Consider the following 72,089-nt stretch of genomic DNA (forward strand, 5'->3'; position numbering starts at 1 on the left):
TCCGTAATCTGTACATTATCCGTGGGCACCACCCGGGTAGGATCGCCAATGCACTTCCGTAACATAGATACGTGAAAAACCGGATGGACAGACTCCAATTCCGATGGTAATTCTAACTCATAAGCTACTTGGCCCACTTTCCGAATGATCATATAAGTCCCAATATACCGTGGGATAAGCTTGCCTTTCTTGCCAAACCTCATCACGCCCTTCATAGGTGACATCTTTAAGAATACCCAGTCAATAACCCCGAACTCTATGTCTCGTCGCCGCACGTCAGAATATGACTTCTGACGACTCTGGGCTGTCAACAGTCACTCCCGGATGAGCTTTACTTTCTTTATGGCCTGCTAAACCAGGTCTGGCCCATGTAACCCTGATTCTCCAACATCAAACCACCCTATAGGAGATCTGCACTTAGGCCCATACAAATCCTCGTACAGAGCCATCTGGATAATGGATTGGTAACTGTTATTATATGTAAACTCGATAAGAGGTAAATGTTCATCCCAACTTCTTTTAAAATCCAACACACATGCTCGTAACAAATCCTCAAGCATCTGAATTGTGAGCTCGGCTTGTCCATCAGTCTGTGGATGAAAAGTTGTGCTGAGATTCACCTGAGTCCCTAGACCTCTCTGATTTGACCTCCAAAAATGTGCTGTAAACTGGGCCCCACGGTCAGATATAATAGATACTGGTACTCCGTGTAGCCGCGCTATCTCCTTAATATATAACCTTGCATAGTCTTCTGCTGTATATGTAGATCTAACCGGTAGGAAATGAGCTGATTTCGTGAGCCTATCGACTATCATCCATATGGAATCGAATTTGCGATGAGAACAAGGTAAACCCGTGATAAAGTCCATGTTTATCGCCTCCCATTTCCACGTTGGGATCTCTATAGTCTGCATTAGCCCTCTGAGCTTCTGGTTCTCTACCTTCACCTACTGGCAACTAGGACACTGAGCGATAAACTCAGCAATGTTCTTCTTCATATTGTTCCACCAGTACACATCCTTAATGTCATGGAACATCTTCGTTGACCCAGGAGGAATGGAGTACCACGAATAATGTGCCTCTGACATAATCCTATCTCGTAGCCCTGCTACATCTGGAACACATAGACGACCCCTATATCTGAGAACTCCATCTCCCTTGATCTATAACAATGGCTTCTTCTGCTGCGGAACTCGCTCTCTCAACTCGACCAACTCTGGATCCTCGTACTGCCTCTCCTTTACTTTAGCTATGAGAGATGATTTTGCAGTATTTTGGAGTACAACTCCACCATCGCTAGAGTCTACTAACCAAACCCCCAAACAAGCCAATTGATGAATCTCTCTAGTTAATTTTCTTTTTTCGGCCTCTACATGTGCTAAGCTACCCATAGATCGGCGACTTAAGGCATCTTCTACCACATTAGCTTTACTTGGATGGTAGAGAATGTTAACATTGTAATCTTTCAATAACTCAAGCCATCGCCTCTGTTGCAAATTCAATTTTTTCTTCTTGAAGATATATTGCAGGCTTTTATGATCTGTAAATACATCAACATGAACGCCATATAAATAATGCCACCATATCTTAAGTGCATGGACAACTGCAGCTAATTCGAGGTCATGGGTCAGATAATTCTGCTCGTTCTTCCTTAACTGCCTTGAAGCATATGCAATTACTTTCCCATGTTGCATCAGGACCCATCCTAACCCGACACCTGAGGCATCACAATACATGGCATAACCATCTGAACCCTCTGGAAGTGCTAGAACTGGCGCTGAGGTCAACCTGTTCTCAAGCTCCTGGAAACTCTGCTCGCAATCCTCCGTCCACTGAAACTTAGTTTCTTTATGCATCAACTTCATTAATGGTGCCGAAAGGGAAGAAAAACCCTCTACGAACCTTCAGTAGTATCCAACTAAGCCTAAAAAGCTACGAACCTTTGTCGAAGTGGTAGGTCTAGGCCAGGATTTCACAGCCTCAATCTTCTCAGTGTCTACCTTTATACCTCCATCGGATACAATGTGTCCCAAGAATGCTACAAACTTTAACCAGAACTCACAATTAGAAAACTTAGCATACAATTTACTATCAAGGAGGGTTTGGAGTACCTCCTGCATGTGGTCTACATGCTCATCCTCTGAATGTGAATAAACCAAAATATCATCAATAAATACTATCACGAACAGATCTAAAAATGGCCGGAATAGGCTATTCATCAAATCCATAAATATGGCAGGTGCGTTTGTCAACCCGAAGGACATGACAAAGAACTCGAAGTGGCCATATCGGGTCCTGAAGGCTATCTTGGGAATATCTTTCTCCCGAACTCTGACCTGGTGGTACCGACCTCAAATCTATCTTTGAAAATCATCTAGCTCCCTACAACTGATCAAACAAGTCATCTATCATTGGAAGTGGATACTTATTCTTAATAGTTACCTTGTTCAGCTGCCTATAATCGATACACATCCTCAGTGAGCCGTCTTTATTCCGTACGAACAGTACCGGTGCACCCCAAGGTGAGGTACTGGGCCTGATAAAACCTTTCTCCAGCAAATCTTTTAACTGCTCCTTCAACTCCTTCAATTCAACAGGTGCCATTCTATATGGAGGGATGGATATTGGTTGAGTTCCCGGAAGCAAATCGATGCCAAAATCAATCTCTCGCTCTAGAGGAATACCTGGAAGTTCATCTGGAAATACATCTGCATACTCTTTTACTACTGGAATAGACTGAAGTGTAGGTATCTCAGCATCTACATCTCTAACTCACACAATACGATAAATGCACCATTTTGCGATCATTTTCCTCGCCTTCAGATAGGAAATGAACCTACCTCTGGGTGTTGCTGTATTACCTACCCATTCAAGGACTGGATCACCCGAAAAATAAAATCTGGCTGTATTTGCTCGACAATCAACTGTGTCATAGCAAGCTGCTAACCATTCCATGCCCATGATAGCATCAAAATCCAATATCTCTAGCTCAACTAGGTCGGCTGAGGTCTGACGACCACAAACTGTCACCATACAACCTCAGTAAACCCGTCTAGTAATAATCGATTCTCCGACCGGTGTAGATACTGCAAAATGATCACTTAGTGTTTTAGGCACTATACCAAACTTCCCCACGATAAATAGGGTAATACACGATAAAGTAGATCCTAGGTCTATCAAGGCATAAGCATCATGAGAGAAAATGGTCAACATACCTGTCACAACATTTGGTGAAGACTCCTGGTCCTATCGACCCGATAAAGCATAGCTACGATTCTGGTTACCACCTGAACTGGAACCTCTACCTTTACCTGCCGAAGACTGAGCCTCGCGCCCTGAAGGATGCACATACATAGATGATCCCGTTGTTGAATTCACTGGTTGTGACATACCCCCAGAATCTCTATTTGGGCAATCTCACATCATATGCCCCGGATGTCCACATGTATAACAAGCATCAGAACCGGCTCGGCATTGGCCCAAGTGTCCTCTACCACAGATGTCACACTGCGGCGGAAATGACCATGTCTGCCCTGAACCTCGCTGTCGCTGCAAACCCGACGTCCGTGAGCTCTCACCTGTCCCTGACTGAGTATAACAGTCATACTTGTAACCCTGTAACTGAGGTGGTGGAGGCCTAGATGGCCGTCTGAAGTACTGGGGCCTATAACTACCCTGAGACTGATCGTGAGACCTAGAAAATCTCATCCTCTTACGCTGCCCTGACTCGGTCACCCTGTTACCGACGCCTAACCCTTTCTATATTCTGGGTGAATGCTTGAATCCAGGAGATATCCATACTATCCTGTAGTGCAGCGGTGGCACATGCCTCGGTCAACTCTAGGGCCAACCCTGCTATAAACTTGTGGATCCTGTCCCGCATAGTAGTAACTGTGGATGGTGCATATCGGGCCAATAAGTCAAAACAGAGACTATACTCTCAAACACTCATATTGCCCTGCTTGAGGGCTAGAAACTGATCGACTCGATCCTGTCAGATCTCCCACGGTAAGTACTGGTCAAGGAAGGCATCCGAAAAATTCTCCCAAATAGCTGGAGGTGCATCACGTCCCCTGGTCCTCTCCCATCCCTCATACCAAAGGATGGCTATATCTCAGAGTCAAAAAACTGCTAGCTGAACTGCTTCTTTCTTTGTGGCATGCATAACCCAAAAATCCTGTGAAGCCGATCTATGAAATCCTGCGGGTCCTCCCTCTGATCTGTCCCCGTGAACTCTTGGGGACTCAAAGCAATAAACTCTCGGACCCTTGAACTCCCGAACCCCTCAAAAGATCCTGCACTAGCAGGTGCCCTAACCTGTTGCTGGGTAGCTACCAACTGTGTCAACAAATGCATCGCACTCCTCAAGTCCTGATCTGATGGAAGTGGAGGGAGAACTGGATGTATGGTCTCCCTTGGAATCTCCTCAGGTGGTGGAGGAGCCGGTAATGGCTGGGTAGGGGTCTCTCCCTAATCCTCCGATTGGACCCCATCTACTGGGGGTACCCTGCTAGTCTCCTCACCTATTGCTGTATCTCTCCTCTGGCTAGTCGTAGTCTTTCTAGTCATCGTCATCTGTGCATGCAAATGCCAACGCGTAAGTTTAACTAAAATTTCCTATAACTTAATTCTACAGCACGATTTAGATTTGGAAGAAGGGTAACCGACTCCTAAATGCCCTATAGTCCCCTGCTTATATAATGTGGTGCACAACACATCTATAAACAAGACCCTACTAGACACGGCTTGTAGACTCCCTAGGACAGAACTATTCTGATACCACTTTTGTCACGTGTTACATCCCGCATTTTCGTATGTTAATGTTTCGTCGTAAGTTAATCGACGCAAGTCCGGGAATAAAATTATTTCGTGATTATAAGCATTATGCTATTTTAAACAAGTGATGAGTAAATTGGTGAAGGTGAGAGGGTAAGCAAATCGAAGAAAATAAATTTTGTCGAAGTTTGATATTTTGGGATAAAATATGGCCCGAGCTAAAATACCCGGTATTTATGGACTAGTACCATACAAGGTACCACATGGCCATGATAGTAAGATGTATAAGGTACGTGAGAAGTGAGTAGCATTTTAAGTAAGTGAAAATAATTCTTAATTATGGGGGTAATTGATTAATTATTGGGTAATGGGACATTACCTATTTAATTAATAATTAGTGATGGATTAATTGAAGTCTTTGGATAAAGACTAAAGCAAAAACGTGGCAGTAACTCAATCTATGTTTGATGACTCTTACAGGTTACTTGATAAGGCTTATGTTGGCTTAGTCATCAACTTTGAAAGGCTTAGTTATTGATGCCTCATTCATTTTAAGTAAAATGGATGTAAATTTGCAAAGTAACGTTATGGTATTGGCTTAGTCATCAACTTTGGAAGGCTTAGTCATTGATACCTCATTCATTTTAAGGAAAATGGATGTAAAGTTGCAAAGTAACGTTATGGTATTGGCTTAGTCATCAGCCTTGGAAGGCTGAGTCATTGATGTCTCATTCATTTTAAGGAAAATGGATATAAAGTTGCAAAGTAACGTTATGGTATTGGCTTAGTCATCAACCTTGGAAGGCTTAGTCATTGATGTCTCCTTCATTTTAAGAAAAATGGATATAAAGTTGCAAAGTAACGTTATTAGCTCCAAATCTGGCAATGGTAACGTGAGGCTTCTCCAAAAATCACAAGTTAAAAGAGGGTCATAGTCAGTAAGGTAACGGTCTTAAGCAAAATTTCATACGAGATTTCATAAGGTAATAGCAACGGGATTTTACGATTCTAAGGGAGTACGGTGTAACCTTTTCCAAGAATATCATACAGATTTTTTCCTACTCCAGGTATGTTAAGGCTAAGCCCTTCCTTCATTTTGGCATGATTTCGTAATTACATGTGTTTGATAACGAGGCATAAAGAGAAGTTCATACTCCTGAATTTATATATATTATCTTAGTCTCATAAATTATAGTATTCTCCTTATCGGGACTTCATATTTAATTGAGTATTGTCTTCTTCCAGTCAAGAGAGCAGAGAGCCTATATGTACAGTATTACCGTATTTTCATTGCCATCGAGCTATAATCGATGGGTAGGCCCCTATTGGGCAACCTCTGATCAGATGGTAAGTTATATACCGAGCCTACTGTGGCCGAGCGCCTATGAGCGAGCCCAGTTGGCCGAGACACAGAGCCTAGTATGGCCGAGAGCCTATGAGCGAGCCTACTACGGCATAGCAGTTATATATATACAGAGCCTTATAGGGCCGGACAACTATTTTACTTACTATATTGAGAAAATTGAGTCAGTATCAACAGGTAAGTATATCTTCAGATTATCTTTGACTCCCAGTTACTTTCAGTTATTATATTATCCGTTCAATTTCAGCTTACAGTATATTGCCTTACATACTCGGTACATTATTTGTACTGACGTCCCTTTTGCCTGGGGACACTGCGTTTCATGCTCGCAGGTCTCGATAGACAGGTCGAGAGTCCTCCAAGTAGGCGATCAGCTCAGCGGAAGATGTTAGTTCACTCCATTTGCTCCGGAGTTACTTGTTTGGTCAATATGATTTAGATGTGTATTGTTTGGTATGGCGGGGCTCTGTCCCTACCTTTATGAGAATTATGTATTCTTAGAGGCTTGTAGATAGATGTCATGTACGTAAAAGATTGTATGGCCTTGTCGGCCTATGTTCAGTATACGAGTGGTTATTTTAGTTTTATAGGCCCATATGTCTTATGTATAAATTGGTGTCACATGTTGTATTCTATCTAGCACACGGCAGCCTCTCCAGCTCAATTATATATGATAGTATGATACGAAAAGATACATTATGTTGGTACTCAATTGAGTAAGATACCGGGTGCCCGTCGCGGCCCATCGGTTTGGGTCGTGACAACACGCCCCGAATCTGGGGGGCGAGATCGGCACCTGGTGCCTCACCTATCCTTGCATACCAACTTGCGACTAAGGGACTCTGAACATATAATGTCATACTTTGGTCATGGGCCACGTTGCAAGGCAATTTGCAAAGCAAAATATAAAACTGAATAGAAACTAACGCTGACAAAACATCGATATGAAGCTGGGCCGGCAAGGCCGTCCTAACTACTACAACTAACAAACCAACAAAATATATATACAAGGCCTACAAGATCAACATACTGCACTAACTGACAGGTTATTTCTACAAGCCTCTACTGATGGATATATACTGTGATCGAAACAGGGCCCCGACCTAGCCATAGCCTATATATATATATACACAAGATGTACACAAAACTTCTAGACCCGACAAATCCGAAGGATGTGGAGCTTACCGATAAAGATGAACTCGAGCAACACCTACTGAGGAGGTCTACCTGTCTGTCTATCTGAACCTGCACGCATGCAATGCAGCATCCCCAGAAAAAGGGACGTCAGTACAAAATGATGTACCGAGTATGCAAGATAATAAAATAACTAAAAACTGAAACTGAACTGATAATATAATAACTGAAGTAACTGGGAGTCAAGATAATCTGAAGATATTCTTACATTCTGATACTGACTCAACTCTCTTAATATAGTAAGTAAAATAGTTGTCCGACCCTATAAGGCTCAGTGTATATATATATATCTGCTCTACCGTAGTAGGCTCGCTCATAGGCGCTCGGCCATACTAGGCTCTGTATCTCGTCCAACTGGGCTCGCTCATAGGCGCTCGGCCTCAGCAGGCTCGGTATATAACTTACCATCTAATAAGAGGTTTCCTAATAGGGGCCTGCCCATCGATTATAGCTCGATGGTAATGAAAATACTGTAATACTGTATATCTAAATGAACAAGAAACGGGAAACCTATTTTAGGGTCAGAAGCATGTTAATACTTTGCCTTGAGATAATGAAATAGGATAACGTAACCAAGCAACACTTGTTTTATTTTAAAACTGCATGCTTCTAGTTGAAAACAAAAGAAGCATAGGCTATTCTGCATACCAAAGAACATTTGCACTTTTGTCACGTAATAGAAGGACTTGAATTTCTTAAACACTGATTTTAATATCCATCTTCAACTAAGAGTAATGCAGACTCAGTCCTCACAAATAACCTCTTTACATGCAACTAGCTGTTGAATCTGCGAGCTAGGTAGAGTCCATAAATAAGTATATATAGAACCTCTTCTCTCTTGACTGGAAGAAGACAATAGTCAATTGAATAAAAAGTCCCGATAAGGGAGAATACTATAAATTATGAGACTAGGAAAATGTACATAAATTCTGGAATATGAATTTCTCTTTATGCCTCGTTATCAAACTCATGTAATTATGAGATCATGCCAAAATAAAGGAAGGGCTTAGCCTTAACATACCTGGAGTAGGAAAAAATTCCGTTGTTATTATAATATGGAGTGACTATCGTCCTTGGCTTTGCATTCTGTAGAACTCACTTACCAAATGAATTTTTGGTATTAATTCAAGATAAGAGTTCTTGGCTTTGCATTTTGTATAACCCACTTACGAAATGGATTTGGTATTCATTCAAGATAAAAGTTCTTAGCTTTGCATTTATATAACCCACTTACGAAATGGATTTTGGTATTCATTCAAGATAAGTATAGGAATAAGTATTATGACTTCTATTTCCATGTGTCATCTTAATTGATTGTCCAAAGTCAAGACATTATCCAATCCTCCTCTACTTGCTGCCACGTGGGGGGCTTTGTCCCCACCTACAATTATCCATAAATCCTTAATTATATTGTTAATCTCCCATTAAACTAATAATTAACTAATTACCCACGTAATTAAAAATTATCTCAAATTACTTAAAATGCTACTCATTTTTAATACACCTTATACATCATACTATCATGGTCATGTAATATCTTGTATGGCACTAGTCCATAAATACCGGGTATTATCGCTCGGACCGTATTTTATTCCAAATTTTCAAACTTTGACGAAACTTATTTTCTTTGATTCGCTTACCCTCTCACCTTCACGAATTTACTTATCCCTTATTTGAAATAGCATAGTACTTGTAATCTCAAAATAATTTCCTTCCCGAACTTATGTCGATTAACTTACGATAAAACTTTAACGTATGAAAATGCGAGATGTAACAGACGTGTGCTACGGGGCAGGATGGACAACCACTAGTACCACCAGTCAGGGCCGCTAGAGGTCGAGGTCGCGGTAGAGGCCGCAATAGGGGCAGAGGTGCAGCTCGCACCGCAGCTAGGGCAGCACCTGCAGATCCACCAGTTGCCCCAGTTCAGGAGTATGCTCAAGTTGTGGATGAGCCCGTGGGACCAGCTCAGGCACCACTTGTGCCCATTATGATTCCAGGACTTTAGGAGGCCTTAGCTCAGATTCTGACCATGTGCACCAGTCTTGCTCAGGCGGTCTCTATTCCGGCCGAAGCAACCACTTCTCAGGCCGGAGGAGGTGCTCAGACTCCTGCCGCCCGCACACTAGAGCAGGTGGTATAGGGACTCCAGACACCGGGGGAACCACCAGCCCAGCCGGTTGTAGTTGCTCAGGACTATGTGGTTCCTGTCATGCCCGATGATGAGCAGCGTTGATTGGAGAGGTTTGGGAGACTCCAGCCTCTATCTTTCAGTGGTACCGAGGGATAGGATGCACAAGGCTTCTTGGACAGGTGTCAGAGGATACTCCGTACAGCTGGTATTCTAGAGACCAGTGGGGTCTCGTTCACTACTTTTCAGTTATCTAGGTCTGCCTTCAGTTGGTGGGAGTCTTACGAGAGGCGTAGGCCGGTCGGCGCAAAACCCCTTACCTGGTAGCAGTTCTCCGGTCTATTCTTGGAGAAGTTCATGCCTCAGTACCGCAGAGAGGAGCTGCGCAAGCAGTTCGAGCAGCTTCGTTAGGGTGATATATCTGTGGCGCAGTATGAGATGAAATTTTTTGAGTTGGCCCGTCATGCTATCTGGTTGGTTCCCATAGACATGGAGAGGATCAGGAGGTTCATAGATGGACTTACTTCTTAGATGCGATTGCTTATGACTAGAGAGAGAGTGTCTGGTGCTACTTTTGATAAGGTTGTTGACATTTCTCGTCAGATTGAGATGGTTCGCAGCTAGGAGCGGGTTGAGAGGGAGGCCAAGGGGCCTCGTGGACAAGGTGGATTTAGCAGTGTTCCTTCTGGGGGTTAGTTCCACCACGGTAGGGGTCGTCCTTTTAGACATGCTCAGACGGCTCGCCAGTTCACCGTGGTGCATCATCTGGCCATGGTTCACATAGTTATCAGCAGGGCCATTCATCTCTCATTGTCTCCCCGCTCAAAGTTCGTCTTATGCTCCATCGGGTCAGGACTTGTCTATGCCAGGTACACCTACCAGTTATCCCGGTGCTCGGGGCTCCCTTAAGTCCCCAGCACTAGCACCGGGGAGTTTCTATGAGTGTGGAGAGTTTGGTCACATGAAGAGGCAGTGTCCCACCTAGTGGGAGGTCCAGCTCAGCAGAAGAGCCAGTCTATGACATCAACACCAGTTTCTTCACCACCCGCTCAGCCAGCTAGGGGTGGAGCTCAGTCAGCTAGGGGCCGCCCGAGAGGGGGAAGCCGATCAGGGGGCGGCCAGACCCATTTCTATGCTCTCCCTGCCAGACCAGATGCCATTGCTTTGGATGCTGTGATTACAGGTATTGTCTCAGTTTTCCATAGAGATGCCTCTGTATTATTTGATCCTGGTTCCACTTATTCATATGTGTCCTCAGATTTTGCTCATTATCTGGATATGCCCCGTGAGTCTCTAGTTTTATCTGTTCATGTATCCACTCCAGTGGGCGATACTATTATTGTGGACCGTGTATATCGGTCATGTGTGGTGACTATTGGGAGTCTGTAGACCAGAGTAGATCTCTTGTTTCTTAGTATGGTCGAATATGATGTGATTTTGTGTATGGATTGGCTGTCTCTATGCCATGTTGTTCTAGATTGTCACGCTAATACCGTGACATTAGCAATGTTGGGGTTACCGAGGGGTCGAGGGTTGAGTGGAGCGACTCTATAGACTATGTTCCTAGTAGAGTGATTTCATACTTGAAGGCTCAGCGGATGGTTGAGAAGGGTTGTCTATCTTATCTGGCCTTTGTGAGGGATGTTAGTGCAGAGGCCTCTACTATTGATTCTGTCCCGGTGGTGCAAGATTTTCCGGATGTATTTCCTGCAGACCTGCCGGGCATGCCGCCTGACAGGGATATTGATTTCGGTATTGATATGGTGCCAGGCACTTAGCCCATTTCTATTCTATCATATCGTATGGCACCGACGGAGTTGAAGGAATTGAAGGAACAACTTCAGGAACTTCTGGATAAGGGGTTTATCCAGCCTAGCGTGTCATCTTGGGGTGCACCAGTTCTATTTGTAAAGAAGCAGGATGGTACTTTGAGAATATGCATTGATTATAGGCAGTTGAACAAGGTCACAATCAAGAACAAGTATCCTTTGCCACGTATTGATGATCTGTTTGACCAGATTCAGGGAGCGAGGGTGTTTTCCAAGATTGATTTGAGGTCAGGGTATAACCAACTAAAGATTCAGGACTCAGATATTCTTAAGACAGCATTCAGGACCCGATATGGCCATTATGAGTTCCTTGTGATGTCTTTTAGGCTGACCAATGCCCCAACAACGTTCATGCATCTGATGAACAGTGTGTTTCAGCCTTGTCTTGACTCGTTCGTTATTATATTCATTGATGACATCCTGGTGTAATCTCGTAGCCAGGAGGAGCATTCCCAGTATCTGAGGATTTTATTACAGAGGTTGAGGGAGGAGAAGCTTTATGCAAAGTTTTCCAAGTGTGAGTTTTGGCTCAGTTCAGTGGCGTTCTTGGGGGTATTCAGGTAGATCCGAAGAAGATAGAGGCGGTTCAGAGTTGGCCCAGACCGTCCTCAGCAACGGAGATTCAGAGTTTTCTCGATTTGGCTGGTTATTACCGTAGTTTTGTAGAGGGTTTCTCATCTATTGCATCGCCCTTGACTAAATTGACCCAAAAAGGTGCTCCTTTCAGGTGGTCAGATGAGTGCGAGGGGAGCTTATAGAAGCTCAAGACTGCTTTGACCATGACTCTAGTTCTAGTTCTACCATCAGCTTCTGGTTCTTACACAGTGTATTGTAATGCTTCTCTGATCGGTATTGGGTGTGTTCTAATGCAGAAGGGCAGAGTGATTGCTTATGCTTCGCGTCAGTTGAAGCCCTATGAAAGGAACTATCCTATCCACGACCTTGAGTTATCAACTATTGTTCACGCTTTGGAGATCTAGCGACACTATCTGTATGGTGTCCATTATGAGATTTACACTGATCACCGAAGTTTGCAGCATCTGTTCAAACAGAAGGATCTTAACTTGCATTAGTGGAGGTGGTTGGAGCTTCTTAAGGGCTATGATATCACTATTTTGTACCATCCCGGGAAGGCCAATGTGGTGGCCGATGCCTTGAGTCGCCGGGCGGAGAGTTTGGGGAGCTTAGCATATCTTCCAGCAGCAGAGAGGCCATTGGCATTAGATGTTCAGGACTTAGCCAGCCAATTTTTTAGATTGTATGTTTCTGAGCCGAGTCGAGTATTGGCTTGTGTGGTCTCTCGGTCTTCTCTTTATGATCGTATTAGGAAGTGTCAGTATGATGACCCCCATCTGCTTGTCCTCAAGGACACGGTCCAGCACGATGATGCTAAGAAGGTCACTATTGGGGATGATGGTGCATTGAGGATGCAGAGCAAGCTATGTGTGCCCAATGTAGATGGTTTGCGATAGCTGATTCTCTAGGAGGCTCACAGTTTGTGGTATTCTATTCATCCGGGTGCCACGAAGATATATCAGGACTTGAGACAACATTACTGGTGGAGAAGAATGAAGAAGGACATAATGGAGTATGTAGCTCGATGCCTAAATTTCCAACAAGTGAAGTATGAGCATCAACGACCAGGTGGGTTGCGTCAGAAGTTAGAGATTCTGGAGTGGAAGTGGGAGCGGATCACTATGGATTTTGTTGTTGGTCTCCCACAGACTCAGCGGAGGTTTGATGCAGTTTGGGTGATTGTGGATAGGCTGACCAAGTCATCTCATTCCCTTGGCTCGAGTGTATATTTGCAAGATCGTCGGGCTTCATGGCGTAGCGATATCTATCATCTCTGACCGGGGCACATAATTTACATCATGGTTCTGGAGGGCCGTACAACATGAGTTGGGTACTCGAGTGGAGTTGAGCACAATATTTCACCCTCAGACGGACGGACAGTCCGAGCGTACTATACAGATATTAGAGGATATGCTCCGTGCGTGTGTGATAGAGTTTGGGTTTTGTGGGATCAGTTCTTACCTCTAGCAGAGTTTGCTTACAACAATAGTTACCAGTTGAGCATCCAGATGGCACCGTATGAGGCTCTGTATAGTAGGTGGTGTAGGTCTCCTGTGGGTTGGTTTGAGTCGGGAAAGGCTAGATTATTGGGTACAGACTTGGTTGAGGATGCTCTGGCGAAGGTTAAGGTGATTCAGGATAAACTACGCATAACCCAATCCAGACAGAAGAGTTATGTGGATCAGAAGGTTTGCGATGTTGCATTCATGGTTGGAGAGCGGGTCTTGCTCCGGGTGTCACCCAGGAAGGGTGTCACGAGGTTCGGAAAGAAGGGCAAGCTAAGCCCGAGGTTTATCGGCCTATTTGAGGTGTTGCGACGTGTTGGAGAGGTTGCTTATGAGCCTGCCTTGCCTCCCAGTCTAGCAGGAGTTCATCCAGTATTCCATGTTTCTATGCTCTGGAAGTATCACGATGATCCGTCTCATGTGTTGGATTTCAGCTCAGTCCAGTTGGACAAGGATTTATCTTATGTTGAGGAGCTGGTGGCGATCTTGGATAGGCAGGTTCGAAAGCTGAGGTCGAAAAATATTGCTTCTGTGAAGGTTCAGTGGAGGGGTCAGCCGGTCGAGGAGGTGACTTGGGAGACCGAGCATGATATGCGCAGCAATTATCCTTATCTTTTCACCACTTCAGGTATGTCTCTATACTCGTTCGAGGATGAACGTTTGTTTAAAAGGGGAGAATGTGACGACCCGGCCAGTCGTCTTGAGAGTGGTAGTCCCATTTCCCCATTTTATGCTTCTATTGTGTTCTACAGCCGTTATATGACTTACCGGGTTGGTTGGTTCGGGTCCGGAGTGTTGTCAGAGTGGATTGAGACACTTAGTCTCTTAATTGGAAGCTTAAGTTGGAAAAGTCGACCGGACATCGACATATATGTAAACGGCCTCAGATTTGAATTTTGATGGTTCTGTTAGCCCCGTTAGGTAATTTTAGACTTAGGAGCGCGTCCGAAATGTGATTTGGAGGTCCGTAGTAGAAATAAGCTTGAATTGGCGAAAGTTGGAATTTTTGGCAAATTTGACTGAGAGTGTAAATTTTGATATCGGGGTCGGATTGGATTTCCGGGAATTGGAGTAGGTTCGTGGTGTCATTTATGACTTGTGTGCACAATTTGAGGTTAATCGGACGTGGTTTGGTAGGTTTCAGCATCATTTGTGGAATTTGGAAGTTTAGAAGTTTATTAGGCTTTAATCCCGGTGTAATCCGTGTTTTTGATTTTGTTTGGGGGTGATTTGAGAGTTCGACTAAGTTCATATTGGGTTATAAGACTTGTTGTTATGTTTGGTTGAGGTCTCGGAGGCCTCGGGTGTGTTTAGGATGCTTAAGGGGTTGAAATTGGGACTTAGGCAATTGCTGAGTTTTTCGGTGTTTTGGTGTTTCGCACCTGCGGCGGGGAGCCTGTAGATGCAGACCCACAGAAGAGAAAAGGAGGCCGCAGATATGGCAAGGTCAGGAAGGGCAGGGGGTGCAAGTGCGAGAAAGGATGCGCATTTGCGAGTCCGCAGATGCGAGGATGGCCCGCAGATGCGAAAGGGAAAGTTTGGGCATTTCCGCAGAAGCGGACGAAGGGCCGCATAAGCGACTCCGCAGGTGCAAGATCTGGAGCGCAGGTGCGAGCCCAGTATTTTTAGTGGGTTCTGTAGGTGCGGATATTCTTGCGCAGGAGCGGTTTCGCAGGTGCGAAAATAAGGCCGCAAATGCGAAAGGCCCGGGCAGATCATATAAATACGGGACTTCGGGATTTTTCACTATTTTTACTATTTTGAACTCGGATTTTGGAGGTTTTTGAGAAGGATTTTGAAGTGATTACTGAGGTAAGCTCCTTATGTCCATTTATCTTCAATAATGATGTTCCCCATTGATTATTCACCTAATTGGTGAGTTTTTGAGGTGAAATTTGGGGGTTTAGGGCTAGAGAATTAGAGAGTGAAATTTGGGGATTTGGATGACCAAATGGTATTGAATTTTGATAAATTTGGTATGGTTAGACTCGTAAGTGAATGGGCTTTCGGGTTTTATGACTTTTATCAAATTTCGAGACGTGGGCCCTTGGGGCCAGGTTGAGCCTATTTCGAATTTTGGCTTATAATTTCATGTTTTTCTTGTGAAATTGATTCCTTTAGCCTATATTAATTATATCATACTGCTTGTGGCTAGATTCGGGGCATTTGGAGACTGATTCGAAGGAAAAAGGAATTTCAGAGTAGGATTTTGCGCGGTTTGAGGTAAGTAACAGTCTTAAATCTGGTCCCGAGGGTATGAAACCCCGGAATTTTGGTATGATGTGATTATTTTGGAGGTGACGCACATGCTAGGTAACAGGCGTGTGGGTGCGCACCGTGGGGGATTGTGACTTGGTCCATCCCGTGAGACTGTAAAGTCGAATAGCTTATTGTTATTTACATGTTCACTCTGTCTTCTAGAAATTTGACTGTGATTCATGTTAGAAACCATGCTTAGGCCAGATGATATCACTGTTGGGACCCGCAACGGTCGGGTACTTGTTGAATTAGCTGCTATTTGTTGTCTTGTACTCAGTCACAGTTTTACTTGCGTGTCATATCTCTGTTTCCTCTTGTTTTTTTGTTGATACTTGTTATTATCTCTTTTGGGCCGATTTGTATGATTTCTGAGAGCCCGAGAGGCTGGTGAGGTTAGTGACTGAGATAGGACCTGAGTGCCGAGCTATGAGCTATGAGCTATGTGAGTGTATATAGATCGGGTTGCACGCCGCAACGAGCCTGAGGGCTGAATGTATATGGATCGGGTTGCACGCCGCAACGAGCCTTATGGCTATTTATGGATTATGGATCAGGTTGCATGCCCCAACGAGCCTTATGGCTACTTATATGATTGGATCAGGCTGCACGCTGCAGCGATATAGTGCTTGGGCTGAAGGAGCCCCTCCGGAGTCTGTACACCCCCAGTGAGCGCATGTACCTATTGAGTGTGATTATTGAGGGCTGAGAGCCGAGTTTTTGAGCTATTGAGAGCTTGAGTGATTGTTACCCTGAAAGGTTGCATTTGTTTCCTTTGTTACTGCACTTAGTTGAATTATGTCATTGTTCTGAACTTCTAGAAAATTTTTGTATCCGGTTTATCTGAACTGAATAAATGTACAACTGACTTAATTTATATTGCCGGAATTGAATCATGTCTACTTTCATTGCTGAAACTACTGAAGTGAACAGTAATTGTATAGCTCGTCACTACTTCTCAGTTCCTTATTTATTTTTGTTACTTACTGAGTTGGTTGTACTCACGCTACACCCTGCACTTCATGTGCAGATCCAGGTGTATCCGGTAATGGAGGACGTAGATCTCGTGCGTGGTTGAGTATCGGAGATTCACGAGGTAGCTGCCGGCGTTCGCAATCCTTGTCTCTCCTTTCTTGTTATCTTTCTTTTCTGTATTGGCATTTAGATACAGACTCTTGTGGACACTGTTTCTTTGACTGTTTGTTTAGATGCTCATGACTTGGTGACACCCCGATGCTTGGGGCTAATTTTCCGCGTTGTATTTTGAGTTTAACTCCTGACTTTATGAAAAATCTATCATATCAAGCTTTAGGTTTATTTTTGTGAAACATTTGAAGTATTTTGAAAAATCGGCTTGCCTAGTACCATCGATAGGCGCCATCACGACAGGTTAGGGTTTTGGGTCATGACAATTGATTAGGGCTGCTTAGCATGAGTGTTGTGAGTCCGAGAGACTGGAGAGATTGATGATTGAGTGAGATCGAGGGCCTGTTGTGAGTGATATTTATGGGATCGGGATGCACGCTGCAGCAAGCCTTATTGATTCATGCCAGGATTTGGCTTATTATAGCGCTTGGGCTGGATCGGCCCCTCCGAAGTCTGCACATCCACAGTGGGTGCAATTGCTAGCAATCATTTACATTTGGGCTGGATCTGCCCTGGTTCATTTGCATTGGGCTGGATCTGCCCTTGTTTATTTCACTTTGGTTCATTTGCATTGGGCTGGATCTGACCTGGTTTGCTTTTGCATCTTGGGTTGGATCTGCCTTGGTTTATTTACATTTGGGTTGGATCTGCCCTGTACAGTACTGAGTGATTGAGTGTGTTGAGTATTGAGCATGAAGACTGAGAATATAAGACAAGAGATTGAGTACTCTGATAGTGTGAGTACATAAGTTCATCACTGAGATGCATTGCATTTGACATGCATACTTGAGATACATGCATAGAGATGCATTTCCTTCTACTACCGATTTTGGTGACATTCATGATTTCACCTACGTATTGACATGTAGGCATAGAGATGTACTTTCCTCATGCTATCTAAAAAATGAAACATCTTATTTATTGTTGAAAGGTTTTTGGGAAAAATCACAGTTTTCGAACTTACTCATATGTTTTTGGTGTTTTCGATGGAAGATTTGGGATTTACTGTTATACTTGAAAAGCATGCCTATTTTCCGTAATTGTGAACAAGTTGAGTATCTTATCTTTGAGTTATTTTCTCGTACCATTTTTATTATATTGTTATGAATTGTGGCTATTTATTGGAGTTGGGTTCTCACCCTTGTCCCAGCTCGTCAATACTTTCAACCTAAGGTTAGGTTTGTTACTTATTGAGTATATGGGGTCGGTTGTACTCATACTACACTTCTGCATCTTGCCTGCAGATGTTAGATGTTGATGTTGCTGTGCACGGCATGAGCTGGATTTGAAGATGTACCTGCGTTCCGTTCATAGCTGCCTCTTGATCTTGGTAGCTTTAGAATTTTAATCTATTCCCGTATATTTCAAACAGATGATATACTTTATTTCATACCAGCTTTGTAAATTCTAAATCTCAGAAGCTCATGATTTGTACTACCAGTCCTTGGGAAAATTCTTGTATAAAAGCAGTTGTATTATCATTTCTTCTCTTAATAAATCTCATTAAATTGGATAGTTGTTAATTGGCTTTCCTAGCGGGTTGGGTTAGGTGCCATCACGACTAGTTGGGTTTTTTGGGTCATGACAGGTAAGTAGACATCAAACTGACCCAGGTTTAGCACATTGGGAAGTAGTAAAGAGGAGCATGAGATATCTGAAGGGAACTGCTGATTATGCCCTTTGTTACAAAGGCTACAAAGATCTGCGATTAGTTGGATATAGTGATGCTGATCAAGGAGGAGATCTAGACGAGAGGAAGTCTACCTCAGGATATGTTTTCCTACTCAGTGATGGCGCCATATCATGGAGTAGTAAGAAACAATCATGTGTATCACTATTTACAGTGGAAGCCGAATACGTGGCTGTCACGACCCAATTTTCCCTCCGTTTGGGTATCGTGATGGCACCTAGTCTTAGGGACTAGGTAAGCCTAACATTAATTGAAACAACAACATTATTTAAATAACATCTAACAATTTGAAATAGAAATGTCTTAAAATTTACAATTCCCAAAATCGGTTGTATAAGTCATAAGCTCTACAGAATGTTTGCTAGAAAACTTCTAAATACAACTGTCCAGAAATAAGAATAAACAGTGCAAAACGAAAATTTGAAGGTGACTCCGAAGCCTGCGAATGCAGCAGCAAGTTTATCTTGAGTTTCCACAGCAATGACCCGTGCAGCTACTAACGAACAAATACCGGGATCTGCACAAAAATGTGCAGAAGTGTAGAATGAGCACACCACAGCGGTGCCCAGTAAGTATCAAGACTAACCTCGGTGGAGTAGTGACGAGGAACAGTCAAGACACCCACTGGTCTAATAAACTGAACAAGTATAAGTATATGAACAACAAAAATATGATGTCTACATAAAGACTATGCAATATGGCTCACAATACAGTAATGGCAATAAGAAAGGAAACAACAAGTATCAGCGGAATACCATAAAAATGACATAGAAAGTGAATGGAATACAACCTAAATTCGGAATCACAAATACAGCAAGGACAAGTAATAACTCAGCAATTACAACTGCTTTTACATCAGGTTTTTAGTTACAAACTCCATGAGGTACCGAACCTCGGACAAATCACAACTCACGGGTCTCAATACCTGAACCCTAACACTTGGCATCCTGTGCCCTCATAACACCTTTTAACCGCACCGATGATTCACGTGCCAATAGAGCCATTTTCACATAGAAGGCAAGTAAACAAGGGTGAGCATCTATGCTCAATAATATCAAGAACACCTCTTATCTGATAAGAGTGCTTAAGTACGTGTATGCTTGTGCAAGTGTCCTAACATAGTCCATACCAGCAAATAAGTATAAGGAAAAAGAACGGACAACACGTAGAATATTTTCTCACAGCTTTCACAAGATAAAGCGCACACAGGTAAGTGTACCACTACAAAATATCAACAACCAGAATACCCCAGGCCATCACAAATTATCACAAATCAATCGCTGACACAACCCACCTTGTCTCGCCACGTGTGCAATAGTAAAATAAATGCCCGCCTTGTCTCGCCACACGTGCATAATAATGTTTTCATCTTGTCTCGCCACATGCGCAATCCTTATATATATATATATATATATATATATATATATATATATATCCCGCCTTGTTATGCTGCATGTGCAAATATCAATAGTAACAATAACACGGTAGAAACCTCGTGTAACCCCATAACAACAACCGCATGGCAGAAACCTCATGCATCATAATAATCACAACCGCACGGTAGAAACCTTGTGCATCATAATAACATCAGCAAAAATGACAATAATACAAAGATACGACAAATACGTCAACTCAGAAATTCCAGAACTTTAGGAAATAGAGGAACTAATTTACAAGGAGTAGCAACAATAGAGACTGCTAGTCATAATAAGAACAACTCAACAAGAAAGGAAATATCATGTAACCCGATCCAAAATATATAGTTCGACAACGAGGGAGCTAACGCAAGGCAAATAATTCCAAATAAGTACAAGTCACTAACATATAGGATATCTAACTTCTTTTAAGGTTGGACAATTAAGAAAGAGGTACAACAACTTCAATTAAAGATAAGCAGTATAAGGGTAATCTTTGCCTCAACTAAGTATGAACAATTACAGAAAATGATAATTATAACTTCAAATAAGGATAAGCAGTTAGGGAAAAAGACAACGTGACAATAGAATAGATAATAATTTAAGTTAAGGCACATATGAATCAAATGAAGAACAAGAGTGTATCATGAAGCAATTAATTACAATTAAAGCAGGTAGAAGTGCAACCGGAATTTAAGAAACATAATCATAACGAGAACAACTGCACATACAGTGAATACAAGGACCTAAGAATCACTAAAAGGCCAATTTCCACAAATAAGTCCGGGCACGTAGTCATCACCTCACGTACACGGACTACAATTAGCATAGAAGACTAAAATCCTAAGGGGTAGTTCCCCCACATGAAGTTAGGCAAGATACATACCTCAAAGAAGACAGACCGATACTCAAAAATGACTTCTCGGGTGAAATGACCTCCGGACGGCTCAAATCTAATCAAAATAACTTCAAAGCACAAATAAAACTCATAAGAGACTATTCTGGATCATAAAGCCTCAATCTTTATCAAAATCTAAAAATCGATCCAAAAGTCAACCCCCGGGCCCGCATCTCGGAACCCGACAAATTTCACAAAACCTGAACACCCATTCCGATATGAGTTCAACCATACTAAAATCATCAAATTCCGATATCATTTCGTCCCTCAAATCATGATTTTTTTTCATTTTGAAAATTTTTCTTCAAAAACCATCATTTTCCTCAACTCAAAACACAAATTAAATGATAAAAATAAAGATAAAATCATGGAATATATTAAATTCCAGGTAAAGAACACTTATCCAATCGATTTTCTTGAAAAACCCTCAAAGAAGCTCCCAAAACCGAGGTCTAAAACTCAAAATATGGTGTAAATGGCCAAACCCTCGATTATAACCTTCTGCCCAGGCGTGACCACACCTGCGACATAATTATCCGCATTTGCGCAACCGCAGGTGCGCACGTCCAAACCGCACCTGCGTTTCCTCTCGCTTCTGTGCATAAAAATCCGCTTCTGCGGAGCCGCTGATGTGTACAAATTCTCTGCATCTACAGAGGCTGCCAAGTCCAGCTCTTCTCACACTTGAGCTTCCACCTTCGCACCTGCGACTATCGCATCTGCGCCCAAGGTCTGCAGGTGCAATTACACCAGAACTCAGACCTCTTCACAACCACAAAAACCTTCCAAAACTCGTTTGAAACACACCTCGGGCCCCCGGGACCCCGTCCAAGCATACAACCAAATTCCATAACCTAGTACGGAATCGCTCGAGGTATCAAATCACGTCAAACAATGATAAAATTACGAATCACTCCATGAATCGAACTTATGAACTTTCAAATCTTTCAACTTCTAAAACTCACGCCAAAACCTATCAAACTAACCTGAAATGACATCAAATTTTGCAGGCAGATCCCAAATAACATAACGGAGCTATTCCAACTCCCGAAAATCGTATTCCGACCCCGGTATCAAAAAGTCCACTTCGGTCCAAATCTCCAAAATTTCGACTTTTGCCATTTTAAGTCTAAATCAGCTACAGACCTCAGATTCACAGTCCGTACACGCTCTTAAGTCCAAAATCACCCAACAGAGCTAACGAAACCGATGGAACTTCATTCCAGAGTCATCTTCATATAGTTCTGACTAAGGTCAAAATCCTAAGAGTTAAGCTTCCGTTTTAGGGACGTTTTAGGGACGTTTTAGGGACCAAGTGTCCCAAATCACTCCGAATCATCCAGTAACTGAATTCAACCACGCATGCAAGTCAATACACATGATACGAAGCTTCTCAAGGCTTTATGCCACCGAATGAGACTTAAATTCTCAAAATGACCGGCCGAGTCGTTACATCCTTCCCCTCTTAAACAAACGTTCGTCCTCAAACGTGCCAAGAATCGCCTCGAAGTCTTCAAATCACTGAAAGCACATATCCAACATACACCCGTGAATGACCCCGTGTCACCCCAATCCACATAAGCCCGATGACACTATTCCAACTGTAATTTATCCTTTCTATCAACACCAATAAGCCTTAGAGCCACAAATTCTAACCTTCCAATTATCTTTAAAAGACCCGATTCTAAATCCATAACCGGTATACATCTCAACCAGTTGTAACAACTCATGATTACACCCACAAGGTATGACCACACACCATGACACACCACACATAGGCCCATAATAACATTTCTGATCACAATTGCTGCCCGTAATCAAAACCAACACTGTCAATTAGCCTCATATCCATTAGAGACCCATTTCAAACCTCCACAATACTGACAATGATGCAAGAAATACGAAGACCTCATATCCATATGCCCAAATCAACCAGTCACAACTGACACCACCGGGCACACACCCCGCAAGCTAAAACTCAAGAAGCACATAATGAAAATGATTGAACATGTAAAGAGAAACACATAAGAGAAATATCAAACAAGCCTGACAAGCACAACTCTCTATCAGTACCATCCTATAAATTAATTTAAAAGGAAAAATTAAAGTATATGAACAAATAACAAGGATCTCATCCTGGTATAACTCTCCACTGTGGTACACAGCCCGACTCAAACATATCAAATCACATGGAATCGCGAGGGTCTCACCCTCAACTCCAAATCTCAAGTCGAATACACATCATACCAATGAAAATCTTTCACTAACTCAATTCTGCCAATAAAATCACAATACTTACTAAACTCTCACCCCGGTAGCATATCAAATCACAAATCGTAACCAATTTACTCAGGAATCACATCAAACCTGTCATAATAGACAACATGAATTCACTTCTAGTCTCGTAACTTTCAATAATGAATAGAAACAAATGATAGACACGGCTATCACTCATAGAATCTCCCAACAGGGGCAAACACATAAACATGATACTAAGTCATGAACATACCCATAGGTGGGACAACAAATAGGGGAACTTGCCCCGATAAGCAGAACCAAAACAAAATACAAATGGTGCCCTTCTGTAACAAATCAAAAGCATACCTGCATGACATCATCTGCCGTAGTGGCCTCAAGCCTACTATATGTAACACATCAACGGGTCGGTCCTTCCCCTCTTGGGCGCCCTCTACTTGCCTGAATACTCTGCTGTGACACACATGTCCGGAGTCTAGGACAATCTCTCACCCTGTAGCTGGTATCTCCACACTCGAAGCAACCTATCTGCTAACGTGGCTGTGGGAACTGTGCGGTATGGGTACTTTGAGACCCATGAGCACCTGAAACATTGTGCAAAGCCTGAAGTGCAAACTGAACTGGCTGACCCACAAAAACTCTACCATGTTGTACCCTGCCTCCAAAATAAGGACCAGTAGATCTCTCCGGTCTACGAGGCCTCCTTGCCTTCCTGTCCTCTCTCTCCTAATCTCGCTTGTACTCTCTCTCATGGCCCCGCCTGCCCTCTCTCTCCTAATCCAACATGCCCTCTACACGGTGAGTGATCCCTACCACCTGCTGAAATGAAACATATGACTCTAACTCCTGAGACATGCTGAACGAAATATCATGCCCGAGTCTCTCAATTAATATACAAACACACTCTCTAACTGTAACGACCAAAGCAGGTGTATGTTTGGCCAAATCACTGAATCTAATGGCATACTCTAACACTGATATAGTGCCTTGGCGCGACTGCTCAAACTCAGCGCGCCATGCATCTCGAAGGGACAGAGGTACAAACTCTCTCAGGAACATCTCTGAAAACCGAACCCATGTAAATGAAGCTAACTCGGCTGGGCTACCCAACTCATATGCCTACAACCACTGTTAAGCCGCTCCCTTAAGCTGCAATGTAGTAAAAGCAACCCCACTCGTCTCAACAATACCTATAGTGCGGAGATGGCAATGACACTCCTCCAGAAAACCATGTGCACTCTCTGAAGCCAAACCACTGAATGTAGGGGGGTCATATTTCTTGAACCTTGCAAGTCTAAGCTGCTCTTCCTCAGATGCTGCTGCCCTGACCACGTGCTGAACTGGAACCACAGGCTATGTCGCCATGACACCTGAAACCTAACCAACATGAACTCGCTGCTCTGGGGTATGGGCGGCGGGAGTCTGGGTTCATCCCCCGGTCTGTGAAATAGCTGGTGCAACCGGAATCAACCCCGCCTGAGCCAATGTACCAAACATGCACATGAACTGTGCTAAGGTCTCCTGAAGTCCGGGGGTAATAGCAGGCGCGTACAGTACTGGCCCCCCAACTGGAACTACTGGCGGTTCCTCAACTGCTGCTCTGGTAGGTGCCCTAGCTGTAGCACGTGCTCCTTGTCGGCCTCTGCCTCTTCCCCTAGCGATATCTGCCCTGGGGGTAACGTCATCAACAACTGCAACTCATGTCCTCATCATTTGTGAGAGAATGGAATGATAAAAGTTCAAATTTTGAGACCAATGAACTCGCACAATAGGAATAAAGGAAGTGAAATTGTCCTAATAGTTCCGTAGCCTCTCGAAGATAAGTACAGATGTCTCCGTACCGATTCGCAAGACTCTACTAAACTTGCTTATGACTCGTAGCACCTATGAACCTAGAGCTCTGATACCAACTTGTCACGACCCAATTTTCCCTCTGTTTGGGTATCGTGATGGCACCTAATCTTAGGGACTGGGTAAGCCTAAAAGTAATTGAAACAATAATATTATTTAAATAATATCTAATAATTTAAAGTAGAAATCTCTTAAAATGTAAAATTCCCAAAATCGGTAGTACAAGTCATAAGCTCTATAGAGTATTTGCTAGAAAACTTCTAAATACAACTGTCCAGAAATAAGAATAAACAGTGCAAATCAAAAACTTGAAGGTGACTCCGAATCCTGCGAACGCAGCATCAGGTTTATCTTGAGTCTCCACAGCAATGACACGCATAGCTACTAACGAACAAATACCTGGATCTGCACAAAAATGTGCAGAAGTGTAGAATGAGCACACCACAGCAGTGCCCAGTAAGTATCAAGACTAACCTCAGTGGAGTAGTGACGAGGAACAATCAAGACACCCACTGGTCTAATAAACTGAACAAGTATAAGTATATAAACAACAAAAATATGATGTCTACATAAAGACTATGCAATATGGCTCACAATACAGTAATGGCAATAAGAAAGGAAACAACAAGTATCAGCGAAATACCATATAAATGACACAGAAAGTGAATGGAACACAACCTAAATCCGAAATCACAAATACAACAAGGACAAGTAATAACTCAATAACTACAACCGCTTTTACATCAGGTTTTCAGTCAACAAACTCCACGAGGTACCCAACCTTGGACAAATCACAACTCACGGGTCTCAATACCTGAACCCTAACACTTGGCATCCTGTGGCCTTATAATACCTCTTAATCGCACTAACGACTCACGTGCCAATAGAGCCATTCACACATAGAAGGCAAGTAAACAAGGGTGAACATCTATGTTCAACAATATCAAGAACACCTCTTATCCGATAAGAGTGCTTAAGTACGTGTATGCTTGTGCAAGTGTCCTAACATAGTCTATACCAGCAAATAAGCATAAGGAAAAAGAACGGACATCACGTAGAATAGTTTCTCACGGCTTTCACAAGATATAGCGCAAACAGGTAAGTGTACCACTACACAATATGAACAACCAGAATGCCCCCAGGCCATCACAAATCATCACAAATCAATCCCTGACACAGCCCACCTTGTCTCGCCACGTGTGTAATAGTAAAATAAATGATCACCTTGTCTCGCCACACATGCATAATAATGTTCACACCTTGTCACGCCGCATGTGCAAATATCAATAGTAACAATAGCACGGCAGAAACCTTGTGCAATCCCATAACAACAATGGCATGACAGAAACCTCGTGCATCACAATAATCACAACCGCACGGCAGAAACCTCGTGCATCACAATAACAACAGCAACAATGACAATAATACAAGGATACGACAAATACGTCAACTCAGAAATTCCAAAACTCAATGAAACAGAGGAACTAATTCACAAAGAGTAGCAACAATAGAGAATGCTAGTCATAATAAGAACAACTCAACAAGAAAGGAAATATCATGTAACCCGGTCCAAAATATATAGTTCGACAACGAGGGAGCTAACGCAAGGCAAATAATTCCAAATAAGTACAAGTCACTAACATATAGGATATCTAACTTCTTTTAAGGTTGGACAATTAAGAAAGAGGTACAACAACTTCAATTAAAGATAAGCAGTATAGGGGTAATCTTTGCCTCAACTAAGGATGAACAATTACAGAAAAGGATAATTATAACTCCAAATAAGGATAAGCAATTAGGGAAAAGGACAACGTGACAATAGAATAGATAACAATTTTAGTTAAGGCACATATGAATCAAATGAACAACAAGAGTGGATCATGAAGCAATTAATTCCAATTAAAGCAGGTAGAAGTGCAACCGAAATTTAAGAAACATAATCATAACGAGAACAACTGCACATACAGTGAATACAAGGACCTAAGAATCACTAAAAGACCAATTTCCACAAATAAGTCTGGGCACGTAGTCGTCACCTCGCGTACACGGACTACAATTAGCATAGAAGACTCAAATCCTAAGGGGTAGTTCCCCCACACGAAGTTAGGCAAGATACCTACCTCAAAGAAGACAGACCGATACTCAAAAATGACTTCTCGGGTGAAATGACCTCCAGACGGCTCAAATCTAATCAAAATAACTTCAAAGCATAAATAAAACTCATAAGAGACTATTCTGGATCATAAAACCTCAATCTTTATCAAAATCTAAAAATTGGTCCAAAAGTCGACCCTCGGGGCCCACATCTCGGAACCCGACAAATTTCATAAAACCCGAACACCCATTCCGATATGAGTTGAACCATACTAAAATCATCAAATTCCGATACCATTTCGTTCCTCAAATCATGATTTTTTTCATTTTGAAAATTTCTCTTTAAAAACCACCATTTTCCTCAACTCAAAACACAAATTAAATGATAAAATTAAAGATAAAATCATGGAATATTAGTCGCATCTGCGCAACCGCAGGTGCGCACGTCCAAACCGCACCTGCGTTTCCTCTCGCTTCTGCGCATAAAAATCCTCTTCTGCGGAGCCGCTGACGCGCACAAATTCTCCGTATCTGCGGAGGCTTCCAAGTCCAGCTCTTCTCGTACCTGCGACCATCGCACCTGCGACCATCGCACCTGCGCCCAAGGTCCGTAGGTGCGATTACACCAGAACTCAGACCTCTTCACAACCACGAAAACCTTTCGAAACTAGTCCGAAACACACCTCGGGCCCCCGGGACCCCGTCCAAGCATACAACCAAATTCCATAACCTAGTACGGACTCACTTGAGGTCTAAAATCATATCAAACAACGACGACATTATGAATCGCACCATGAATCGAACTTATGAACTTTTAAATCTTCCAACTTCTAAAACCCGCGCTAAAACCTATCAAACCAACCCGAAAATGATGTCAAATTTTGCAGGCAGGTCCCAAATAACATAACGATGCTGTTCCAACTCCCGCAAGTCGCATTCCGACCCCAGTATCAAAAAGTCCACTTCCGGTCCCAATTTTCAAAAGTTCGACTTTTGCCATTTCAAGTCTAAATCGGCTACAGACCTCAGATTCACAGTTTGGACATGCTCCTAAGTCCAAAATCACCTAACAGAGCTAACAAAACTGATGGACCTCCATTCCGAAGTTGCCTTCACACAGTTTTGACTACGATCAAAATCCTAAGACTTAAGCTTTTGTTTTAGAGACCAAGTGTCCCAAATCACTTCGAATCACCTGGCAACTGAATTCAACCATGCACGTAAGTCAATACACATGATACGAAGCTGCTCAGGGCTTTATGCCGCCGAACGGGACTTAAATTCTCAAAACAATCGGCCGGGTCATTACAGTGGCTCTTGCATTAGCAACACAAGAAGCTGTTTGGTTGAAAAGGTTCTTGGATCACTTGTTGGATATATCAGAAGATGCCGAACCAGTGTTAGTCTACTGTGACAGTGAAGCTGCAATATCCTCTACCAAGGACCCTAAGTTTCATTGTAAAACCAAAAACATAGATATCAAGTATAACTATGCGAGAGACATGGTTAGACGTAAGGTAGTGAATGTGAAGTATGTGTCTGCAAAAAATATTTTAGCAGATCCATTGACCAAGCCTTTGTCTAGAGATGTATTTGTGAGACACACTGGGTCTCAAGGCTTGCGTAGACTTTGATATACTTCATTTTGTTATTATTTTCCCTTGCTCACAAAACTAATGTTCTTTTATTATCAATAAAGTTGATTTACATACATGCATATTTTATTGTTGAAAGTTATGTACATTATTTGTTCAGTTTTTTGATAAGTATGTTGGGAAGACAAGAGGTTGACCTTATCACACAGGTAACCGCCTCCTTATCTTAGTGATGTGAGGAGATGTGACATGATTTTAAGCAAAATTATTAAAAGGATGATTTGAGAGCTATTCGCTTAAAATTAGAATGTCGCTTAAACAGTGACATAACGTCATTAGGGTGAAAAACGTTCACCTAGTCTACTCTGTGAGCCGGATGTGAGTTAAATATGATATTGTTGATCAAAGAACTCAAATTTAGATACTTATGATGTCTAAATATCATCTGTACAACATTCTTTATGAGATAAAGACATACGCTCCTTGGAAAAAAGGAGAAAATGCTATAGCACATATTTCATACCATGTGTGCTAATGTCGACCAATTGGGTTAACATATGTCCATTCTCAACTTATTGTTGTGTGAGACTCAGAGCTTTTATAATGACTCAAGATTTTGTACTGTAATATCCCATAATTTTAAACAAGGATATAGTAGTCATTTAGCAAATTAACTAAGTAAAAAAAAAGCAAACAAAAAAAACAAAAAAAGAGTGAAATCCACAAAAAGGGCCGAAGCCCACCAGAAGAAAATCTGGCAAACAAGAAAAAGAAGAAAAGGGCTAAGGGGAAAGGGTACGCAGCAAACAAATAGAGAAAGGGGATTTGGGTGAAATCCTAATAAAATTAAAAGGGATTAAGGGAAGGGGAAACCCACCGCAACAAGATAAACAAAGGAAGCTTCTATCTATTCTCGTCGAAGGAATTTATAAAGTGGGAAAGAACAAGGTAAGTAAAATTTACTAAACCTAGCCCATTTAACGGTTGTTTCGTTAACTAGAAACAAGAAAAGATAAGTTACTTTTGATTTAGCACAAATATGAATTTTGAATTAGATGAATAAGTATTTTATTAATTTCATAACAAATAATCTAGCCTAGTGAAGAATCACTAGTGCTTGTAAAGCACTGCGCAAGAACACAAATACAATCCTTTTTAAACAAATCAATTCCTTTTTCCTGGTCTCTGTATATAGAAGTGTCATAGTATTAATCCAAAATAAATAAATAAATAAGAATAAGCAGAAAACTGTAGTTACTATTGATTTAGGTACTACTAAATTGATTAACAGAGAATTAGTAGCTATATTTCCAAGGAACAAAACAAAAGAAGAGAGAATTAACTAGATGTGTCATGATAAGACCAGTTATGTTGATTTTTCACGAAGCTAATATATAGACCGGTTTTGTGATAATATAGGTAGTTGAATGAATCTTATGGACTGCTCGAGGTGACATGTTTGGCATTTCGACACGAGTACTATGAGTAGTAATCTTACCGCAATTTGTGTTTTTATAACCTGCATGGTTTATACATTATTTGAAAAATAAAATGTGTTACCGAATGTTTGAAATTGCATATGGGACAAGTCATTTACTTGATATGGTACTGCACAGTTTACTTGAGATGTTTACAATTATTTAAAATGTTCTCACTGTTACTAGACATGTTTTACTGTTATTTGAGAAATGATTATATTACCGAAATGGGATTACATGATTTGATATGAATTGAAATGCCATGTACTATTTTGAAAATGCTTTCCTATGGGGGTGGGGAGGGAGGTAGGGCAGGGTTTAGGGGGTGGGGCGGGAGGCAAGGGAGGTAAAGGGAACAAGGGTGTCTGTTGGTTGAGAATTGGGCCATGGAACGTAGGTACATTGACGGGTAAATCTATAGAGTTGGTGAAGATCCTCCAGAAGAGGAGGGTCAATATAGCGTGTGTCCAGGAGACAAAGTGGGTAGGGTTGAGGGTGAGGGACATTGAGGGGTATAAACTTTGGTACTCAGGAGTCCAAAAAGGTAAGAATGGAGTGGGAATCTTGGTGGATAGGGAACTTAGAGAGTCTGTAGTTGAGGTTAGATGAGTGAATGATAGATTGATGACTATTAAGTTGGTGGTTAGAGAGTGTACCCTAAACATCGTTAGCGCCTATGCGCCGCATGTGGGCCTAGATGAGGAGGTTAAATGGCATTTCTGGGAAGGGTTAGATGAGATTGTGCACCAGGTTCTGCCTGCTGAGAAGCTATTCATATGAGGGGATTTCAATGGGTATATTGGGTCGACCGCAGGTGGTTATGGCGAGGTGCATGGAGGCTTCGGTTTTGGGGAGAGGAACGGAGGAGGTACATCGTTGTTGGACTTCGCTAAGGCTTTTGGGTTGGTGATTGCGAACTCTAGCTTTCGGAAGAGGGAGGGGCATTTGGTTACTTTTCAAAATGCGGTGGCGAACACCCAGATTGACTATCTCCTCCTCAGGAGGTGTGACAGAGGGTTGTGCAAGGATTGCAAGGTGATTCCTGGTGAGATACTCGTGACACAGCATAGGCTCTTGGTGATGGACGTTGGTATTATGTTAAAGAGGAGGAAAAGTTCTACTCGAGGAAGACCGAGAATCAGGTGGGGAGCCTTAACTAAGGATAAATCCCAAGCGTTGGAGGGGCGGTTATCGGCTATGGGATCTTGGAGGAGCAGTGGTGACGCGAGCACTATGTGGTCAGCGACAGCAGACTGTATTAGGGAGGCTATGAGAGAGGTGTTAGGGGTCTCGACGGGCGTGTCTGGTGGGCACAAAAGAGACTGGTGGTGGAATGAAGTGGTCCAAGGTAAAGTGGAAGCAAAGAAGGTGGCGTACCTGAAGTTAGTGGGGAGCATAGGTGAGGAGGAGAGGCGAGTGTGCATGGAGAGGTATAAGGCAACTAGGAAGGAGGCTAAGCTGGCGGTCACAGAGGCTAAGACTGCGGCTTATGGTCGTATGTACGAGGAATTAGGGGAAAAAGGTGGGGAGAAGAAGTTATTCCGGCTGGCCAAGTTGAGAGAGAGGAAGGCTCGGGATTTGGACCAAGTGAGATGCATCAAGGACGAAGATGGTAGAGTATTGATGGAAGATGCCCAAATTAAGAGGAGATGGCAGACTTACTTTCATAAACTTCTGAATGAAGAAGGGGATCAGGATATTGTGCTAGGTGAATTGGAGCATTCTGAGAGTCACCGTGACTTTGGGTACTGCAGGCGTATCGAGGTTGAGGAGGTCGTGGGAGCTATGCGTAAGATGAGTAGGGGCAGAGCGACCGGACCGGACGAGATTCCAGAGGAATTTTGGAAGTGTGTGGGGAGAGCAGGTTTGGAGTGGTTGACTAGGTTGTTTAATGTTATTTTTAAAGGGAAGAGGATGCCGGATGAGTGGAGGTGGAGTACGGTGGTTCCATTGTATAAGAACAAAGGTGGTATCCAGAGTTGTAACAATTATAGGGGTATCAAATTACTGAGTCATACCATGAAAGTGTGGGAGAGGGTGGTTGAAGCGAGGGTGAGGATGACAGTGTCTGTATCTGACAACCAGTTCGGGTTCATGCCGGGTTGTTCGACTATAGAAGCTATACACCTTGTAAGAAGGTTGGTGAAACTATACAGAGAGAGGAAGAAGGATCTACACATGGTGTTTATTGACCTAGAGAAAGCGTATGACAAGGTTCCTAGAGAAATTCTCTGGAGATGCATGGAGGCAAAAGGTGTGTCGATTCCCTACATTATGGCGATTAAGGACATGTATCATGGGTCTAAGACTCGGGTAAGGACAGTAGGAGGTGACGCTGAGCATTTTTCGGTTGTAATGGTGTTACACCAAGGTTCTGCGCTCAATCCGTTCTTATTCGCCCTGGTGATGGACGCGTTAACACACCATATTCAAGGGGATGTGCCAAGGTGCATGCTATTCGCCGATGACATAGTTCTGATTGATGAGTCGTGAGCCGGTGTTACCGAGAGGCTGGAGGTTCGGAGACAGGCTCTTGAGTCTAAGGGTTTCAAGCTGAGCAGGATGAAGACGGAATACCTGGAGTGTAAGTTCAGCGCTGAGCCAGGGGAAGTGGGCGTGGATGTGAGGCTTGATTCGCAGGTCATCCCGAGTAGAGGCAGCTTCAAGTACCTTGGTTCGGTTATCCAGGGGGAGGGAAGATCGACGAGGATGTCACACACCGTATTAGGGTAGGATGGATAAAGTGGAGGTTAGCATCTGGAGTCCTGTGTGACAAGAGAGTGCCATCGATACTCAAAGGTAAGTTTTATAAAGCGGTGGTTTGACCGGCCATGATGTATGGGGCTGAGTGTTGGCCCGTTAAGAACTCACATATCCAGAAGATAAAAGTAGCAGAAATGAGGATGTTGCGGTGGATGTGGGGGAACACTAGGATAGATAGGATTAGGAATGATGATATTCGGGAGAAGGTCCATGTGGCTCCCATTGATGACAAGATGCGGGAAGTGAGGCTTAGATGGTTCAGACATGTTCAGAGAAGAAGCCCAGATGCTCCGGTATGGAGGTGTGAGCAGCTGGTTATGGAGGGCACAAGAAGAGGTGGAGGGAGGCCTAAGAAGTATTGGGGAGAGGTGATCAGGCAGGATATAGCGAGGCTCCAGATTTCTGAGGACATGACGCTTGATAGGAAGATGTGGAGGTTGAGTATTAGGGTTGTAGGTTAGGAGGTAGTTGAGTCGTGCCTTACTTCGTACCACGGTGGGACTAGCCATGTAGGGTTTTTGTCTAAGATAGCTAGTGGGAATGTTGTGGCTTACTATTTCGCTTTTTAGAGCATGTCCTATTTACTAGCTATCGCTTTTGCTTTGCATCTTTCTTCTAGATTTCATGGTGTTCCTATTTTTCTTATGACTGTTGTGGTGATACTAATATTGTCTCCCTTTGCTTTGCATCTTTCTTCTGGATTTCATGGTGTTCCTATTTATCCTATGATTGTTGTTGTGATACTAATATTGTCTCCCTTTTTGTCCTTTTGTCTTTTTGTTTTTTTGAGCCGAGGGTCTTTCGGAAACAGTCTCTCTACTCCTTCGGGGTAGGGGTAAGGTCTGCGTACACACTACCCTCCCCAGACCCCATTAGTGAGATTTTACTAGGTTGTTGTTGTTGTTGTTGTTGTTGTTGTTGTTTCCTATGAATATTTACTGCTTATAAAGAAAAGTATAAATGGGAGGAGACTTTGAAGGATCCCATACCTAACGGCGGGTTCGTTAGACCTGGTACACCTTGTATATACAGATTATATATTACAGTTATAGCCCTCGCTAGTGGGAAGGTAAAACTACCATACAGTTACAGTTTTCCCTCGAGTAGGGACCTACCGTTATATTTGACTCTTTTTACGAAGGGGTCCACACAGTGATTCAGATTACATGATCCTTTCTTGGAAACCTCCCAAATATAAAGATTTACTATGAGACAATGTTTACCGAGTTTATTATCGATTTGTTAAATTAATTTATGTTACAGGAAGCACATGAATAAACTGATTATATTTACCGTTTTTGAGAAGGCAATTTATTTTTATGATAGCTTCTGATTATTATTATAGAGGCATGTTTTCTGACTTGTCCTCATTAAAAATGGTTGTGGTTAAGTATTATTACTCACTGAGCTAGCGACTCACTCCCCGCTATTATTTTTACAGCGACAGCAGTAGACGCAAGCGAGGATTCCGTTATTTAGAATACACGAGTTGACAGTTTCTGGTGAGCCCCGCATTTATTCGAGTGGGCAAATATTGTTATTTATTTGTTATAGTCTCTTTCTCGAAACTCTTAGAGTCGCTCCATAGTCGTTTTTATTAGTGTCATGAGTATTCATTCGTTATATTGGATTATTTACTAGTATTGCACTTTATTTCCATATTATTTTAGATGGGTTTAGTGTTATAATGTTGGTAAGGTAGGTAATGTTGGTGAAAACTCATTTTTTGTTAGTTGATGAAGATTGTGACAGGTTGAGGTGAATATTGGTTGGTTGTTAATTGTTTATGAGACAGAAAGGTTTTTGGATAGTCCTAAAATAGGAAAACTCTGTCAGATTTTCTGTAAAATACCGAGGAGGCTTACTTGGGGGCACTTGCTCCCAGGAGCCGGTCATGATCCTAAATTGGGTTGTGACATGTACCCTCAAAGACTCCGATCAGATACTTGAGACTTAGTGTGATGTTAGCTATCTTAGTGTGTTTCCAAAAGACCATGAACACAGATTCAGTCTAGCGGAGCATATCTAGAAAAGCAGTCATACTAATGTTAAGGGGATCGTGAGAAGAGGAAGATCATTGATGGAATCTCATTTATTTGTATTCACTAGTGCACCAATTATGTCACGATCCGGAATTCTCACCATCAGGACCGTGATGGCGCCTAATATTTCACTTGCTAGGCAAGCCAACGATAGAGATTATTAAGCCAAATTCTTATACATTTCAATAATTAACAGTAAATAAGCTATAACAAGGTAAAAGGAAAGCGCGGAAATCTATCACAACTTTAATGCTTATACACAACTACCCAGAAAGTGGTATCACAATCCACGAACTACTAAGATTTAGCTACAAGTAAGGTGTCTGAAGGAAACACAACTATTTTCGATACAAATGAAACAGTAAAGGAAATGCATAGAAGGGGACACCAGGGCCTGCAGACGCCAACAAGACTACCTTGGGTCTCCAAACAGATCAAGCAAGCAGCTAGACTCAGCATCAACTTGGTCCGGTACCAAAAATCTGCACAAAAAGTGCAGAGTGCAATATCAGTACAACCGACCCCATATACTTGTAAGTGTCGAGTCTAACCTCGGTGAAGTAGTGACGAGGCTAGAACAAGACACCTACAAATAAACCTGTGCAATATAAATCAGTATATACAAAAATAACAACTAAAGAAGCAAAGCAAGAAATATTGGGAAGGGGACATGCTGAGGGGATTACATGTCAAGGAATCACAACAGGAATGAGAACATGATCAATCAATATATCTTTAACAGAAAGAAACACGTAAACACACTAAAGGAAAGTGCACGGAATCACCCTTCGTGCTTTTACTCTCAACCTCACCATAAGAAACAATAGAAACGGCACGGCATCGCCCTTCGTGCTTTTACTCTCAACCTCACCATAATAAACAATACAAACGGCACGACATCACCCTTCGTGCATTAACTCTATCTCATAACATGGCACGACATCACCCTTCGAGCTTTAACACTCTCCCTCACTAAGACAATGAACAATAATAACAGGGAGATAGAAATATCAAGAACAAGTCTTACTTGAACATTCAATTCCACGTTACTAACCTCAACTTTGAGTCAAGACCCAATTAATACCAATTTTCGTAAAACATAATAAGAGTTGTTCAACATAACGAATAGCTGGTCTAATCATGAACAATATGATCAAGGAATACCATGATTACAATAATAAGACTCACTCGAATGTTATGACTCGACAACAACGCATAGGTACTCGTCACCTCACCTATACGTTGTACTCAACATACAAACACGTAGCAAATAAGCGAATAATACCTAATCCCTCAAGCCAAGGTTAACCATGGTACTTATCTCGCTCCGAAGTCCACTCAATACTCAATCACAGCTTTTCCTCTATAATCCACCTCCTAACCACTCGTATCTATTGAAAAATGACTCAATAATATCAAATATTGCTAAAGGAATCAATTACATTGCATAAATTTAGATTTCCCAATCTTTCCCCCAAAAAGTCAAAAACTGACCCTAGACCCGCTTGGTCAAAATCCAAGGTTCGGACCAAAATCTATTTACTCATTCACCCTAGAGCCCGGATATATAATTGGTTTTGGAATCCGACCTCAATTTGAGGTTAAATCCCCATTTTTTTCCAAATCCCTAGTTTCTACCCAAAGCCCCCATCTCTACCATGAAACTCTAGATTTTAGGTTGAAAATTCATAAAATGTAATGGGCAATTGAAAGAATGTGGTTTAGAATCACTTACCAACACTTTGGGGAAGAAAATGTCCTTTGAAAATCGCCTCTAGGCCGTCTAGCTTTTGAAAATGTGAAAGAATGACTTATGTCCCATTTTGGGACTGTTTTATGAACTGGCAACAGTGTTCATCGCGTTCGCTAGGACACTGTCGCGTTCGCAAAGAGTAGAGCTTGCCAAGTTTACGCATTCGCAAAACCCCCATCGCATTCGCGAAGGTTACGCCCCCCTGGCCTTCGCGTTTGCGAATCTTTGCTCGCGTTCGCGATGAAGAGTTACTGACCCCCTCCCCCAGGTCCCAAATGCTACGCGTTCGCGATGAGCCGGTAGCATTCGCGAAGGGTAAAGCGCTCATCACTCTATGTTCGCGACAAGGCCTTCGCGTTCGCGAAGAGGAAAAACTTACCTTGACCAGCTTACCCTTCGCGTTCGCGAGCGTATTTTTGCGAACGTGAAGAAGGACACACCAGAACAGCTGCTGCAGCAAAAATACCAGATTTTCTAAGTCCAAACATCCCGTAGCCTATCCGAAACTCACCCGAGCCCTCGAGGCTTCAAACTAAACATGCACACAAGTCAAAAAATATTATACGAACTTGCTCGCGCGATCAAATCGCCAATATAACACCTAAAACTACGAATTGAACACCAAATCGAATGAAATTTTCAAGAAAGCTTTAAAACTTCTATTTTTACAACCGGACGTCCGAATCACGTCAAACCAACTCTGTTTCTCACCAAATTTCATAGACAAATCTTAAATATTATAATGAACCTGTACCGGGCTCCGGAACTAAAATACAAACTAGATATCCACAAGGCCAAACATAAACCAAATTCTTAAAACCATTAGATTTTCAGTCTTTCAATTTTCAACAAAAATTCATATCTCGAGCTAGGGACCTTGGAATTCGATTCCGGGAATACGCCCAAGTCCCATATTTCATTACGGACCCACAGGGACCGTCAAAATACGGTTCCAGGTCCGTTTAATCAAAATGTTGACGAAGTCAACTAAAATCAACTTTTAAGGCAAAAATTCTTATTTTCATTAATTTTTAACATAAAAGTTTTCCAAAAACATGCCCGGACTGCGCAAGCAAATCAAGGAGGGTAAAAATGAGATTTTTAAGGCTTAAGAGCGTAGAATCGAGTTCTAAAATATGAGATGACCTTTTGGGTCATCACATTCTCTATCTCTAAAATAACCGTTCGTCCTCGAACGGACATAGAAAAGTACTTGGGCTGGTGAAAAGATGTGGATATCTACTCCGCATGTCTGACTCGGACTCACAAGTAGCTGCCTTGAGGGGCTGACCTCTCCACTGCACTTGAACTGAAGGGTAACTCTTTGATCTCAACTGGCAAACCTGCCAGGCTAGAATAGCCACCGGCTCCTCCTCGTAAGTCAAATCCTTGTCCAACTGGACAGAGCTGAAATCTAACACATGGGACGGATCGCTGTGATAATTTTGAAGCATGGACATATGGAACACCGGATGAAAAATTGCTAAACTAGGTGGCAACGCAAACCTGTAAGCCACTTCTCCCACTCTCTCTAGAATCTCAAAAGGCCCTATATACCTAGGGCTCAACTTGCCCTTCTTTTCGAACCTCATTACACCCTTCATGGGTGATAACCAAAGCAACACTCTCTCCCCAACCATGAATGCAACATCATAAACTCTGTGGTTGGCATAACTCTTCTGCCTGGACTGAGCGGTGCGAAGTCGATCCTGAATAATCTTGACCTTATCCAAGGCATCTTGTACCAATTCTGTACCCAATAACCGAGCCTCCCCCAGCTCAAACCATATAACCGGCGATCGACACCATTTACCATATAGTACCTCATAGGGAGCCATCTGAATGCTCGACTGGTAGCTGTTGTTGTAGGTGAAATCTGCAAGGGGAAAGTACTGATCCCACGATCCTCCAAAGCCTATAACACATGCGCGGAGCATATCCTCCAAGATCTAAATAGTGCGCTCGGACTGTCTGTCTGTCAGAGGATGAAATGTTATGCTCAACTCAACCCGTGTGCCCAACTCACGCTGTACTGCTCTCTAGAAGTGCGAGGTGAACTGCGTACCTTGATCAGAAATGATAGATACGGGTACTCCGTGAAGACGGATGATCTCGCAGATGTAAATCTCTGCCAACCGCTCCGAAGAATAGGTAACTGCCACAAGAATGAAATGCGCTGACTTAGTCAGCCTGTCTACAATGACCCAAGCGGCATCGAACTTCCTCTGAGTCCGTGGGAATCCAACAATGAAATCCATAGTGATATGCTCCCACTTCCACTTAGGAATCTCTATCTTCTGAAACAAACCAACGGGTCTCTGATGCTCGTACTTGACTTGATGACAATTTAGACACCGAGCTACATATGCAACTATATCTTTCTTCATCCTCCTCCACCAATAATGCTGCCGCAAGTCCTGATACATCTTGGCAGCGCCCGAATGAATAGAATACCGGGAACTGTGGGCCTCCTTTAGAATCAACTCACGAAGTCTATCCATATTAGGTACACAGACACGACCATGCATCCTCAAAACTCCATCATCTCCAGCCATAACCTGCTTGGCATCACCGTGCCGCACCATGACCCTAAGGACAAGCAAATAAGGGTCCCTGATGCTCTCCCTGATGCGCTCAAACAATGAAGACCGAGCGATGGTACAAGCTAGAACACGACTGGGCTCAGAAACATCCAACCTCATGAACTGATTGGCTAAAGCCTGAATATCTAGTGCAAGCGGTCTCTCACCAATTGGAACATATGAAAAGCTACCATACTAGCTGACTTTCTACTCAAAGCATCGGCCACCACATTGGCCTTCCCGGGATGATACAATATGGTGATATCATAATCTTTCAATAGCTCTAACCACCTCCTCTGCCTCAAATTGAGCTCCTTTTGTTTGAACAAGTACTGTAAACTCCGATGGTCCGTGAAAACCTCACATGACACGCTGTAAAGATAGTGCCTCCAAATCTTTAGTGCATGAACAATGGCTGCCAGCTCTAGATCATGAACAGGGTAATTCTTCTCGTGAACGTTCAGCTGTCGCGAAGCATATGCAATAACCTTGCCATCTTGCATCAATATCGCACCTAGATCAATACGAGATACATCATAATATACTGTATAAGATCCTAAACCTGAGGGTAACACCAATACTAGTGCCATAGTCAAAGCAGTCCGGAGCTTCTGAAAGCTCGCCTCACACTAGTCTGACCATCTGAACGAGGCACCCTACTGGGTTAACCTAGGCAACGGGGATGCTATAGATGAAAACCCCTCCACGAATCGATGGTAGTAGCCCGCCAAACCCAAGAAACTATATATCTCTGTAGCTGATGTGGGTCTAGGCCAGTTTTGAACTGCCTCAATCTTCTTAGGATCCACCTAAATACCCTCTGCTGATACAACATGACCCAAGAAAGCAACTGAACTCAACCAAAACTTGCATTTTTAGAACTTAGCATATAACTGGTTGTCTCTCAGAGTCTGAAGAACGATTCGAAGGTGCTGCTCATGCTGCTCTTGGCTGTGGGAGTAGATCAAGATATCATCAATAAACATAATCACAAAGGAATCCAAGTGGGGATTGAACACCTGGTTCATCAAATCCATGAATGCTGCTGGGGCATTTGTCAGCCCAAATGACATCGCTAGAAACTCATAATGCCCATACCGAGTCCGAAAAGCTGTCTTAGGGACATCGGATGCCCTAATCCTCAACTGATGGTATCCAGATCACAAATCAATCTTCGAAAACACCTTAGCACCCTGAAGCTGATCAAAATAAATCATCAATCCTCGGCAATGGATATTTGTTCTTGATGGTGACCTTATTCAACAACCGATAATCTATATACATCCTCATCGATCCATCTTTCTTCTTCACAAACAACACAGGTGGACCCCAGGGTGAGACACTAGGTCTAATGAAACCCTTATCAAGTAGATCTTGCAACTGTTCCTTTAATTCTTTCAACTCTAGTGGGGCCATGCGATATGGCAGAATGGAAATGGGCTGAGTGACCGAAGCCAAATAAATGCAGAAATCAATATTTCTGTCGGGTGGCATCCCCGGCAGGCCTGCAGGAAACACCTCTAGAAACTCACGAACAACCGGCACTGAATCCTTGGAAGAAACCTCCGCACTAGAATCGTGGACATAAGCCAAATAAGCTAGACACCCCTTCCCAACCATATGTCGAGCATTCACATAAGAGATAACCCTATTGGTAGAATAGCCAGGAGTCCCTCTCCACTCAAATCGAGGAAACCCTGGCAAGGCTAAGGTCACCGTATTGGAGTGACAATCTAACATAGCATGATAAGGTGACAACCAATCTATACCCAGAATGATATCAAAATCAACCATATCGAGAAGTATAAGATGTATATGAGTCTCAAGGCTCCCAATGGTGACCACACACGAACAATAAACACGATCTACAATAATAGCATCTCCCAATAGTATGGACACATACACAGGAGCACTCAAAGAATCACGAGGCATGACCAAATAGGAAGCAAAATAGGGTGACGCATAAGAGTAAGTAGATCCCGAATCAAATAGAACTGAAGCATCCCTACTGCAAACTGAAACAATACCTGTAATAATGGCATCATATGACTCAGCCTTAGGTCTGGCTGGAAAAGCATAACACTGAGGCTGGGCCCCACCACCCTGAACTACGTCTCTGGGACGGCCTCTAGCTGGCTGGTCTCCACCTCTAACGGCCTGACCTCCACCTCAACAGTCTGGCCCCTACCTCTAGCTGCCTGACCCCTGCCTCTGGCTGGCTGAGCAGGTGGTGTAGCAACCGGTGCCGAAACCATGGCACGAGAATCCTGATGCTGTGAGTTACCCGATGTCCGAGGGTAAAATCTTGCAATGTGCCTCAGATCACCACAAGTATAGCAAGACCTCGGCTGCTGTGACTGCTGGCCGTGAAAATGACCCTGTCGACCTGAGTAACCACCCTAAAAACTCTAGAGCGGAGGTGCACTAATAGGGGTTGGTGGTGCACTGTAGGCTAGCTAGTCGGAATAATGCATCTGAGGGCCACGATTACCTGAGGCACCGTGGGATGCCTGGGGTGCTGAATGAAATGGCCTGGGAGGATGGCCTCTACCATAAGTACCCCGGCCTCCAGATGAGGCTCCACTGAACCCACCGGAGTGACGAGGCCTCTTGTCAGACCCCTGACTACTCCCCTGAGCTAAAACCATCTCGACTCGCCTGGCAACATTGGCATCCGCCTGAAAAGAAATCTCACTCCCAATCTCTTTAGCCATCTGCAATCCGATAGGCTGAGCAAGTCCATCAATAAACCTCCTCACCCTCTCTCTCTCAGTAGGAAGTAGAATAAGAGAATGACAGGCCAAATTCACAAAACGGGTCTCATACTGAGTAACGGTCATACTGCCCTGCTGGAGACGCTCGAACTGACGGCGATGCTCCTCTCTCAATGTGATAGGGAGAAACTTCTCTAGGAAGAGCTGAGAAAACTGGTCCCAAGTAAGAGCAGACGACCAAGCTAGTCTGGTCAACAGATAATCTCTCCACCATTTCTTGGCAAAACAATTCATCTGAAATGCAGCAAAATTGACCCGTTGGTCTCCACTATACCCATGTTTCATAGAACCTCGTGACAGCTGTCTAGATACTCCTGGGGATCCTCTAAAGGAGCAGCACTGGAGTGAACTGGAAAGAGCTTAGTGAACTTGTCCAATCTCCATAAAGCCTCAAAAGACATAGCTAACCCATCTTCGGCCTGTGCCGCAACAACCGGCTGAACTACTCTGACTGGCTGATCTGCTAGAGCCTGATACTGGGGAGCTATCTGCTCCGGAGCGGGAGTAGTGGGAGTCTGGGCTCCTCCTCCAGTCTGAGAGATGGCTGTTGCCATGAGAAATGCGCCAGTATGGGCCACACTATACATAAAGCCCACCAAACCGACCAAAGCATCCTGAAGTACTGGGGTGGCAATGAACCCCTCCGGAACTTGAGCTGGTCTGGCAGGAACATTCTGGGCTGGAACCTCCTCGCCCAACTCTACCTGAGGCTCCACTGCTGGTACTGCTGCTCGGGCTCTGGGCTGAGCCCTGCCCCTGCCTCGGCCTCTGGCACGGCCTTGGCCTCGACCTCTGCCCCTCATAGGAGCTGACACTAGAGGCTCTGGCTGTTGCTCGGCTGAAGATGCGATATGTGTTCTCTCCATCTGCGAGAGAATAAGAGTAGAAATGTTAAATTAGCATTGTGAGAACAAAATCGCACGACAGAGAAGAATAGAAGTGAAATTTGTTCCTAAACTTCATAACCTTTGGAAGATAAGGACAAACGTCTCCGTACCGATCCTCCAGACTCTACTAAGCTTGCTCGTGAATTGTGAGACCTGGGAAACTTAGTGCTCTGATACTAACTTGTCACGACCCGGAATTCCCACCGTCAGGACCGTGATGGCGCCTAACATTTCACTTGCTAGGCAAGCCAACGATAGAGATTATTAAGCCAAATTCTTATACATTTAAATAATTAACAGTAAATAAACTATAACAAGGTAAAAAGAAAAAGCGTGGAAATCCATAACAACTTTAATTCTTATACACAACTACCCAAAAACTGATGTCACAATCCACGAACTACTAAAATTTATCTACAGGTAAGGTGTCTGAAGGAAATACAACTATTTTCGATACAAATGAAACAGTAAAGGAAAGGCATAGAAGGGGACGCCAAGGCCTGCGGATGCCAACAGGACTACCTTGGGTCTCCAAACAGATCAAGCAAGCAGCTAGACTTAGGGTCAACTCGATCTGGTACCAAAAATCTGCACAGAAAGTGCAAAGTGAAATATCAGTACAACCGACCCCATGCACTGGTAAGTGTCAAGTCTAACCTCGGCAAAGTAGTAACGAGGATAGAACAAGATACCTACAAATAAACCTGTGCAATATATATCAATATATATAAAAATAACAACAACTAAAAAAAGCAAGGCATGAAATATTGGGAAGGGGACATGCTGGGGGGATTACATGGCAAGGAATCACAACAAGAATGAGAACATGATCAATCGATAACATAAAGAAACACAGTAAAGGAAAATGTACGGCATCACCCTTCATGCTTTTACTCTCAACCTCACCATAAGAAACAATAGAAACGGCACGGCATCACCCTTCGTGCTTTTACTCTCAACCTCACCATAAGAAATAATAGAAACGGCACGGCATCACCCTTCGTGCATTAACTCTCTCTCTCATAACATGGCACGGCATAACCCTTCGTGCTTTAACACTCTCCCTCACCTAGACAATGAACAATAACAACAGGGAGATAGAAATATCAAGAACAAGTCTTCAACATTCAATTCCACCTTACTAACCTCAACTTTGAGTCACTACCCAATCAATACCAATTTCCGTAAAACATAATAAGAGTTGTTCAACATAACAAATAGCTAATCTAATCATGAACAATATAATCAAGGAATACAATGATTACAATAATAAGACTCACTCGCATGTTATGACTCGACAACAATGCATAGGTACTCGTCACCTCACCTATACGTTGTACTCAACATACAAACACGTAGCAAATAAGCGAATAATACCTAATCCTTCAAGCCAAGGTTAACCACGACACTTACCTCTCTCTGAAGGCCACTCAATACTCAATCACAGCTTTTCCTCTAAAATCCACCTCCAAACCACTCGTATCTATTCAAAAATGACTTAATAATATCAAATATTGCTAAAGAAATCAATTATATTGCATAAATTTAAATTTCCCAAACTTTCCCCCAAAATATCAAAAACTGACCCCGGGCCCGCTTGGTTAACACCCGAGGTTCGGACCAAAATCTATTTACCCATTCACCCCCGAGCCCGGATATATAATTGGTTTTGGAATTTGATCTCAATTTGAGGTCTAAACCCCCATTTGTTTCCAAATCCCTAATTTCTACCCAAAACCCCCAACTCTACCATGAAACTCTAGATTTTAGGTTGAAAATTCATAAAATGTAATGGAAAATTGAAAGAATGTGGTTCAGAATCACTTACCAACACTTTGGGGAAGAAAATGTCCTTTGAAAATTGCCTCTAGGCCGTCTAGCTTTTGAAAATGTTAAAGAATGGCTTAAGTCCCATTTTGGGAATTTTTTATGAACTGGGCGACAATGTTCATCGCGTTTGCGAGGACACTGTTGCATTCACGAAGAGCAGAGTTTGCCAAGCTTACGCGTTCGCGAAACCCCCATCGCGTTCGCAAAGGTTACGCCCCCTGGCCTTCCCGTTCACGATTCCTTGCTCGTGTTCGCGATGAAGAGTGACTGACCCCCTCCCCCAAGTCCCAAATGATACGCGTTCGCGATGAGCCGGTCGCATTCACGAAGGGTACAACCCCCATCACTCCGTATTCGCGACAAGGCCTTCGCGTTCGAGAAGAGGAAAAACACACCCTGACCAGCTTACCCTTCGCGTTCGCGAGAGTATCTTCATGAACGCGAAGAAGGACACACTGGAGCCGTTGCTGCAGCAAAAATACCAGATTTTCTAAGTCCAAACATCCGCAAGCCTATCCGAAACTCACCCGAGCCCTCGGGGCTCCAAACCAAACATGCACACAAGTCTAAAAATATCATACAAACTTGCTCGCACGATCAAATCGCCAATATAACACCGAAAATTACGAATTGAACACCAAATCAAATGAAATTTTCAAGAAAGCTTTAAAACTTCTATTTTCACAACCGGACGTTCAAATCACGTCAAACCAACTCCGTTTCTCACCAAATTTCACATACAAGTCTTAAATATTATAATGAATCTGTACTGGACTCCGGAATTAAAATACGGACCCGATATCCATAAGGCCAAACATAAACCAAATTCTTAAAACCATTAGATTTTCAGTCTTTCAATTTTCAACAAAAATTCATATCTCGAGTTAGGGACCTCGGAATTCGATTCCGGGCATACGCCCAAGTCCCATATTTCATTACGGACCCACTAGGACCGTTAAAATACGAGTCCGAGTCCGTTTACTCAAAACATTGATCGAAGTCAACTAAAATCAACTTTTAAGGTAAACATTCTTATTTTCATCAATTTTCAACACAAAAACTTTCCAAGAACACGCCCGAACTGCGCACGCTTAAGAGCGCAGAATCGAGTTCTAAACACATGAGATGACCTTTTGGGTCATCACAAATTATAACTTATGAGTTATGATTGTGAATACAGGAAATAATGATATATGAGATTTTGAAATTATATAAAATGTGATTTATATGATCTAGGGTACTGCATACTTTATGATCTATTTGCAGGTTTGACTCGACGAGAGACTATATTGTGATGACCCAAAATGTCATCTTTAAATTTAATAAGTAATTCTGTGTTCTAAGACCTCGAAAAGCACAATTTATCAATCCTTGACTTGCGTGCACAGTCCGTAAAATTTTCATGTGAAAAATGAATTAAAATGTGAAATAGAGCTTTAAAACTCACTTTGGTCAACAGTTTTAGCAAATGAACCCGGATCTGTATTTTGACAGTTCCGGTAGCTCCGTATCGTGATTTGGGACTTGGGAGTATGCCCGAAATTTAATTTGTAGGTCCATAGCTCAAGTTATGACCATTTAACGGAACTAGTAATTTAAAGGCTAAAGCTTTTCAAGTTTGACCACGGGGTTGACTTTTTTACATCAGAGCCGGAATCCGATTCTGGAAATTTGAACAACTCCGTTATGTTATTTATGACTTATGTGCCAAATTTGAAGTCATTCCGGATTCATTTAATATATTTTGGCACGAGATTTGCAAATTGAAAGTTTAAAACTCAAAGTTTGAATCGGGGTGTGAATTGTAATTTCAGCATTGTTTGACGTGATAGAGACCCCGAGTAAGTCCGTATTATGTTATTGGACTTGTTGGTATATTTGTACGGGTTCCCGAGTACCCTGAGAGTGATACAGATTGAAATCGGATCAAGAACTAGACTTAAGCAAAATCTGTATTTTTCCTTCTGCTGTAATCGCACCTGCGGATTTTTCTCGCAGGTGCGAGCTCGCAGAAGGTCACGGCCCGAAATTCCCACCTTCGGACCGTGATGGCGCCTAACATTTCACTTGCTAGGCAAGCCAACGTTAGAATAATATTATCCATTTTTAAAACAATTTTAAATTTATTAATAACAAAGAAACAAATGCGGAAGCAAAGTTTGAAATATAGTGAATAATCCATAAAAACAACGGTGTCTAAATACCATCCCAGAATTGGTTTCACAAGTGCACGAGCTTCTAGAATAATACAAATAAAGGTCTGAATAAAATAAAGCTGTCTGGAAATAAACACACATCTAAAGTAAGACAGGGACTTCAGAACTACAGACGCCATGCAATTATACCTCAAGTCTTCTCCGAGTAGCTGAAATCCGAGCAAATCTATGGCACGCCGCTGGGACCAACTCCGAAATCTGCACAAGAAGTGCAGAGTGTAGTATCAGTACAACCGACCCCATGTACTGGTAAGTGCTGAGCCTAACCTCGACGAAGTAGTGACGAGGCTAAGGCGGCTCACTTACATTAATCCATTATTATTTCACCCAAATCTGTTGCAGCGTGCAACCCGCTCTCCCAATATATTCCTTTTAGTCAAGTCTGTCATATATTTATTTCAATCAAGTATATATATAAACTTTTAAATAAGTCTGTTGCGACGTGCAATCCGATCCCCCAATATTGACTTTTAAATAAGTCTATTGCGGCGTGCAATTCGATCCCCCAATATTGACTTTTAAACAAGTCTATTGCGGCGTGCAATCTGATCCCTCAATATATATATATATATATATACACACACACTTTCATTCCCATTGTGGCGTGCAACCCGTTCCTCCAATATAATTTTAAACAACTCATAAATGTAATAAAACTTAATCCAATAGATACCGCGTCCAATGAGAAATTATTAAGCATCTAGGCACACAATAATTATAATTTATTTATGAACCAAACAATGAAAAATAATAATTTATTATGAAAATCATAGAAAAATTAGGTACTTTAATATTTAATATGCTAAATGTTAAATAACAATTAAAACACATAATTCAAATAGCATGTAACAATTAATGCAGGAATTCAAGAATTAATATTTGACAAAGAATAGGAGAGAAATAATTATTATAATAATTAATTTATGATTTAAAATAATTTATGATTTTTCAAGTAAGCAGGCAAACAATTAATTTGACGACGTATAGAGACTCGTCACCTCGCCTATACGTCATTCACATGCAATTCACATAACAAATAATTTAAGGGTTCTATTCCCTCAAGTCAAGGTTAACCACGACACTTACCTCGCTTTGCAAATTCCAATCAATTATTCAACCACAACTTTCCTTTTAAATTTGTCTCCGAAAGCTTCAAATCTATTCACAAACAATTCGATATATTCAATACTAATCATAGGAATTAATTCCATATGAATTTATAAATTTTTTGGATAAAAATACAAAATTAATTTAAATATTTGACATTGGGACCCATGTCTCAAATCCCGGAAAAACTCACGAAATCTGAATACCCATTCCGATACGAGTTCAACCATACAAAAATTGTCCAATTCCGATATCAAATGGACCTTCAAATCTAAATTTCTCGTTTTTGGAAGATTTTTGAAAAATCTGATTTTTCTTCAATAAATTCACGGATTCATGATATAAACGAGTATGGAATCATGAAATATAATCAATATAGGATAAGGAACACTTACCCCAATAATAAAAAATTTGCCTTAACCGAGCTCAAAATGACCAAAATGAGTAAAAATGTCGGACTCTTCGATATATACACTGCCCAGGCATTTCCACACCTGTAGTGCCTGGGCTCGCACATGCGAGCTCGCATCTGCGAGAAAAATCTTGCATATGCGAAATGGGGCTGGCAGGCGAGGCCTCGCACCTGCGGAGAAAAAATGCGCACTTGCGCTACCTTCGCTTCTGCGATCATTTGGTCCGCTTTTGCGAACGCACGGGTGCGTGCAGGTTTCCGCACCTGCGGACTTTTTCCCAGCCACGCTCGGGCGCATCTGCAATTGAAGGCTCAGTTGGTATCAGAGCACTAGGTTACATAGGTCTCACGAGTCATGAGCAAGCTTAGTAGAGTCTGAAGGATCGGTACGGAGACGTCTGTACTTATCTCTCAGAGGCTATGAAGTTTAGGAACAATATCACTTCTTTCTTATTCTGTCATGCGATTTTATTCTATCATCGATGATTGAACCATTCTACTCTTATTCTCTTGCAGATGGTGAGAACACGTAATACCTCTACCGATGGACAGGGACTAGAACCCCGGTGGCAACTATGGCCAAGGGTAGAGGTCGAGGCCGAGTTCGTGCTAGAGGCCGAGGTAGAGCTCAGTCCAGAGCTCGAGCAACTGCACCTGTTGTAGAACATCAGGTAGATCTTCAGGAGGAGGTCCCAGTTTAGAATGTACCAGTTGGACCAGTTTAGGTCCCGGAAGGATTCATAGCCACTCCAGTACTTCAGGATGATCTAGTCTGATTGGTGAGTCTTATGGAGGGTGTGACCAAGAATGGTACATTTCCAGTGGCACCAGCCATCTCACAGGCTGTGGAAAGAGCACAAACTCCCACTACTCCCGCCCCAGAGCAGATGGCTCCCCAGAATCAGGCTCCAGCAGCCCCGCCTGTTGGGGTAGTTCAGCCAGTTGTTACGACACAGACTGGTGATAGGCCCGCCATGTCTTTTGAGGCCTTATTGAGACTGGATAAGTTCACTAAGCTCTTTCCAGTTCACTTCAGTGGTACACCTTCTGAGGACCCATAAGATTGTCTTGAACGCTGCCATGAGGTGCTGTGGAACATGGGTATAGTTGAGACCAATGAGGTTGATTTTGCTGTATTTTAGATGACGGGTTCCGCCAAGAGGTGGTGGAGAGATTATACATTGACCCGACCAGTTGGATTGCCTGCACTTACCTGGGAGCAGTTCTCTCAGCTATTTCTGGAGAAGTTCCTCCCTATCACACTGAGAGAGGAATTCCGCAAGCAATTTGAGCGTCTACAGCAGGGGAGTATGACTATTACTCAGTATGAGTCCGTTTTGTGGATTTGGCCTATCATGCTCTCCTTTTACTACCTACGGAGGGAGAGAGAGTGAGGAGGTTTATTGAGGGACTCACTCACCCTTTCAGACTTCAGATGGCCAAGGAGACCGGAAGTGAGATTTCTTTTCAGGCGGCTGCTTATGTCGCAAGGAGGATCGAGATGGTTTTTGCACAGGAGAGAGGGCAGAGGTCCGGTAAGAGGCCTCGTCAGTTAGGTGGTTTCAGTGGTGCCTCGTCTGGAGGCAGAGGTAACGAGGCAGAGGTAATTTTGTTAAGGGTCATCCTCCCAGACCATTTCATTCAGCACTTCATGTATCTCCCGGTGCTTCAGGGAGTCACGGTTCTATATGCCTTACTCTAGGCAGCCAACATTCAGTGCACATTCAGCTCCTATCAGTGCATCACCACTCCAGAGTTACTACAGTGGTTATCCAGCCCATTTGGATCAGCTTCAGCTTCAGTAGCCACGGCATTAGGATGTGTGTTATGAGTATGGGAACATTAGTCACATCAGGAGGTATTGCCCTAGATTAGCGAGTAATAGATCTCGACAAGATTCGCGTGCCATCATACCAGCACCGGTTGCTTCACCGCCTACTCAGCCAGCTAGAGGTAAGGGTCAGACAGCTAGAGGTGGAGGTCAGGCCATTAGAGGTGGAGGTCAGGCCATTAGAGGTGGAGGCCAGCCAGTTAGAGGCCGTCCCAGGGATGCAGTTCAGAATGGTGGGGCCCAGCCCCAATTTTATGCTTTTTCAGCTAGGCCTGAGGCTGAGTCATCTGATGCTGTGATCATAAGTATTATTCCAATTTGCCATAGAGATGCTTCAGTTCTATTTGATCCAGGATCTACTTATTCCTATGTGTCCTCCTATTTTGCTTCATATTTGGTTGTGCCTTGTGATTCTCTGAGTGCTTCTGTGTGTGTATCTACACCGGTGGGAGACTCTGTTGTAGTAGATCATGTCTATCATTCGTATGTGGTTACTATTGGTAATCTTGAGACTAGTGTGAATCTTCTACTTCTTGATATGGTAGATTTTGATGTCATTTTGGGTATGGATTGGCTATCCCCTTATCATGCTATATTGGATTATCATGCCAAGACAGTGACCCTAGCTATGCCGGGGTTACCTCGGTTAGAGTGGAAAGGAACTCCTGGTTATTCTGCCAGCAGGGTTATTTCTTATATGAAAGCTCGGCATATGGTAGAGAAAGGGCGTCTAGCCTATTTGGCTTATATTCGCGATCCTAGTGTGGATGTTCCTTCTATGGACTCAGTACCAGTTGTTCGTAAATTTCTAGAAGTATTTCCTGCAGATCTGCCGGGGATGCGACCCGACAGAGATATTGATTTCTGTATTGATTTGGCTCTGGGCACTCAGCCCATTTCTATTCCACCATACCGTATGGCCCCGCCAGAGTTTAAAGAATTGAAAGAGCAGTTACAAGACTTGCTTGACCAAGGATTCATTAGACCTAGTGTCTCGCCCTGGGGTGCACCACTATATTTGTAAAGAAGAAAGATGACTCTATGCGGATGTGTATAGACTATCGGCAGTTGAACAAGGCCACTATCAAAAATAAATATCCGCTGCCAAGAATTGATGACTTATTTGATCAGCTTCAGGGTGCCAAGGTATTTTTGAAGATCGATTTGAGGTCTAGTTACCATCAGTTGAAGATTAGGGCCTCTGATGTCTCTAAAATAGCTTTTTCAACTCGGTATGGGCATTACGAATTCCTAGTGATGTCATTTGCGTTGACAAATGCCCCAGCAACATTTATGGATTTGATGAATCGGGTGTTCAAGTCTTATTTGGACTCTTTTGTGGTTGTATTCATTGATGATATCTTAATTTACTTCAGCAGTCGAGAGGAGCATGAGCAACATCTTCGAAGTGTGCTTCACACTTTGAAGAATAATCAGTTATATGCCAAGTTTTCAAAATGTGAGTTTTGGTTAGGTTCAGTTTCCTTTTTGGGGCATGTTGTATCGGCAGAAGGCATAAAGGTAGATCCTAAGAAGATTGAGGCTGTTCAGAATTGGCCTAGACCTACTTCAGTTACAGAGATCCGGAGTTTTCTTGGTTTAGCAGGTTATTATTGTCAGTTCGTGGAAGGGTTTTCATCTATAGCAAGCCCATTGACCAGATTGACCCTGAAAGGTGTCCCATTCAGATGGTTAGACGAGTGTGAGATGAGCTTTCAGAAGCTCAAGACCGCTTTGACTACGGCGCCAGTGTTGGTATTACCCACAGGTTCAGGATCGTATACGGTATATTGTGACACATCTCACATTGGGCTTGGTGCAGTATTAATGGAAGATGGCAAGGTAATTGCATATGCACCGCGGTAGTTGAAAGTTCACGAGAAGAATTATCCTGTTCATGACTTAGAATTGGCAGCCATTGTTCATGCGTTGAAGATTTGGAGGCATTACCTCTACGGTGTCTCGTGTGAGGTATTTACTGATCATCGTATCCTTCAGTATCTGTTCAAACAAAAGGATCTTAATTTGAGGCAGAGAAGATGGTTGGAGTTGTTGAAAGACTATGATATCACTATTTTGTATCACCCCGGAAAGGCCAATGTAGTGGCCGATGCTTTGAGTAGAAAGACTATGAGTATGGGCAGTCTTGCGTATATTTCGGTTGGTGAGAGGCCATTAGCTAAAGATGTTCAGACTTTGGCTAATCAGTTCGTAAGGTTAGATGTTTCAGAACCCAGTCGGGTGGTATCTTGCACAGCCGCTCGGTCTTCTTTATATGAGCGCATCAGAGAGAGGCAGTATGATGAACCTCATTTACTTGTCCTTAAGGACACGGTGCGGCACGGTGATGCAAAACAGGTTACTATAGGGGAAGATAGAGTCTGCGAATGCAGGGCCGTATTTGTGTGCCTAATGTGGATGAGCTTCGTGAATTAATTCTTGAAGAGGCACACAGTTCCAGGTATTCTATTCATCCAGGTACCGCTAAAATATATCAAGATTTGCGGCAATATTATTGGTGGATGGGAATGAAAAAGGATATAGTTGCATATGTAGCTCGGTGTCTGAATTGTCAGCAAGTTAAGTACGAGCATCAGAGACCTGGTGGTTTGCTTCAGAAGTTAGAAATTCCTGAGTGGAAGTGAGAGTGTATCACTATGGATTTTGTTGTTGGGCTCCCACGGACTTAGAGAAAATTTGACGCAGTTTGGGTCATTGTGGACAGGTTGACCAAATCAGCACATTTCATTCCAGTGGCAGTTACCTATTCTTCAGAGAGGTTAGCTGAAATTTACATTCGTGAGATTGTCCGCCTTCACGGTGTGCCCGTGTCTATTATTTTAGATCGAGGTACACAGTTTACCTCACATTTCTGGAGGGCTGTACAGCATGAGTTAGGCACACGGGTGGAGTTGAGCACAACCTTTCATCCACGGACAGACGGACAGTCAGAGCGCACTATTCAGATATTGGAAGATATGCTCCGCGCTTGTGTTATAGACTTTGGAGGTTCTTGGGATCATTTCTTGCCACTTGCGGAGTTTGCTTATAATAATAGCTACCATATGAGGCATTATATGGAAGGTGATGCCGATCGCCAGTTGGTTGGTTTGAACCGGGAGAGGCTCGGTTGTTGGGTACCGATTTGGTACAGGATACCTTGGATAAGGTCAAGATTATTCAAGATCGACTTCGCACAGCTCAGTCTAGGCAAAAGAGTTATGCCGACCGTAAGAATATTGCGGAAAGAATATTATATTCATGGTTGGAGAAAGAATATTGCTTCGGGTTTCACCTATGAAAGGTGTAATGAGGTTCGGAAAGAAGGGCAAGTTGAGCCCTAGGTATATCGGACCCTTTGAAATTCTTGAAAGGGTGGGTGAAGTAGCCTACAGGCTTGCATTACCACCTAGTTTATCAGAGGTTCATCCGGTGTTTTATGTGTCTATGCTGCGGAAATATCATGGTGATCCGTCCCATGTGTTAGATTTCAGCTCAGTCCAATTGGACAAAGATTTGACTTACGAGGAAGAATCGGTGGCTATTCTAGCCCGGCAGGTTCGACAGTTGAGGTCTAAGAGTTATCCTTCAGTTCGGGTGCAATGGAGAGGTCAGCCGGTAGAGGCATCCACCTGGGAGTCCGAGTCAGACATGCGGAGTAAATATCCACACCTTTTCTCCAACTCAGGTACTTTTTCTAACTCCGTTCGAGGACAAACGTTTGTTTTAGAGGTGGAGAAAGTGATGACCCAAAATGTCATCTTTAAATTTAATAAGTAATTTTGTATTCTAAGACCTCGAAAAGCACCATTTATCATTCCTCGACTTGCGTGCGTAGTCCGTAAAATTTTCCGAAATATTTTCATAAAAATGAATTAAAATGTGAAATAGAGCTTTAAAACTCAAGTGAGTTGACTTTGGTCAACATTTTTAGCAAATAGACCCGGATCAGTGTTTTGACAATTCCGTTAACTCCGTATCGTGATTTGGTACTTGAGCGTATGCCCGGAATTTAATTTGGAGGTCCATAGTTCAAGTTATGACCATTTAACGGAACTAGCAATTTAAAGGCTAAAGATTTTCAAGTTTGACCACGGGATTGACTTTTTGATATCGGAGCCAGAATCTGATTCTGGAAATTTGAACAACTTCGTTATGTCATTTATGACTTATGTGCCAAATTTGAAGTCATTCCGGATTTATTTAATATGGTTTGGCACGAGATTTGCAAATTGAAAGTTTAAAACTCAAAGTTTGAATCGGGGTGTGAATTGTAATTTTAGCGTTGTTTGACGTGATACGAGACCACGAATAAGTCCGTATTATGTTATTGGACTTGTTGGTATATTCGTACGGGGTCCCGAGTACTCTGAGAGTGATACAGATTGAAATCGGATCAAGAACTGGACTTAAGCAAAATCTGTATTTTTCCTTCTGTTGTAATCGCACCTGCAGATTTTTCTCGCAGGTGTGAGCTCGCAGAAGCGAGCCTTCGATCGCAGATGCGCCCGACGTGGCTGGGAAAAAGTCCGCAGGTGCGGAAACCTGAACACACCCGCGCGTCCGCAGAAGCGGACCAAATGATCGCAGAAGCGAAGGCAGCGCAGGTGCGGAAATGCCTGTGCAGTGTATATATCGAAGAATCCGACATTTTTACTCATTTTGATCATTTTGAGCTCGGTTAAAGCAAATTTTTGATTATTGGGGTAAGTGTTCCTTATCCTATATTGATTATATTTCATGATTCCATACTCGTTTATATCATGAATCCGTGAATTTATGGAAGAAATATCAGATTTTTCAAAAATCTTCCAAAAATGAGAAATTTAGATTTGAAGGTCCATTTGATATCGGAATTGGACAATTTAATTTATATATGGTTGAACTCGTATCAGAACGGGTGTTCGGATTTCATGAGTTTTTCCGGGATTTGAGATGTAGGTCCTACTATCGAATATTTAAATGAATTTTAGATTTTTATCCGAAAATTTTTTAAATTCATATGGAATTAATTCCTATGATTAGTATTGAATATATCGAATTGTTTGTGAATAGATTTAAAACTTTCGGAGACAAATTTAAAAGGAAAAGTTGTGGTTGAATAATTGATTGGAGTTTGCAAAGCGAGGTAAGTGTCGTGGTTAACCTTGACTGGAGGGAATAGAACCCTTAAATTATTTGTTATGTGAATTGCATGTGAACGACGTATAGGCGAGGTGACGAGTGTCTATACGTCGTCAAATTAATTGTTTGCCTGCTTACTTGAAAAATCATAAATTATTTTAAATCATAAATTAATTATTATAATAATTATTTCTCTCATATTCTTTGTCAAATATTAATTCTTGAATTCCTGCATTAATTGTTACATGCTATTTGAATTATGTGTTTTAATTGTTATTTAACATTTAGCATATTAAATATTAAACTACCTAATTTCTCTATGATTTTCATAATAAATTATTATTTGTCATTGTTTGGTTCATAAATAAATTATAATTATTGTGTGCATTGATGCTTAATAATTTCTCATTGGACGTGGTATCTATTGGAGTAAATTTTATTATATTTATGAGTTGTTTAAAATTATATTGACAGAACGGGTTGCACGCCACAACGGGAATAAAAGTGTGTGTATATATATATATATATATATATATATATATATATATATATATATATATATATATATATATATTGAGGGATCGGATTGCACGCCGCAATAGACTTATTTAAAAGTCAATATTGGGGGATCAGATTGTATACCGCAACAGACTTATTTAAAAGTCTATATATATACTTGATTGAAATAAATATATGACAGACTTGATTAAATGGAATATATTGGGAGAGCGGGTTGCACGCTGCAACAGAATTGAATGTGAATATATTGTGAGAGCGGGTTGCACGCTGTAACAGATTTGGGTGAAATAATAATGGATTATGACTGCTGAGTTGGATTCAATTATTATAAATGAGTTACCTGATTTATTTTTATTATTTGTTGTTGTTATTAATATTGCGTACATGTTAATGTAAGTGAACCGCCTAAGCCTCGTCACTACTTCATCGAGGTTAGGCTCAGCACTTACCAGTACATGGGGTCGGTTATACTGATACTACACTCTGCACTTCTTGTGCAGATTTCGGAGTTGGTCCCAGCGGCGTGGCATAAACTTGCTCGGATTTCAGCTACTCGGAGGAGACTTGAGGTATAACTGCATGGCGTCCGCAGTTCTAAAGACCCCGTCTATTTTACTTTGGCTGTGTGTTTATTTTCAGACAGCTTTATTTTATTCAGACCTTTATTTGTATTATTCTAGAAGCTCGTGCACTTGTGACACCAATTCTGGGATGGTATTTAGACATCGTTGTTTTTATGGATTATTCACTATATTTCAAACTTTGCTTCCGCATTTGTTTCTTTGTTATTAATAAATTTAAAATTATTTTAAAAATAGATAATATTATTCTAACACTGGCTTTCCTAGCAAGTAAAATATTATGTGCCATCATGGTCCGAAAGTAGAAATTTCGGGTCGTGACATATATACTCCTAATGGATGTATATCACTTAGCTCTCACAGTATGTTGGTCGCACGGTCTACTTCCCTGTATGATGATTGAGGAGATTTGTTTCTCAGATTAGATGAGCACTCACATTATGTGTGAGTGGGAGATGTAGGAAAATTGGGTTCACCCATAAGGGGTGCTTTAAGGCCTAATAGGGTTATTAGTTAACCCTAATACTCCCTTTATAAGTACACTTACTGTGTACAATAAAACAACTCTTAGCAGTATTTTTTCACGCTCTCTTCTCCCAAATCAGATGTGGGGTTTAGATTGTGATACGGGGGGTTGCTCCGTCACAACGTGACAACCACCACTGACTAGTGATTCCAGCTGCGGTTCGTCCGTCTTCTGCTTCTACTTCACGAAGAAAAAGTAAGTTCTCGTTTTACTATTTACGCGCTAATCTAATTAGTTTATCACGTTATCCTTCAGATTGGATACAAGTTTAAGAAATTTTTATTTTGAAACTTATGGTCTTAAATATATTTTAATATTTGTGTGACTATAGAATCTTATTATTAAGGATAAAAATATTTAAAATTAAATTATTTTCACATTTAAAAAGAATCATTCTTTTTTAAACAAACAAAGAAAAAAAGAAGATCATACAAACTTAAATGGCAGAAATGTTCGGGACCTCTCTAAATTTGGCAACTTTTGTTTAGTTCCCCCTTAAACTGCACGTGATTTTTAATACACCGTTGAACTTAAAAATTTGACAGTCTTGACCTCCCTAGATGCTAATATGGCAAAGAGTATGAATACAGTCTCTTTTAGGTGCGTGGGAGGGAAGAAAAATTAAAAATTCAGCTTTCAAGTGGGATATTTTTTAAATATTAATTGCCACATAAGGAAATATAATGATTTATTTGTTCCAGTAATATTTCTCATTATTTTTTCTTAATATACATTGCATATTTTTTTATCCCAATTAGTCTATTTTTTTAGATACACTGAATATATGTTTCAACTATGTATTTCTTTTTCTTTTTTTTTTCTGGCCCAAATCTATAAAAGTTAGTTGAAACTCCATTTATTTTAGCCAAATAAAAAAGAAGGTTTAGCAAAAAAGTTCAAATGGTGTATTTTCTACAAAAAGAAAAATTCTTTATATTTTTATTTTCATGCAATGACTATTTATTTAAAGTATGCATTTTTTTTTCAAGTCAAATTTGCAATATTTGGTCGGAACTTTATAATTTTTAGCTAAAATATTTATTTAGCCAATATACGGAGTTCCAACAACGTATTTTTTTTTAGATGCAATGATAATATATTTTAGCTGTGTATTCCTTCTTTTTTTGATCAAATATGTAAAACTAACTTGATTAAAATATTATTATTTTTAGCCAACCAAACAATTATAGTCAAAATAATGTTGTTTCAATTTTTTTTGTTACAGATTTTGGCACGAAAAAATAATTTAAATAGTTGGTAGACCTAAAAATATATAGTTTATTGTAATAAAATACCGCATGGACAAAAACTTCTATGTGGCAGCGCGTGTGTCACACTCCCATGGATTTTCAGCGTCCAGGGGGGTCGAGACTATGAAATTACCTAGTTCAGGGGGTATTAAAGGCTACGTAAAATTTAAGGGGGAACTAAACAAAATTTGCCACGTTCAGGCGGTACCGAGCTATTCTCCCAAGCATAAATGGATAAAGAAAGTAATTTATAATAAGAGTTATTTGTAATTTCTTTTCAAGAGTCCGATTGGTCTCCTACCACCATTTACAAAATTACAAAACTAAGGAGGGGCCAATTAAAGCACCACCGAAAATTAATTACATTCATATGAAAAATATAGTTCTTTTGTTTACTACTGTAAATATGTCTTCCCTTAATTCAAAACTATATATAATTCAATTTAAGTGGAGAAATAAAATCTATGAGTCAGTTCGATTAAGATACAAGTTATCCAGAGTTCTAAATTATTTGTATAACTTATACCTACATTTGCATTATGCATATATAGGTATGCATTATTCACTGTCAGTGTTCTAATGGTTGTTAATTTCATCCGTCAATTCATACCTATATTGTATAGGGTAAAATATGATATGATATGTGACTGACTAAAAGGAGGACACGTGGAATCTAAGATAGGATGGTTGAGGACCGAACACAGCCACTACGCTTGTCACCGGAATGGATAACGTTCATATAAGTATAGTAAAAGCTTTGCGCCCGAGAGCATTTACTAAGGAATATTCTACAGCATTAAGAGTGTCGGTCTGTTACAGAGAGTTAGATATTTATACTCAATGTTACATCTCAATCAATGACCCTCATACTTGATATTAAAGGAGGGCATGATCCTAAGACCTTTTTCCCTATGCGTAATTATAAATAATGAGCTCAGTAACCATCGTAAAAGATACGAAATTTCTGGCAAGAACATATATTATATTCTATACAAAACTTTATACAATTTCACTCTCTTACTTTTTGATCCCATCATTGCTGTGTTCGGAAACCGTGTTCACGGAATCACTATCTTTACTATTTCATCTACATTCCAAGGCTAAGTACTGCATATTTTTTTGATTATTATATTATTTCAGGATCAAATTAGTTCACTCATCTAGAAATCACGTATAAATTCAACTGTACCATTTTACGGGTAAACATATATAGCGCATGGTATATATGCAAAAATTTAGATTTTAATAAAAATAGACATTAAGAGACATGCAATCTCTACGGGGTCAGTCTGATTAGATGCAAATATCCATAGTTCTAACGCATTTGCGTAACTTGTACCTACATTTGCATAATGCATATATAGTAGTCGTTATGTACTGTCAGTATTCTAACGGCTGTTAAATTCGTGAGTCAGTTCAAACCTATATAGCGCATATATACCATGCGCATGTATACCATGTGCTAGGTAAAAAAGAAATACATTACAATGGTTCTTTTGTAATATTTTTACGTTACTTTGGTTCCGGATCCAGATAAAGTTATTTTTGTGTATGAACTAATAGAAATCATCAACGCAGTCAACTTTGGTAATCAAACGTATTAAATGTTTATTAGTTGGAAAATCGATTTATTGTAATGTATTGTAAAAAGTTATTAATGGAATATTTTTGCGTGCGATAATGTAACGACCCAAATCACACCGGAGCCGTGATGATGCCTAACACCAATTGCTAGGCAATCCAACAACCAATAAGCAGAAATAAACTTCAACAATAGTATGAAATAATATCAACAACGGAATAACATAAATAATTGAAATCAATAGCAACAATACAACTAAAAACCATCCCATGATCTGGTATCATCAATTACATGAGCTCTATAGAATTTAAATACAGAGTCTGAACCAAAATACAGCTCTAAAAGATTAAACAATAATAGCATGAACTAAGAAAAAAGGATTTCAAGGCCTTGGAATGAAACTGCAGCTACCTCAAAATCTCCCACAGGTACAAAAGTCACTCTCTAGCAATCACTCCTCTCTGCAGCACCTGGATCTGCACATAAAATATAGAGTATAGTATGGGTACAAGCAACCCCATGCACTTAATAAGTAACAAGTCTAACCTCGGGCTGAAAGCAATGAAGAGCTTGATAAGGTCCACTGCTAATTTACAAAAGCCAACAACACAAATATCAGCATAATAATGGCAAAAGGAAAAGCAGTTCTAGTAAAATCAGGTCCAACTTTATCATAATAAGAGAAGCAATAAACATGCTTTTCGAACATATTAATCAAGGCATCAATTATACCACAGAAATCACCTAAACACAGATTCTCAATTTAAACTACGATTTCCAAGCTTTAAATATCAGATAGAGACATCAAGTACCAGATAGCATGAGAAAGAAACAACCCTATGCCTGCATGAAAATTTACATGCCAAATTCAATGATATTGCAGTTTAATCATCGAGTATACTAAATCTCAGGACATCTATAGTGCATGGCATGAGTACCCATCAGTCATCACACACCCCACACTCAGTATTGTACAGGTGCCCGACATAAGTTCTTCACCAAGCACATCTCTTGTGCATGCACCCACAGGTTATACCTGACTCCGGAGGGGTAGATCCTAGCCCAAACACTGATCAAATAAAAAGTTAACGATCATCATTACTCAGCCCGATATGAGGCCTGAAGCACACGTCACGTCACTATCAATATCGCACATCCCAATATGGGTTTGGCGCACGCGTTACCTTACTATCAATATCAACCCGACTCTATGGCCCAAGTTCAGTCATCAAACCACTCAAGTCTCAAAATGCTCACATCTCACAATACTTAGCTCAACCAATGTCACATATATAAGGACACCAAAAATATGTGAGATAACATATAAAGAGTGCAAAGAGACAGAGATATAATACGCAGATATAATATCATGAATGATAATATGACTACAGTTAAGACAAACAGTTCAACATAACAAAAATAGCCCTATCATATCTCAATAGATAAATACATAGCTAGACATGATTCATATCATGAGTAATAGCTTATGTAGTCATACAAGTGGAGAAAACACAATAAGAAAGAGGCATAATAGCAAACAAGGTACATAATAGCCTAAAGTTTACCCGGATCATGAATAACTATGTTGTACACATACACGTTCATCACCTCGCATGTGCGTCACCGCCAACATATATCAATTATCATAGCCAACGGAAAAAATTACTCTCAATCTAATTTTAGAAAAGATATTTACCTCAAAGCACGAGAATCAGTACTTAAAAAATCTCTTGCATCTTAAATAGGCCTCTGAATGGGTCAAATCTAGCCAAAATAACTCAATAACATTAAACAAAGCCATACGAGTCAATTCCAAATAATAAAGTTTCGATCTTTATTCAATTCTCAAAAATTCAACAAAAGTCAACACGGTCCTACACGATAAAAACTCAAGTCAAGGGGTAGATCCCGACTATCCATAACCCCACGAGTCCAAATAGGTGATTAGAATCCAAAATCAAGTCCAAATCGACCTCCAAATTCTCAATTTTTATTTTCTTAAGTTGTAGGAAAAATTCCCAAATTTCTCTCAAAATTCCATATTTGGGTGTTAATAATCCATGTACATTCTTGAAATAATGTTAAAAATATGTAAAAATCACTTATCCCAAAGCCTTGTGTGAAAATTCTCTTCAAAAATCGCTCTTCTCTAAATCTAGGATTCAAAATATGAGATAATGGGTATAAGTCATGAAATTGCTTCCTATTAATCTGGTGCGGAAGTTGCAAATTCTACTAGGGTTCACAAATGCGACCCTCGCAAACATGAAGGATCGCAAACGGGAAGTTGGTCCCTGAGCAGCAGTCTTCGCAATTGCGGTCAGGAGCCTCTCAAATATGACCAAGCGTCGCAATTGCGATGCACCCTTCACAAATGCGGATGTCACAATTGGGACACCAGATGGCCTTTACATCTCTCCTTTCCAAATTCAATCAGAAGTCCACAAATGCAGACTTCGCAAATGCGAGCAAACTATGACAAATGCGATATCTGCAGCACCAGAAATCTCCAACTTCCAAAACTCAATTTGAAACTCGTTCAAAACTCACTCGATCCCCTCAGGTACCATACCAAACATACACACAAGTATATAAACCTCATAAAAACTCTCTCTTAAGCTCAAAATATCAAAATAATATCTATAACCAAGAATCAAGTACCAAAACGCATCATGCAAGCTTCCAAGTTCAAGAATTTCAAATTTCACAACCAAGAATCTGATTCCTATCAAACCAACTCGGAATGAAACCAAACTTAGCACACAAGTCCCAAATGATAAAACGGATATATTTCAAGTCCAGAAACAACAATCTGAACCCGATAGCCTCAAAATCAACTCTCGGTCAAATTTATGAACCTTCCAAACCTTCAAATTATCAACTTTCGGAAAATAGAGCTAAATCATTCTAGGAACCTTCAAATACAAATCCGGTCATACGCCTAAGTATTAAATCAACATACAAACCTATTGGAACTATTAAAATACGAATCTAAGATTGTTTAACAAATGTCAAACCTTGATCAACTCTTATAACTTAAACTTCCAATAATGGCACTAAGTGTTTCAATTCACTCTAGAATCTTTCCGGAACCAAACCAACCATCCTCGCATCTAACAAAACAATAATAAAGCACCCAAAAACTATCAAATAGGTAATCAAGGCTCAAATACATAAAACGACCAGCTGGGCTGTTACATTTATTCCCTCTTAAACAAATGTTTGTCCTCGAACGAGTATAGAATCATACCTGGGATATCAAAAAGATGAGGATATTTGCTCTGTATATCATGATCAGTCTCCCAAGTCTCCTCCTTGTTGACATCTCCACTGGACCTTCACTGATGTAATATCATTAGACCTTAGCTTCTAAACCGGCATATCCAAAATGGCCACCGGCTCTTATTCATAAGCCAGATTCTCATCCAACTGCAATGAACTAAAATAAAATACATGTGACTGATCCTCATAATACTTCTGAAGAATGAAAACATGAAACGCTAGGTTAATTCACCACAAGCTGGGTGGCAAAGCAAGTCTGTAAGCCACCTCACCAACTCTCTCTAACATCTCGAATGAACTAATTTACCGAAGGCTCAATTTTCCCTTCCTCCCAAATCTCATCGCGCCCTTCGTAGGCAAAACTAGAAGAACCTTCTCACCCTACATGAAAGCCAAATCACGAACCTTTCTTTCAATATAACTCTTTTTCCTGGATGGCACTGTATGAAGCCACTCCTGAATTAATTTTACCTTTTCCAAAGCATCAGAAACTAAGTTTGTGTCCAACATTCTAGCCTCGCTCAAACTAACCAATTAGATAACGACATCGTCTCCCATATAAGGTCTCATACGAAGCAATCTAGATGCTCGACTGATAACTGTTGTTGTATAAAAAATCCGCTAATGTAAGAAATTGATACCACTAGCCTCCAAAATCTATAACATAAGCCCTCAACATATCCTCCAAAATCTGAATGGTCTGCTCGGATTACTTATCCGTCTGAGGGTGAAATGCAGTGCCCAACTCAACCTGCATGCCCAATTTATGCTGAACCGCTCTTCATAAATGCGAAGTAAACTGAGTGACGCAATTTGAGATGATAGAAATAGGCAAACCATGCAAGCGGACAATCTCCCTGATGTGGATCTTATCTAAGTGCTCCAAAGTGTAGGAAGTCATGACTGGAATTAAATGCACAGACTTGGTCAGTCTGTCCACAATGAACCAAACAACATCAAATCTCTGCAATGTCTATGGCAACCCTACCGCAAAGTCTATGATGATGCTATCCTACTTCCACTCAGGTATCTCAAGCTTCTGAGGCAAACCACCCGGTCTCTGATGCTCATACTTGACCAGCTGACAATTCAAGCACCACACAACATATCCCACAATGTCTTTCTTTATCCTCCGCCACCAATAATGTTACTTCATATCACGATACATCTTCGTAGAACCTAGGTGAATAGAATACTGCGAACTGTGAACCTCCCCAAGAATCAACTCCCTCAAACCATCCACATTAGGAACAAGTTCCAACCCTGAAGCCTCAACACACCATTATTATATATATCCACCTCCTTAGCACTACCTCGCTGCACCGTGTCCTTAAGGAAAAACAACTAGGGATCGTCATGCTGATGAGCCTTAATATGCTCAATCAAGGATGACAGAGATTACAACACAAGAAAGGACTTTGCTACGCTCCAAATATTCAATCTCACAAATCTGTTGGCGAAAGCTTAGACATCTAAAGCCAAAGGTCTCTCTATAGCTGGATAAATGCTAAACTCCCAATACTCTCCACCTTTCTATTCAAGGCATCAACCACCACAATAGCCTTCCCCGGATGATAAAAAATAGTGATATCATAATCTTTCAATAACTCCAACCACCTCCCCCGCCTCAAGTTCAAATCTTTCTGTTTAAACAGATGCTGAAGACTTCGATGATCCGTATATACCTCACAAGACACACCATATAAGTAATGATACCAAATCATGAGTGTGTGAACAATAGTTGCCAACTCCAAATTGCCATGCCCCGAGCCTGGGGGGAGACCGGTGTCACGACCCAACTGGAGGGTCATGACTAGCACCCGGGCCATACTTGCCGAGCACCAACGTACATTTTATCTAACCTTCCTTATTATCTTTAAGGGCCGACAAGATCAATATAAATGGTAGACATGGATCATGAACATCCAACAATGAAAGATAATGTCATGAACATACATAACATGGGACGACAAGACTGTCAAGAAACTATATATAAGGTACGAGCTACCATGAGTCGACACCTGTCTATGAGCCTCTAAAAGAACATAAGTGCTACAACATTGCCGGAACAGGGCCCCGACATACCCATAAGGTCTATAACAAAAATGCATACCAAGACCACGGCAAGTCCGGAGAAGGGATCTCGCCAATAACCGCTGAACTGGACAGCCTACTGTGGTGGGGGAGCTACGTCTACCTGTCTATCAGGACCTGCAGCACGACATGCAGCGTCCACAAATAAAAAGGACGTCAGTACGAATAAAGTACTGAGTATGTGAGGCAAGAAAGCATAAGTAAGAACAGTAATGTAAACAGTGATAGGGAATATACAACCTGTGACATCTGGGTACCTCTGAGGGCTACTGACATGAAATACATGATACATACATATATATATATACATAAACGTTTAAAACATATGCCTTTGTGGGCATCATCATCATCATATCGTACCCGGCCATAATAGGCTCGGTAAAACGTACCCGGCCATCATAGGGCTCGGTAGAATCGTACCCGGCCACGTGGAGCTCGGTAAAACCCAACTGATCAGTGGTTGCACAATAGGTGCCATACCCGGCCGACTATAGCGCGGCTCGGTAGAGTAAAATAGATACATATATATGATGCATGCTGGACTCGTTGGAATCATATTTTGAACCTTTCGGAGTGACGTAAGGTCGGTATCCTTCGTACACGTTATTAGGATTAACTCTTCATCAAGAATCTTATAAGAATCAGGAACTACCAACAACATTGATAATATAAGAATAAGAGAAGTAACATCAATATCAATCGTTTCATAAGAAGGGCAGCAATGTAAGTACTGCTAGCTTCTAAGAGTAGAGTATCTTTGGGAGCTCGTTCATTACATTATGTACAATTGGAGTCATGCAAAAGAATGAAGGGGATAGACTCACATACCTTGTATATGCTGCCCAACCTCAAGCTATGCAAATATCACGACTCCTTAGTCTACAATAAAAGAAATGACACCATCATTATCGTTTAAGCGTCGTAACTATTATGTATCGACCGCAACCTATTTTACGATGAAACGGACAGCACCTCCCCTATTTATATGACTTCCCACAAGTCAATACAATCACCAAACAGCCCAAACAACATCATTAATAATTATATTGAGCCTCCAAAATAGTCCACCAACCAACAACATTACTACCAAGCTTTTCGATATATATTTCACAAGTTCTAGCTTCAACGACTTAGCTGCAACTTGGATAATCTTAAATATATATAGAGTAAGAGGTTCCTTACTTTTAAACAGAAAGAACAACTCCAATTTGACCTTAATTTTCCACGAAATATCCCTTCAATTCTGCCACAAGAACAAGGAAGCGAAACTAGCAATTAATTCGGGTTTTTCGGCACTAGAATTACTTTAGAAGACTTGAAATCACCTAGGGTTGATATTAAAAACTTGAAGGTGTATTTACAGAACATAAAGCACTTAAAACAACCTCCCACACGAGCTGGAACAACACAAAAATCAGCAACAACAAGACGAACAAGAAACTTACTAGCGCCACGGGATTCCCGATATTTGATTTGTGTTGTTTGCCCTTTGTTTGGGTCTTGGATCATGAGAGAACCTTGAGAGAATGTTTTTAGGGTTATAAGGTCTGAATATACTGAAAAATAATGACTTAAAACAGGGTTGAGTTATCTTATATATGTCCAAATGTCTTAAACCGCCTTTGTGGGCCCCATAGAGAGCAGCTTGGCGCACTCTCGCGAAAACGTGAATATCTCTCTATTCCGAGATCGTATCGACGAACGGTTTAATGCGTTGGAAACTAGACTCATAGATCTTCAATTTGATAGGTAGATCACCCCATAATTCCAAGCACATTGGGAGTAAAATGCAGTAACATTTGACCTAAAGTTTAAGTAAAATTATAAACCTAAGTTGCGACAACTTTTATCGACTTTTATTTCATAACTCGCTTGACTTCAAGACTTATGATGCGGATATTATATGATTCAAATACATTAAAACAAGACCTCTTGGGACAGTTAATCACCTCTAGTGTTATCCGAAAATACGGGTTACAACATCCTTGATTAGCTTAACTTCAAATACTTGTTAACCACTCTTATACACCCTTGTATCGTTTAAGACCAATAGGATTAAATTATTATCATCTCAAAGATAATCTCTTCTTGGATTTACGTCGACTACCTTACGGCGTGATCTATGATATGCGAATTTGGGTTGTAACATCCTCTCCCCCTTAGGAACATTCGTCCTCGAATGTAAGGGTTTATGGGGTGTCTAACTCATCGTGGATTCCGACGGAGATTTCCGGCTGAGTTTCCCTTATAAAATGGACACTAGCCAAACTTGCAAGCAGTTAAACCCAACCTATGGCCATACAAGACTATACAAAGCATTATGGATATGTACATTATCTGCATATCACCATTTTGTATTAAAAAAAAGAGTATTCACAAGCTATTGCTTATCTCATAGAGCCGTTTCACCTTATAATGCGTCCTTCTTTCCCCCGGCATCCTCGTTATCTTCACTCTGGAATAGGTAAGGGTATTTAGACTTCATCTCCTCTTCTGCTTCCCATGTCATTTCTTCTATATTCTTGTTCCTCCATAATACTTTCACGGAAGCTACATCCTTTGTTCTCAGCTTGCGGACTTGTCGATCTAATATAGCCACTGGCACTTCATCATATGATAGATCCTTTGTAACTTGTACATCTTTGATAGGGATGACCCAAGAAGGGTCTCCAATACATTTCCTCAACATAGATACATGGAATACCGGGTGGACAAATTCCAATTCAGATGGCAATTCTAACTCGTAAGCAACCTGTCCAATTCGTCGAAGAATTTTGTACGGCCCAATATACCGCGGACTCAACTTACCCTTCTTCCCAAAACGCATAACACCCTTCATCGGCAAGATCTTCAGGAAAACCCAATCACCAACCTTAAATTCCAGATCACGACGTCGGACGTCGGAATAAGACTTTTGCCTGCTTTGTGCCGTCCTCAGTCGCTCTTGTATCACTTTCACCTTCTCAATGGCTTGGTGAATCAAATCTGGCCCATATAATTCTGTCTCACCGACTTCGAACCATCCAACTGGTGATCTACATCTCCTCCCGTACAGTGCCTCATACGGGGCCATTTTAATACTGGAATGATAGCTATTATTGTAGGCAAATTCTATAAGTGCCAGATGGTCATCCCAATTCCCCTTGAAATCTAGAACACATGCTCGTAGCATATCTTCAAGCATCTGGATGGTACGTTCAGCCTGTCCGTCAGTCTGCGGATGGAATGCAGTGCTGAGATTTACTTGTGTGCCTAAACCCTTCTGAAAAGACCTCCAAAAGTTAGCCGTAAATTGAGCTCCTCGGTCTGATATAATAGATACCGGCACACCATGAAGCCTAACAATCTCCTTGATATACAACTTCGCATAATCTTCAGCCGTGTAAGTTGTCTTAACTGGTAGAAAATGGGCAGATTTTGTAAGTCGATCAACTATCACCCAGATGGAGTCAAACTTATGATAAGAGCGAGGTAATCCAATAATGAAGTCCATATTAATCACCTCCCATTTGTAGGTCGGAATCTCTATATTCTGAATCAATCCACTGGGTTTCTGATGCTCGATCTTTACTTGTTGATAATTAGGACACTGGGCTACAAATTCTGCAATAGACTTCTTCATGTTATCCCACCAATACTGCTCCTTAACGTCATGATACATCTTTGTCGAGCCAGGATGGATAGAATATCGGGACTGGTGAATCTCAATCATAATCTTCTCTCGCAACCCTGCCACACTAGGTACACATAATCGGCCCTGGTATCTTAGTGTCCCATCTCCTCCGATCTTGAAAGCTGTAATCTTACACTGCTGAATTCCCTCTCTCAATCTTACTAAGGTAGGATCTTCATATTGCCGTGCTTTTACCTCGGCTACCAAAGATGATTCTGCTGTATTCTGTACAGTAACACCTCCGTCATCAGAGTCCAACAATCTGATTCTCATATTGGCCAGCAGGTGAAGCTCTTTGGTCAACCCTTGTCTACCTGCCTCAATATGTATTAAGCTTCCCATTCACTTACGGCTGAGAGCGTCTGCCACAACATTGGCTTTACCAGGATGGTGCAATATCTCGATGTCGTAGTCTTTCAGTAATTCAAGACACCTACGCTGCCTCAAATTCAACTCCTTCTGCTTGAAGATGTATTGTAAACTCTTGTGATCTGTGTAGATGTCAACATGGACGCCGTATAAGTAGTGCCGCCATATCTTCAAAGCATATATTACTGCAGCCAATTCCAAATCATGAGTCGGGTAATTCTTTTCATGCTTCTTCAATTGTCTTGATGCATAAGCAATCACCTTCCCACGTTGTATCAATACGCACCCCAAACCTATACCTGAGGCATCACAATATACCACATAACCTTCTGTTCCTTCTGGGAGAGTGAGCACTGGCGCGGATGTCAATCGATTCTTTAGCTCCTGAAAACTATGTTCACAAGCATCAGACCACTGGAACATAGTTTTCTGTGTTAACTTAGTCAATGGTGCTGATATAGAGGAAAACCCTTCTACAAACCGCCTATAATATCCTGCTAGCCCCAGGAAGCTGCGGACTTCTGACGGTGTTGTAGGTCTCGGCCAATTCTTCACTGCATCGATCTTCTGAGTGTCGACACTAATACCCGCATCAGATATCACATGGCCAAGGAATGCTACTGAGTTCAGCAAGAATTCACATTTAGAGAGCTTAGCATATAACTTATGATCCTGAAGGGTCTGGGCATAAGCCTGAATACGGGAAATATCCATGCCCTCTACCAAGGAGGCTGTTGTGCACTCATTTATCAGATGTGGTCACCCTATCACTCATCTCGGCCACCATATGGGGAGTATACCTTGATAAAGAATCAAACTATATACTATACTCTCATGCACTCATATTACCCTGTCGAAGGTTCAAGAACTTATCAGCTCTAGCTCATCGTATCTCAGCTGGTAAGTAGTGATGAAGAAAGGCCTCAGAAAATTCCTTCCACACGGCTGGAGGAGCGTTCGGACCCCTAGATCTCTCCCAACTATCATACCATAAAATCGCTAAATCCCATAACCGATAAGAAGCCAACTCTACTGCCTCTGTATCACTAGCATGCATAACACGCAATGTACAATGAACCTGATCAATAAATGTTTGCGGGTCCTCCTTGGGGCTTGATCCGGTAAACACTGGAGGGTCTAGATTAATAAAATCACGAACTCCTGCACTAACCGGTTTATCAGCAGCACCGGTATTCTGCCTCTGAGCCTGAGCAGCTACTAAGCTACTCAACAACTGCACTGCACTGCGCATATCGTGGTCTGTAGTGCCAGACGGAGGAACTGGATGTACTGGGTGCCTCCTAATATCCTCTGGAGGAGACAGAGAGGTATGAGACGGCATCTCACTCTGAGGCTCACTTTGGCCTGCTATGGCTGGAGGCACCTGAATGTTACCCTCTCCTACAGCTGTATCAAGCCGTTTACTAATCGCTTGCTTCCTAGTCGAAGGCATCGCTAAAAGAAAACAAGGTGAATATTAGATATGAACACTTACGACTCAACTCTACGCACGATCTAGATTCAGGAAGAAGGTAACAACCCTAGATGTCACGTAGCCTCCTGATTATAAATGTGGCGCGCTACACATCCATAATCAAAACTCTACTAGACACGGCTCATAGACAACCCCTAGGACAGACTTGCTCTGATACCAAGTTTGTCACGACCCAACTGGAGGGTCATGACTAGCACCCGGGCCATACTTGCCGAGCACCAACGTACATTTTATCTAACCTTCCTTATTATCTTTAAGGGCCGACAAGATCAATATAAATGGTAGACATGGATCATGAACATCCAACAATGAAAGATAATGTCATGAACATACATAACATGGGACGACAAGACTGTCAAGAAACTATATATAAGGTACGAGCTACCATGAGTCGACACCTGTCTATGAGCCTCTAAAAGAACATAAGTGCTACAACATTGCCGGAACAGGGCCCCGACATACCCATAAGGTCTATAACAAAAATGCATACCAAGACCACGGCAAGTCCGGAGAAGGGATCTCGCCAATAACCGCTGAACTGGACAGCCTACTGTGGTGGGGGAGCTACGTCTACCTGTCTATCAGGACCTGCAGCACGACATGCAGCGTCCACAAATAAAAAGGACGTCAGTACGAATAAAGTACTGAGTATGTGAGGCAAGAAAGCATAAGTAAGAATAGTAATGTAAACAGTGATAGGGAATATACAACCTGTGACATCTGGGTACCTCTGAGGGCTACTGACATGAAATACATGATACATACATATATATATACATAAACGTTTAAAACATATGCCTTTGTGGGCATCATCATCATCATATCGTACCCGGCCATAATAGGCTCGGTAAAACGTACCCGGCCATCATAGGGCTCGGTAGAATCGTACCCGGCCACGTGGAGCTCGGTAAAACCCAACTGATCAGTGGTTGCACAATAGGTGCCATACCCGGCCGACTATAGCGCGGCTCGGTAGAGTAAAATAGATACATATATATGATGCATGCTGGACTCGTTGGAATCATATTTTGAACCTTTCGGAGTGACGTAAGGTCGGTATCCTTCGTACACGTTATTAGGATTAACTCTTCATCAAGAATCTTATAAGAATCAGGAACTACCAACAACATTGATAATATAAGAATAAGAGAAGTAACATCAATATCAATCGTTTCATAAGAAGGGCAGCAATGTAAGTACTGCTAGCTTCTAAGAGTAGAGTATCTTTGGGAGCTCGTTCATTACATTATGTACAATTGGAGTCGTGCAAAAGAATGAAGGGGATAGACTCACATACCTTGTATATACTGCCCAACCTCAAGCTATGCAAATATCACGACTCCT

At 41.6% G+C, this 72,089-nt stretch overlaps 1 long non-coding RNA gene across 1 annotated transcript; it reads left to right on the forward strand.

Annotated features, from left to right (window-relative positions):
- Positions 1 to 34,742: 34,742 nt before the first annotated feature.
- Positions 34,743 to 45,915, forward strand: LOC138903734 (uncharacterized). Its single transcript, XR_011413117.1, has 2 exons — positions 34,743 to 34,937; positions 45,847 to 45,915. It is a non-coding gene; the product is annotated as an uncharacterized lncRNA (long non-coding RNA).
- The last annotated feature ends 26,174 nt before the right edge of the window (positions 45,916 to 72,089 follow it).

Source organism: Nicotiana tomentosiformis, chromosome 12 (assembly GCF_000390325.3).
Source record: "Nicotiana tomentosiformis chromosome 12, ASM39032v3, whole genome shotgun sequence".
Lineage (NCBI taxonomy): Eukaryota > Viridiplantae > Streptophyta > Magnoliopsida > Solanales > Solanaceae > Nicotiana > Nicotiana tomentosiformis.